The 72,089-nt window shown below is 39.0% G+C and overlaps 1 protein-coding gene and 3 long non-coding RNA genes across 4 annotated transcripts; 2 read left to right on the top strand and 2 right to left on the bottom strand.

Annotated features, from left to right (window-relative positions):
• The first annotated feature begins 12,508 nt into the window (after positions 1-12,508).
• Positions 12,509-13,298, top strand: LOC138892080 (uncharacterized). The gene is made up of 2 exons (XM_070175774.1): positions 12,509-12,955; positions 13,074-13,298. The coding sequence occupies exons 1-2, from the start codon at positions 12,509-12,511 to the stop codon at positions 13,296-13,298; spliced, it is 672 nt and encodes a 223-aa protein (XP_070031875.1).
• A 2,998-nt stretch (positions 13,299-16,296) lies between these two features.
• On the bottom strand, positions 16,297-18,062 carry LOC117273700 (uncharacterized). Its single transcript, XR_004503730.2, has 2 exons — positions 17,483-18,062; positions 16,297-17,249 (listed from the first exon to the last, which is right to left on the bottom strand). It is a non-coding gene; the product is annotated as an uncharacterized lncRNA (long non-coding RNA).
• A 25,597-nt stretch (positions 18,063-43,659) lies between these two features.
• Positions 43,660-50,547, top strand: LOC138891769 (uncharacterized). The gene is made up of 3 exons (XR_011408093.1): positions 43,660-43,837; positions 43,919-44,071; positions 50,226-50,547. It is a non-coding gene; the product is annotated as an uncharacterized lncRNA (long non-coding RNA).
• Positions 50,548-71,191: 20,644 nt separating this feature from the next.
• LOC138891768 (uncharacterized) lies at positions 71,192-71,666 on the bottom strand. Its single transcript, XR_011408092.1, has 3 exons — positions 71,569-71,666; positions 71,401-71,490; positions 71,192-71,319 (listed from the first exon to the last, which is right to left on the bottom strand). It is a non-coding gene; the product is annotated as an uncharacterized lncRNA (long non-coding RNA).
• Between the last annotated feature and the right edge of the window lie 423 nt (positions 71,667-72,089).

Genomic DNA, 72,089 nt, shown 5'->3' with positions numbered 1-72,089 from the left:
TTGTGTGAACCTTTATCGGTAATCTCGATAATTCGATATGGACCTTCCCAATTCGATCTCAGCTTCCCTTTGTTGGGGTTTTGGGTGTTCAATATCACCTTTCTTAACACCAAGTCCCCGATATTGAAGTGTCGGATATGGCTCTCCGATTGTAGTACCTTTCGATCTATTGTTTTTGGGAGGCCAATCAGACGAGGGTGGCCTCGCGCCTCTCGTTCAATAGTTCCAGGCTCATGCTCTTGGCCTCACCGTTTGGCTCTTCGGTCGCATATTAGAACCTAAAACTTGGTTCTCCTACCTTGACCGATATTAGTGCTTCAGCGCCGTAGACCAACGGGAATGGGGTGGCCCCGGTACTAGATTTTGAGGTCGTACACTATACCCATAGGACTTCGGGCAAAATTTCCTTCCATTTTCCTTTGGTGTGGATTAGTCTCTTCTTAAGGTTTTGGAGTATGGTATTGTTTGTAGACTCTTCCTGCCCGTTCCCACTAGGGTGGTAGGGTGTTGATAGGATCCTATTGATCTTATGGTCTTAGAAATATTTTCTCACCTTACTGCCGATGAATTGCTTCCCGTTGTCACATACAATCTCGGCCGACATTCCAAACTGACATATTATGTGGTCCCAAATAAAATCAATAACTTCTTTCTCCTTGACTTTCTCAAATGTCTGAGCTTCAACCCATTTAGAAAAATAGTCAGTCTTAAATAATATAAATTGAGCCTTACCGAGTGCCCATGGCAGGGGACCGACGATGTCCATTTCCTATTTCATGAATGGACAAGGTGACAAGACCGAATGCAGCAGCTCCCCGGGCTGGTGGATCATCGGTGCATGCCTCTGGCAGCCGTCTTATCTCCGTACGAACTCCTTAGCATCTTTCTCCATATCGATCCAGTAATAGCCGAGTAAGTAGTTACAACACATATGGGATGGCATTGAAAATATGACTTTAACTTCCGGGAGGCGTTTAGCAAAGTGAGCGCCAACTTCTCCATGTGAGGATACCTAGTTTCAGACTCATCCAAAATCCTACTAACATAATAGATAGGAAATTACATACCTTCATCTTCCCAGAATAGGACCCCACTTAACGCTATCTCGGATACCGCTAAGTATAGGTACAACTGATCGTCTGCCTTCAGAGTATGAAGCAAAGGTGGGCTTGAAAGGTACCGCTTGAGTTCTTTCAAAGCTTGTTGGCACTCCGGTGTCCACGAGAAGTTATTCTTCATTAACAATGAGAAGAACCGATGGCTCTTATCGGAGGACCTTAAAATGAACCGGCCCAAGGCGGCTATATGCCTGATTATCCTTTGAACGACCTTGACATTGTCCAGGATGGTGATGTATTCTATAGCCTTGATCTTGTCGGGATTTATATCGATTCTCCGGTTGAACACCATAAATTCGAGGAGCTTTCCAGATCCGACCCCGAATGCGCATTTCTCTGGGTTCAGCCTCATATTGTATTTCTTTAGTATGTTGAAGGTTTCCTGCAAATGTTCCAATGGTCCTCTGATCGCAGGGACTTTACTAACATGTCATCAATGTAAACCTCCATCAATTTTCCTATTTGTTCTTCGAACATTCTGTTTACTAGGTATTGGTAAGTGGAACCAGCGTTCTTTAATCCAAACAACATTACATTATAACAATAGGTGTCGTATTTAGTGATAAACTAAGTTTTTTCTTCATCGCCCAGGTCCATACGGATTTGGTTGTACCCGGAATAGGCGTCGAGAAAACTCAGGATCTCATGGCCGACCATCGCATCGATCAAGCGATCGATGCTGGGCAGAGGAAAAGAGTCCTTGGGGCATGCCTTGTTCAGGTCTTTGTAGTCTACACACATTCTTAATTTATTTCCCTTTTTAGGGACCACTACTTCGTTTGCTAACTAATCTGGGTATTTAACTTCCCTAATAGAGCCTATTTTAAGGAGTTTAGATACCTCGTCTTTGATGAATGCATGCATGCTTGACTTCGGACTGAGGCCTCCTGTTCTATTTAACCGAGTGAAATTTCAAATCCAAGTTCAGCTTATGAGCAGTTATTTATGGCGGGATCCCTGTTATGTCAAGATGGGACCAAGCGAAACAATCTATGTTAGCTATAAGGAATTCAATGAGTTTTTTTCTAAGCTCGGGACATAACCTCGTGCCCATGTATGCCTTCCAATCGGGCAGGTGCTCGATCAATATGACTTGCTCCAACTCCTCGACCGTTGACTTGGTGGCATAGGAATCGTCAGGGGCTATGAAAGACCTAGGAACTCCATAGTCATCATCCTCACTCGTCCCCTGCTTTTATGGTTTGGTCGGGGCAGGTGTCAGTGATTTCTATTTGGTTTCTTCCTTGGTGACCGAACTCGGGTTATTTGATGTCGAGGGTGCTGATATCGGGACCACCCCATCGATCACGAACATCTCTTTTGCGGCCGGTTGCTCCCCCGTAAACTGTTTTAACTCCCCCTGGTGTGGAGAATTTCAACTCCTGGTGTAATGTCGAGGGTACTGGCCTCATGTTGTGAATCCATGGCCTCCCGAATAGAGCATTGTATCTCATATCTCCTTCGATCACATAGAACTTTATTTTTTGAACGGTTATTATTGTGTTTACCGGTAGGGTTATCTCCTCTTTAATGGTCCCACACGCCATGTTAAACTCGTTTAAAACTCGGACTGCATGCACAATTTGGTATTGTAGACCCAGCTATTCCCCGACCCTCGATCTGATGATATTGGCCGAGCTACCTGGATCGATTAGCACACGCTTAACTCAACATTTGTTCATGAGTATAGATATTACTAGTGCATCGATGTATGGTTGCACGGTGGATTCAGTATCCTCATCGTTGAAAGATACAGTTCCCTCTGGTACATAATATCGAATCCACTTTTCTCTTGTAATAGACACCTTAGTGCCATTTAACATCGGCCCATGGGGGATGTTGACCCCACCCATGATCATGTTGATGATGTGCTGAGGTTCCTCTTGCTCGATCTGCTTGTTCCAGTCCCTATTCCTGAAGTGATTTTTGGCTCGATCACTCAGAAACTCTCGTAGGTGTCCGTTGTTGAATAGTCGGGATACTTCCTCTCTCAGTTGTTGGCAATCTTCGATTCTGTGGCCATGAGTGCCATGATATTTACACATTAAGTTGGGGTCCCTTTGGGCAGGATTGGATTGCAATGGTCAAGGCCACTTAGTATCTTTGATGCATCTGATGGCTAATATGATGGTTGCAGCGTCGACGTTGAAGTTGTACTCTATTGACCTTGGAACTTCCTTAGACCCGATGGGTCTATCAAAACCGCTTTTGCTCATGAGTCCCCGGTTATTCTGACCTCGGTCGCTCCTTCTTTCACTTCTCACAGTGTTGCGTCCGGACCCATTACCCCTTTAATCTCAAATGTATGGTTAATACCGGTCTCTATTCGATCTTGGATCATGATCAATGTCTCTTTTGGATCTGCTACTAGTTTTGACCGGGTAAACGGACCCGAAAGGGACCCCGAGCTGATCGTCTTCGACCATGATTGTTTATTAGTACCAGTTATAAACGTCGGCCCAAGTTACTACCGGGTATTCTATCAGATTTTGCTTTAATTTCTATGAAGCCAATGAGATTTGGGGATTGAGTCTTTGGGTGAGGGCCTGGACGGCCCAATCATCTGCAACCGGAGGCAGGTCCATCCGTTCCATTTGAAACCTCGATACGAATTCCCTGAGCATCTCGTTATCTCTTTGCTTTACCTTGTAAAGGTCCAATTTCCTGGTTTCGACCTTGATGGCCCCGGTGTGTGCTTTTACAAAGGCATCTGTAAGCGTAGCAAACGAGTCAATAGAATTAGGGGGTAAGTTGTGATACCATATCGTAGCTCCTTTCGACAAGGTCTCTGTGAACATTTTCAACAGAACAGATTCGATTTCATCATCTTCCAAGTCATTTCCTTTGATGGCGCACGTATAAGAGGTGACATGTTCGTTGGGATCGGTAGTCCCATTATACTTTGGAATTTCGGGCATACGGAATTTCTTCTGGATCAGCTTCAGAGATGCGCTCTGAGGGAAAGGCTTTGGACAAATTTTTTAGAATCCAGGCCCTTTAGTAAAGCTGGTGCTCCCGAGATTTGGTTGACCCTGGAATTATAGGTCTCCACTTTTTTGTCGTTAGCTTCGATTTTCTTTTCTCCTGATTCCACCCGGTTTGTCAGTTCCTCAAACATCTTTATTATCTCGGGGTTGGTCCCGAGGTTTGCTTCACCCGGCCTTACTGTGGCCGGTTTATTCCTGCAAATATTTTCCCGGGACGATTCGGGCTCAACTCTACTGGGGCCTCAGCTTTGGTTCTGCAACTGGGCTATCGTTGCCTATTGAGCATGTAATATTTTGAAGATCACGCGCAACTTGATCATGTCACCTTCACCATCGTGTGTGCTCCGGTCTATCGACCGTGCTCTCCTACGAATGTTGTTTTCGGGGTCAGTGGGCAAGTTTGCTTCGATAGCGTCGTGTGAGTTATCATCGATCAGATCAGCGACTGGGACTCCGTTGGGGTCAGCAGAGGTCACCTCGTTGCCAGGTACCATGTTGTTGTTTTGGCCATGGTGGCCGAACTCAGCATCCACGTTCAAATGGGCAGATTGGGAGTTCGACATTTTTAATCTGACCTGAAATTAAAAGCTCAAAGAACAAGTGTAAAATAAAGTGTGTTATGGAAATTTGTATCAAATTGCCACTATTATCTTTAGCCCCACAGTGGCGCCAAACTGTTTACCCTAAAAAATGAATAACAATTAAATTTGTATGTGGTTTTAAGGATACGTGTATTAATTCAATAAAAATGATAAATTGCGTTAGATTAAACAGTTAAAGGAGGTAATATATTGTCAAACCACTTAAAGAGGGTGATTCCGGACTCAATAACAACCTTAATGAGATGTCTGCTCTCGAACCCGAACTCACAATAACAAAGCAGTGATGAACAATAGTAAGAACTTTGAATAACAGAGAAAATAAGAGTATATTTCCTTGATATACGTGTTACAGTGTGTTTAATAAAAAATCAGACCCCCCTTTATATAGTAGGAGAGTTTTACCCTAAGTACAATTCTATAAAAGGTAAAAAATCTTATGTTTAACCAATCACCGGTTCTCTGACGATACGTTCCGAGATCCACGCCGTGATATTTGGCTGGTCACAGACATCACGGCCTTTTGTTGGTTGTTCTCGATTACTTGGTAGTGCTCTCCGAGGCCATTGGGATTCGAACCGAACTCGAGGTCATGGCCCCGATACTCTCGAGGCCGGGTGTTTTGCCCGGACCCTAGCTCGAGGGGCTCCTTGTCTCGATTCTGATTCTTTGCCATCACGTCTCTTGCTCTGTTTGCTTTATCGGAAGCCGAAGCGTCTCATGGGCTCGATTTCACCCTTATACATGTAATGTAGCTAATCTAGTAACCACTAGTTCCACTTTATTATGTTTATCAAGATTGGACCGAGAATATTTGATGTAAGAGAGAATTGAGGGATGCCACGTTCTCCCAAATTTGAGTTGTAGATGCATCGGTCTAGTGCCCTCTATTACTTTGTATCATCTTTATTTTTAATTAGTTTAATAAATTGTCCCTTTTCCAAAGAGTAAATTGCATGCAAATTGTTTTCCTTCTTAATCATGCATTGTTCTATAAATTGAGCCACGGAGGTCTAGTTAGACACCCTTTAATTTGTCTTAACCCATTGTTGGCACTTCTTATGGAAAAACTGTCAAGTTTATTACTTTTCCACTAAACAACAGCAGAGATTGTATTCAAGTAAAGGGTTCGAATGGTGTTGGACCTGCACCTGCACCTGCACCTGCTGGTAATATTGATTCAATAAATGTTTGTGACACTGTATTTATGAACACGTGTGAGATATTGTGTATGTAAGAAAATAGTACGCTCTAGATCTTAGTGCAATCCTGGGACGTCGAATGCGATCAGTATTGCTAGTGGTTGAGCTATTTACGTATGGTGTGAACACTACTCTGTGTGCAACCATCGGCGATATTGGAGCAAACCTTGCAAAAGTTCACTTTATTAAGATATGTGGTTAGGCAGTTTAGACGAATTCCACATTTTAAGATGAGGGAAATGCGTCTCTCAATAAATACCCTTACCCCCTAAGGTGGAGGTGTACGTGTAAATCTCATTAACAAATTAAACGTGAGAGGAAATGTTGTATAGTATATATAAGAAAGCAAGCATTAGATCCTAATGAGTCTTGACAAGCTTTAAAGTTAGACTTAGACCTAAGCTCAATCAATCATAATCAAGTTTATTTTCAAGCCAAGATGTCTAGGCATATCAGAACTAAGATTCAAAACTTTAAAAGTTCCAAAGGGTGCCAAGCATCATAGATGGTGGTCGCACGCGCTTTCAGAAAATTTTCCTGATATATTTGTAGGCATATAAATTTTATTAAAATTAAATTCATAAAATAATTTAGACTATATTTTAAATTCAAGATATATTGGTCCAAATAAATATTATGGGCTAATATAATTGAATTAATTATATAAGTCCAATATATATAGATTAAATAATTAAGTCTGAATCCATTAGGCTAGCCCACTTAATTGGGCTACAAATAATGAGCCCATTTCATTAGGCCCAAGATATCATCTTCAAAGAAGCCCAGTTTGGTGCGACACGTGAAATGACGTGGCACGCCAAGTCAAACAGAAGAGCCAATATGATTGTGCCACGTGTCAAAATGACAAGGCATACCAAGTCAAATTAAAGGGCCAATGAAACTGCGCCACATGTGCAAGTGACATGTTCTGGCCAATCAAATGCGGCCTTGTCACACTTTAATTTGATTGGTTGGAAAGAGTTTGTTCTTATCATAACTCTTCCCTCCCACAACTATAAATAGAGGTTTTCATAATTCAGAAAGACACCAGAAGTTATAACAAGAAGCTGGAGGGAGCTCGTGGATCAAACGCTGCAGATTTTTCTAAAAGCTACAAGCATCCAAGTGTTCGAAGGATTAAAAGATTAAGACAAAGATTCAAGAACAAGCTGCAAGCCCTTGGATTAAAAATACGTCAAGATCAAGATCATGGCTCAAACACTTAGATTAAAATAAAATAAAATTCAAGATTGAGCTCGAAGGCTCTTTTTTTACTGTTGAAAAGTAGAATCAAAGGAACCATAGAGATTGTAACACTCAAATTACTTGAAATCAAATACTAGGATTGTTGCGATATTTTCGGTCTTGATTTTATTTTCTCGACGCAATTTATTGTCTACAAATTCTGACACGCCCAGTGGGACAATCTCTACCTCTCATCTCAACTTTTCAATCACCAAAGTTTAAGAACATCAAAATGGTTTCAAAGAAAATCAATCCCGGATCAACTTACACCAAGGCTGCTAACTCCAGGTTCTATGCTGATGTGGAAAGCATCCTCGATGTTACCTTTGGAAGCTTCAGACAAGTTACAAGGAGCAAAGCAAGCTCTTTAGGAAAACAAGCACTCCAAGTGTCGTCCGCGTCAACCCCTGTTTTCGGATCTTCATCCTCAAAAGGAGCAAGATATTTCACAAATGCACCCGAAGGAGGAAGCGATGTTGCTGAAAAGATCAAGAAAACTCTTGCTCTACTTGACCTCTCCAGATCCAAGAACTCTACTGTGAAGGAAGATGATGATGCTTCAAGTGATAGATCCTCCCCACTTACACCGCATAGCGGTAGCCATTCGAGAATCAATCTGTGTGACAATCCATGCTACTCCCCATCATCTACAACAATCATGCAAGCCGTGGTGACAAACACTTCATCTGTGGAAGAGCAGTTGGAAAACTTGACGTAAGCAATCGCTGGCTTGACCAAGTGTATGCAAAATCAAGATGCTAGAATTAACAAGATAACAGACAGGGTGAGATTTTTGATGGAAGAAGAATCCACCCATGCACCTGGAAAGCTCCCAGAAGTTTCAGAGATTGATTCTCCCCCAAGACAAGTATCATCCGCTAAGGCTATCCCTGTCTCATCTGAAGGGATGATTCCAATCGATCAACTGAAGGAATTCATTGAAGGAACCATTAAGAATAAGTATGAAGTTGCTGCCAAGTCCTACCTTACATATGCAAAGCCATACACTGTCAGAGTCGATATGTTGAACATGCATGTTGGCTAGCTACCTCCAAAGTTTCATCAGTTTGATGGTAAAGGTAATCCAAAGCAACATGTGGCGCACTTCGTTGAGACGTGCAACAATGCTGGAACTTATAGAGATTACCTCGTCAAGCAGTTTGTCCGCTCACTAAAAGAAAATGCTTTTGACTGGTACACAGACTTCGAGAATAGATCTATTGATAGCTGGGATCAACTAGAGCAAGAGTTCCTCAATCGCTTTTATAGCACGAGACGTACTGTGAGTATTATAGAACTTACAAATACTCGTCAACGAAAGAGTGAACCAGTTATCAACTTTATCAATCATTGGAGGAATGCAAGCCTCAACTATAAAGAGAGGCTTAGTGAAGCTTTTGGCATAGAGATGTGCATCCAAGGCATGCATTGGGGACTCCGCTATATCTTGCACGGTATCAAGCCTAGCACATTTGAAGAACTCGCGACTCGTGCCCATGACATAGAGTTAATCATGGCCTCCGCTGGAAACGAAATGCTGCCTATCTATGAGCCTCACAAAGGGAACGACAAGTAAGAAGTCAAGAAATGGAGCAAGTTTGTACCCGAGTCTGAAAACAAAGAAGCTATGAATGTCAACACATCACGTGTAAAGTTCACAACGAAGGTGAGCAAGAAGCAGAGTACGAAATCCACTTCTTTTCAAGATAAACCAAGTGGGAAGTTGACTCTAAAAGAAATGCAAGAGAAGGAGTACCCATTTCTGGATTCTGATGTGCCAGCAATTTTTGAAGAACTCCTCGAGTTAAATCTCATTGAGCTTTTGGAGATGAAGTGGCCAAATGAACCTGGTAAAACGAATGACCCAAAGTACTGCAAATACCATCGACTTGTGAGCCACCCTCTAGAGAAGTGCTTTGTCTTCAAGGACAAAGTTATGGACTTGGCTCGTGAAAAGAAGATCGTGCTTGAAGATGAGAAAGCAAGTGCAAACCAAGTCTCCATCACCTTTGGCTCATTCAATCCAGATGAATTATGTGGTTTTGAAGAAAGTAAAGATGGAGAATTACTGGAGAACAATAAAGTTGAAGTCGATCAACCTGATGATGATGAAGGTTGGACGTTGGTGACTCGTCGTAAGAGCCACAAAAGGAGCCCACGAAAAGAATTAATAGAATAACCAACAAGGAAAATGATGGTAAAAGGACCAAGGAAACGAAATCCAGTTAGACATTTGAAGAAAGCAAAAGTGGAGGTGCACCACCCCCAAAAGCCACGACATCCAGTCACCTTGGAGGATTTCTTGCCATGTTGGTTCTGCATGAAGATTTCCCGTGATGATATTGAGGCCTCTTGTTGCAATGGTGATAAAGGGGAAGAAAAGAGTGATGACCTACCATTGGCATCATCTCCAGAAAAGCTCATCGACTCTATCCCTCAAGAAGTTAACACGTGTGAGGAAAAAGTTACGTTCACAAATGACGACCTTCTACTAGGTGACGCTCTTCATAACCGCCCGTTGTACCTGGTTGTCTATATGCGTGATGAAAGGGTAAATCGAATTTTGGTTGATGGAGGATCCTCAGTGAACATCTTGCCAATTCGCACTGTGAAAGAACTTGGTATTCCATTGAACGAACTTTCGGAAAGTCGTGTGATGATCCAAGGATTCAACCAAGGGGGCAAAGATCCATAGACGCGATCAGGTTGGGAATCACCATTAAAGATATGCAATCAAGTGCATGGTTGCATGTGATCTATGCAAAGACTTCATACAACGTCTTGCTTGGAAGGCCTTGGATACATGAGAATAAAGTGGTTCCATCTACCTACCATCAATGTTTGAAATACTACGAAGATGAAGTCGAGAAGAAGATAATTGCTGATGACGAGCCATTCACTGAGGCTGAGTCACACTTCATCGATGCAAAGTTCTACTTGAAGAACCGCATTGTGAAGGATCTAAAAGTTGATGATGTGATGAATGACAAGGATGACGGGTCCACGGCTAAGAGAGATGAGGTGGTTGTCGACAAAACCAAAGTTGTTACTAAGGAGGTACAACTCGACCCGAATAAATCTCATAGAGGGGATATTGCGTCTTATGGCAAGAAAGTAAGTCCTGCGCTCCAATATATCCCTAAAAGAAAGAAAGATGAAGGTGGATAATCTAATCTCCAAACTAACATGCTAAAGGAGTTAACTCTTCCGGTAAAACGAATTAAGGCAGTGAAGTTGTCCTCGAAGCCACTTACATGGTTTGTAGCCCAAAATCGTTTGCAGAATGTGGCACTCCCTACAACATGAACAGATGAAGGTTTTGATCCTATCGTTTACAGGCTATTTCCAAAAGCTGGATACAATCCCAATAAGCAGTCAAAGTTAGGAAAGCTCCCATCAGAAGCTGCGATGATGCAACCATGTGAAGGTTTGGGATACAAGCAACCGTCACCAGTGCACATCTCCATAAAAAGGGCAAGCAACAATTATATCACTGTAGAGGACGAATCTGCCACTTCTAACAGGCCTTCTGTCTTTGATATACTTGGAAAATCAACTGTGAGAACTTTCGTATTTGAGATATTGGGTCAATTAAAGATGGGGAATAAGTTCCAGAGAAATTATCGAAATACAAGAACACCCACTTCGCCCAAAATTTAGAAGATCTCTAAAGATTTCCAAAGTTTGGTTCCTTCTAGAATGAAGCGACAAACAAAAGTCATGGTTTCGTCTAAAGTAGCAGTCCATCACCTTGTGGTCAAGAATGGCGCTCGTCCTGTTAAGCAAGCTCAAAGGCGCTTTAGGTCGGTCTTGGTTCCCCTGATTGAAATCGAAGTTAACAAACTCATTGAAGATGGATTTATTCGGGAAGTTAAATACCCAACGTGGGTTCAAGTATTGTCCCTCTAAGGAAGAAGAATGGCCAGATTCGAGTGTGCGTCGACTTCAGGGATCTCAACAATGCGTGTCCCAAAGATGAATTCCCGCTTCCTATTCCAGGGCTGATGATCGATGCTACTACTAGTATGAGGCAATGTCGTTTATGGATGGTTCGTCAGGCTATAACCAAATTCTCATGGCACCAAAAGATGAAGAGCTTACTGCATTCTGCACCCCAAGGGTATTTATTGCTACAGGGTAATGCTTTTTGCCTTGAAGAACGTTGGTGCTACTTATCAAAGGGCTATGCAGAATATTTTTGACGACCTCCTCCACAAAAATGTCGAATGCTATGCGGACAACTTGGTGGTAAAATCAAGAAAAAAGGGCGACCACTTGAAAGACTTGAGAATGGTATTTGAGTTGCTCCGGAGGTACCAACTTAGGATGAATCCATTAAAATGCACCTTTGGAGTTACTTCTGGAAAGTTCCTTGGTTTCATAGTCCGACATCGAGGGATTGAAATTGATCAAGCCAAAGTAGATGCAATCTTGAAAATGCCCGAGCCTCGTAATACTCACGAATTGAAAAGTCTGCAAAGAAAGTTAGCATACCTTAGGAGATTCATCTAAAACCTAGCTGGGAGGTGCCAACTATTCAGTCGTCTTATGAAGAAAGGTGTCCCTTTCAAATAGGACCAAGGGTGTAGCAATGCCTTTAAGAGCAATAAATCCTACTTGATGAAGCCTCCGATTTTAGCAGCCCCTATACTTGGAAAGTCGCTGATACGATATGTTTCAGCACAAGAAAGGTTTGTTGGAGCGTTGTTTTCCCAAGAAAATAGTGAGGGAAAAGTAAACTCTCTTTACTACTTGAGCAGGATGATGACACCAAACGAGCTGAATTTATTTGCCAATTGAAAAGTTGTGTTTGGCGCTAGTTTTCTCAATTAAAAAGTTGAAGCACTACTTTCAAGCTCATATTATTCGTCTTGTTTCTAAAGCAAATCCCATCAAGTTCATGATGTCAAAACCTGTTCTTAGTGATCGACTAGCGAGATGGTATCTACAACTTCAATAATTCGAGATTTTGTACATCCCTCAAAAGGCTGTAAAAGGACAAGCATTGGCAGACTTCTTTGCAGATCACCCTATACCTGATGATTGAGAGCTAACTGACGAACTACCTGATAAGGACGCAATGGTCATTGAAGTTCAACCTCCATGGAAGATGTACTTTGATGATGATGCACATCGCGGAGGAGCCGGTGCTGGTGTAGTATTTGTCACTTCTCAAGGTGAAGTTGTGCCCTACTCTTTTATGTTGACACAGATCTGCTCTAACAACGTTGCTGAGTATCAAGCACTAATACTCGGGCTTAAAATGGTTGTTGAAATGAAGCAGTTGTAATTGCAAGTCTTTGGTGACTCTCAGTTGGTGATCAACCAGCGTTTAGGTAGTTGTGAGGTCAAGAAACATGCGCCCATATCTTGATTATGCTAAAGCATTAATGGGATGGGTCGGTGACGTGACTATTCAACATGTTCCAAGGAAAGAAAACAAAACGGCCGATGCTTTAGCTGCCCTAGCTTTATCGTTAACCCTGCCCGATCAAACGCAAGTTATTGTCTGCCAAAAATGGGTAGTACCACCGCCAAATGAGGTTGAAGGTGAAGGAAATGAACTCAAGCATCTTGTCGATGTTTCTAAAGCTGAGAAAGAAGATTGGAGACAACCCATTATCGACTACTTAATCTATGGAATACTTCCAGAAAATCCGAGGAGTAGGACTGAAATCCGTCATCGTACACCTCGCTTCCTTTACTACAAAGATACTCTATACAGAAAGTCATTCGAGGGAGTACTCTTGCGATGCTTAGGGGAAGATGAAGCACTCCAAGCTTTACAAGAAGCACATTCTGGGGTATGTGGGTCACACCAATCTGGACCAAAGCTCCACTTTCATATAACAAGGATGGGATATTATTGGCCACGATAGAAGATGCAAGGCTTGCCAATTCCATGCAAATTTTATTCATCAGCCTCCCGAAGTGTTGCACCCGACTGTTGCATCCTGGCCGTTTGACGCTTGGGGATTGGATGTTGTTGGATCACTGCCAAAGTCCTCTGGTGGGCACCTATATATCTTAGCTGCAACTGACTACTTCTCAAAATGGGCTGAAGTTGTGGTTCTTAAGGAACTAAAGAAGGAAAATATTGCAAGTTTCAGCCGAGTAAACATAATTTATCGCTTTGGCATTCCTTAACGAATAATGGCAAGCCATTTGACAATAGGTTGATGAACAAGATTTGTGATCTCTTTGGCTTCAAGCAACGTAACTCTTCTATGTACAATGTTGCCGCCAATGGTCTAGTTGAGGCATTCAACAAGACTCTATGCAACTTATTAAAGAAAGTTGTCTCCAAATCCAAACGAGATTGGAATGACCGTATGGAAGAAGCTCTGTGGGCATATAGGACAACTCACCGCATGCCAACACAAGCGACCCCTTGTGCACTCATTTATGGAGTTGAAGTCGTCTTACCACTCGAGCGTTAAATACCTTCATTATGATTAGCTAGTCAAAAAGGGATCACTGATGAAGAAAATGCTCGACTTTGATTAGTAGAGTTGGATGCTCTTGATGAGAAAATATTGGAAGCTTAACAGAGTCTTGAATGTTATCAAGTTCGATTGTCTCGCGCCTTCAATAATAGAGTTCGCCCAAGATCCTTTCAAGTAGGAGATCAAGTCCTTACCGTGCGAAGACCCATTATTACTTCCCATAAATTAATAGGGAAGTTCACTTCAAAATGGGATGGGCCATATGTCGTGCAAGAAGCTTATTTAAGTGGAGCCTAAGAGCTGGTTGATGCAGACGGCATGAGAATCGGCCCTATCAATGGCAAGTTTTTGAAGAAGTATTATACTTGAAGTTGCAACGCTCCTTGATGCACGAGCCTAAAATGCATGTTCCTACACTCCTGGCCCGCATGAGTCTAAACTGTGTACGGCCCACCCAAAAAAAAGGTCTACTAGGTTGAAAACCTCTAAAAAGGCAGCTTAGGCTAAAGTTAGGACATAAGAATATTAAAAAAATTAAAAAAATTTAAAAAAATCACCCATTCTGAACTACGGTATGACTTGATCCTCTTCACCGAGGTACATAGGCAGCTTAGAGTTTCATTTTGAGTTTAGTCGCATAAGTTCAAAAGATACATGTTACCCCAATCGTTATTCGAAGGGAGAATGATGGAATATAATCCACTTGATTGGAACTTAAAAATCGGGCTTACATGAACTTTGTGCCTTATCAAAGATTGGTGGTTCAATTGGGGCAAGCCACCATAGCAAATTGGCATCTCCGATGGATGGATGTAGACTTTTAGTAGAAGGCCAAATCTTTAATTTGAAGTCCTCAAGTTCGCAGGTCTTCAAGTTGAATTATATAAGCCCTCCAAATCTTCAAGTATGTCGCTCTTTAAGTTAAATTTTGCACGTCCACTGCCTTTCAAGTTGAAGTCTGCAAGTCAGCCAAACTTTAAGTTAAAGTATTCAATCCCTCCAAGTCTTCATGTCCGTCAGATTTCAATTTGAAGTCCTCAAATTTGTAGGTCTTCAAGTTGAATTATTTAAGCCCTACAAGTCTTAAAGCCGAAGTCTTCAAGTCTACTAATTTTTCAAGTTGAAGTTTAAAAGTCCACCACTCTTCAAGTTGAAGCATAAAAGTCCACCAAATTTTCAAGTCCGTCAAATCTTCGAATTTGTTGGTCTTCAGGTTGAAATCTGCAAAGTCCGCCAAGTCTTCAACTTGAGGTTTTTTAATTTGCCAATCTTAAGGTGGACGTTTAATTCCCTTTGCACCTTAAGTTGGTCTCTTTGCGGGTTTGTCCTTAAAAAGGAACTATAATTTTTCAATCTTAAGGTGGAAGTTTAAATCTCTTTGCACCTTAAGTTGGTCTCTTCACGGGTTTGTCCTTAAAAGGAACTATAATTTTTCAATCTTAAGGTGGACATTTAAGTCCCTTTGCACCTTAAGTTGACCTCTTCGCGGGTTTGTCCTTAAAAAAAACTATAATTTTTCAATCTTAAGGTTGACGTCAAAGTCCTTTTTCACCTTAAGTTGGTTTCTTCGTGGGTTTGTCCTTTATAGGAACTATAATTTTTTAATCTTGAGGTGGACGTTGAAGTCTCTTTGCACCTTATGTTGACCTCTTCACGGGTTTGTCCTTAAATGGAACTATAATTTTCAATTTTAAGGTGGACGTCGAAGTCCCTTTGCACCTTAAGTTGACCTCTTCGTAGGTTTGTCCTTAAATGAATTATAATTTTCCAATCTTAAGGTGGACGTTTAAGTCCCTTTGCACCTTAAGTCAGTCTCTTCATAGATTTGATCCTTCTATATGTTGTCATGAATTTGATCCTTCTATATGTTGTCATGGATTTGATACTTCTATATGGTGTCAGGGATTTGTCCTTTACATGCTGTCATGGATTTGTCCTTCCATATACTGTTATGGATTTGTCCTCCATGTTGAAGATTTGTCCTTCTATTTTTTTTGCCACGAACTTTTCCTTCTATGTGCGTCTAACATTGTTGACGAAGAAATCTCCATTGCCTACAACAACAAAAAGGAAGCAGCAAAAAAAATATAAGTACAAGAAAGATAGTTACCTGCTAAGGCGTGTCAGATTCAAAAATTGAGTTCAAAGTAATGCCTAGAATAATCTGGCATGATTCTTTACATAATTTTTGGTGAGAATGAATCTCTCTGAGTTTATTTTCTATCAATTAAAATGGTTTCAATTTCGACATTCCAACATTGAGATACAGAGGTTTTGGTGAAGCCGCGATAATCTGAAACTGTTGGCGCGTTAGAATGTAGAGCCGATTTTTAAAAGTCATCTAGAATGATCCTAAAAGTGTTTAATACTTAATTCTGGATATGTTGTAGATCTTGGACTCTAGTTTCTGATAAATCAAACAGTTTGCGATTCTGAGGTACCTACATCAAGATATAAAACTTTTGGTGAAGTTGCGATAATCTGAAATTGTTAGCGCGTTAGAATGTAAAGCCGACTTCAAAATATTATCTAGAATGATCCTGGAAGTGTTTACTCCTGAATTTCGGATATGTTGTAGATCTTGAACTTTAATTTCTAATAAATTAAACGGTTAGCAATTCTGACACTCCTAGCTAAAGATATAAATTTCTCAGCGAGAGGGCATAAAGCTGGAAAGCAAGTGTGGCAAACATAAGGAGAGAATTCAAAATAGCGTTTCAAACAATCTAAAAGGATTTTGTCCATGATATCTTCAGGTGTTTCAGAAATCGTAGTTTTCTTTCCAATGGAATAGATGGTTCGCGATTCCGACACCTGTAGCTCGAGATGTGAATTTTTTCACAAGAGTGCATAAAGCTGAACAGCAAGTTCGACAGACAGACCGGTTAATTTTCGGAAATTGCTGCGGCTAATCCATTAGGAATCCTTCCATGATATTTTGCGAATTTCCTTATCTCTGAGTCTTCTTTCCAGTGGCGCAGACGGCTAGTGATTTGGACGTTCCTAGCTTGAGATATGTGCGTTCGAATTACATTATGCAGTGCTGTACAGTCAAAATGACAGACTTGTGCATCACTTTCGAAAGTTTATTCCAACTTGTCCTGATAGTATTTGGCCCTAAATTTTGGATATGTCATTGTGGTGCAAGTTTTGATTCTGTAGAGCTAAGCGGATTGCAGTTTAGAAACTTGTAGGTCGAGATACGATTTTTTCATGCTATGAAGTCAAAGCAGCAGAGACCACCAGGTGCTTGCTCGCCGAAGTTGGAAGGCCTACTCCGGTTATCCTCCTCGCCAACCTGCAAAGATATGATAGGGCACATGTTCGCTCGGCAATGATGAAATACTGTCTCTCCAAGCCTTCAAGAGTAGGGATTTTGTCGAGATTGAAAGGATACTTCATGTGACTCTCTCGCCAAGCCGCAACAAAGAGAGTGTTTCGCTGCAAGTCATATAGGCATCTCGTGCATCTCCTTAGGCATATCGAAGACCACTGGTACTCTCTCATAAGCCTTAAAAAAAAAAACTTTGAAAGTTCTCGATGCTAACAACACGAAGTTTCTGTAGATACGGTACCAGCGATACGAAGCTGTTATTATAAAATCCTGAGAAGCTTTGGTTTGGAATCTTTACAAGAATTTTCCATTGGCCACCTTGAAAAAAAAAGAAGGGGAAGTCAGCATGAATATAAAGTGAGCAAAGAAAGGTTAAGATTAGGAAAATAAAGTCAGCATAGAAGCAGAAGTTGAAATCGAGAATCTGCATCTCCGTCCTCGACCAATAACCCATGTGTTAAGTCCCCAACATCACATTCGTCAAGCTTCAATATCGACCATCATTATTTTGCCCGCGATGTATCCTTTAGTTTCATCGTCAAGAAACTCACGTTTATCTCCAACAGAATCGGCGTCACATTCTTCTTCGGTGGACTACGGACAGCAACAGGGATCTCCAACCAAGATACCAGGAGGATTAAAGGTCGCTACTTATTTTTTGCGCAGCATCCAACTTCAGAAGGAGAAGGACGCTAGAAAAAAATGGACCATCACTCCTGCATCCAACGAGGCACACGGTAGCTGTGGAAGGCTGAAAATTGAGTTATGGTACAAGGATAGGTCTGAATCCCTTTTTATAGGCGCAGAAGTTTACTTGTAATCTAACTCAGAAGTAGCTCCATGGGTTATCAAGAGTATTAATTCGAATCCGAATGAAATATGGTAACAACACACGCATTGACGTGAAGTTTGCGGAACCGATAAAATTGCAATTTTAGTAGCTTATCTTTCTCAAGCGGTGGAGTTGTGTCTAATGCTAAGTCTTTAAACCAATTTATGAGAGCAAAGTCCAAAAAGAAAAAAAAGAAAAGGAAATGAATGGCTTAAAGCCACGTAACCACTGTGTTGTAACTGATTTACTGTGGGGAGCTGTAATGTGCACTAAAGATATTGATTTGTTCTTAAAATCAAGTGGAGCCAAATTCTCCTACTTACAGTTCCAAGAATGATCTAATAAAGTCCCTATAAATAATCCTAAAGTGGAAGTTGGACATTCATATACGTGCAGATATGCGCTAATTAAACATATGAATTGTATTTGGGACTTTGCCAATTTTTCAAGGAGAATTCCGGCTAATTAATTAACTGTGTGCAATTTTAAAGTGCCAGTTAGTGAGAAATATAGTCAAGCAAATATCTAAACTATAAGATTTTTGGCTCTACCGGTACTTCAAATTTCGTTTTTTCGGTTGATCAAGTCTACACTTTAAGGAACTTTGAAGTATGAGCATTTGTAGGCATATAAATTTTATTAAAATTAAATTCATAAAATAATTTGGACTATATTTTAAATTTAAGATATATTGATCCAAATAAATATTATGGGCTGATATAATTGAATTAATTATATAAGTCCAATATATATATAGATTAAATAATTAAGTCTGAATCAATTGGGCTAGCCCACTTAGTTGGGCTACAAATAATGAGCTCATTTCATTAAACCCAAGATATCATCTTCAAAGAGGTCCAGTTTGGTGCAACACGTGAAATGACGTGGCACACCAAGTCAAACAGAAGAGCCAATAAGATTGTGCCACGTGTCAAAATGACAAGGCATGCCAAGTCAAATTAAAGGGCCAATGAAACCGCGCCACATGTGTAAGTGACATGTTCTGGCCAATCAAATGCGGCATTGTCACACTTCAATTTGATTGGTCGAAAAGAGTTTGTTCTTATCATAACTCTTCCCTCCCACAACTATAAAAAGGGATTTTAATAACCGAAAAAGACACCAGAAATTATAACAAGAAGCAAGAGGGAGCTCGTGAATCAAACGCTGCAGATTTCTCCAAAAGCTACAAGCATCAAAGTGTTCTAAGTATTAAAAGATCAAGAGGAAGATTCAAGAACAAGTTGCAAGCCCTTGGATTAAAAATATGTCAAGATCAAGATCAGGGTTCAAGCACTTGGATTAAAATAAAATTCAAGATTGAGCTCGAAGGCTCTTTTATTTACTGTTGAAAAGTAGAATCAGAGGAATCATAAAGATTGTAACACTCAAATTACTTGAAATCAAATACTACGATTGTTGCGATATTTTCGGTCTTGATTTTATTTTCTCAACGCAATTTATTGTCTACAATATTATCATTAAAAGTTATTGGAGAAAATTACGCATATGATTCATATTGGTGAGCAACTTTTAAACAATGGAATGCAATATGTAGACATCTAATCCATTGTAATTCAAAGATTACCATCCGTTAATAGGTATACAAACTCTCTCGTGTAATCTAATTCATTGTAATACAAAGATTGCTTTTGACTAGATGCATTTTATGAATTATACATCACACGAGAGAGTTTGTTTCTCTCCATCGTGTAAAATAAAAAAGAAACAGTGAATTAATATATCTTAAATTTCTTCTGGAAGTTTACTAACGTAAAGGCATGGTTTATAATTCTTAAATCTAATATATTATAAATTTATCTGAGTGTTTAATTTGTATAGCCATTTTTTTCTTTTTTACTACAAGTTAAATTGATAATCATTGTTCAAGAGTTATTTTAAAAATATCCTAGATATTAACTTTTTCTTGGAACAGCTATTTTCGATATGAGTCAGAATTAAGATTAAGATAGAGATATTTCCATAAAGCCAAAAAAAAGAAGAATAAAAAAATACATAAAGCCAAGTCCTATAGAACCGTTAGTTGTTTCGACTCTCAATTGGGCTTGGAAACTATTCTCATGCCCGCGGGCTAGGGCAAGGTCATAGGCCCATCACCTTCTAATAATGGAAAAAATTCAAAAATAGTCAGATTTACAAGTGGTAATTGAAACATAGCCACTGCTTCAAAAGTAATCGAAATTTAGCCACTTCTCATGTAAAGATAAATATGAACGAAAACACTGTTCAAAATCCGAAAAATATTCCGCATAATATACTAAAGTTCCAGTATATTATTATTGGAACTCCAATATAATATACTAAAACTCCAGCATAATATACTGGAGTTCCAGTATAATATACCGGTCTAACATAATATGTTGGAAGTTCATACACAAGTGCTCCAATCTCCATTATATTATCCTGGAACTTTTCGCGCGTTGGAGTTCCAGCATAATATGCTGGAAGTTCATACACGTGTGCACCAATCTCCAGTATATTATGCTAGACCGATCCGTGTTGCAGTAAAATAGTAGTTATATTTCAATGACTTTGCAAATACTTGCTATTTTTGAATTACCAGTCCGAAAACTGGCTAGCTCGTGCTATTTTTACTCTAATAATTAAGGGGGATTTTTACTAAAAATTAGTTGGGTTAGCCTTTTGGGATGGCTACTAGAGAGGAATCCGAAACCAAAATATTGTCTTTTTGGACTCAAAGCACAAAAATAGGTGAAAAATATCTGAGTATCATTTTATATATAATTCGATTTTTCACCGCGCTATACCTTAACGTCAAGGTAGAGCGCATGGGTTACATCCGCTAAATTTGAACTTTAAAATGGCTAGCAAAGTTTACATATAGCACATGTGTAGGAGGCGCTATACGCCTCCTATATGTGCGTTATACCTACATAAAAAATCGGGCTCGTCTCCTTCCCCGACCAGACAGAAGAAGAAACACCAAAAACGCACCCCTCCCCCCTCCCCCATTTTTTAACCAAAAAACTCCATTGGAGCACACCCGTCCCCCAAAAATTATGGCTTCTCCGTATTTTAGCAAGCTAACACCGGATTCAAGGTGTTGTCGTGTAGTGTATCTCGTCTATTGCTCGTTTCGGCTCCCAAATCATCAATTTTTCATATTTCAAAAAATTTTAAATCGAGGTATTCCGACTTACTTTTAGGTAAAACTCATATATATAAAATGCTTATTAGTTATTTTTACTGTGGACTATGTTTTTTTGTGATCGTTTTGTGAATAAATTATTTTTTTGTTTTTTATCCGGATTAGTTTATTTATGTTCTAAAAAATTAGTAAAAAATATATATTGTTATTTTATGAATAATTATTGTTATATGTGATTTTATTGTTGTACGTATATTAATATATGACTTTATTGTTGTTTAGTGCCATTTAGTGTTATGTTGTGCCCTTAATTGTTATGTGGTGCCCTTTAGCGTAGTAAAACTGATAATAAATTTTAGCTTATGGTAATTGACTTTCTTTATGGTCATTTAGAGTAGTGTTACTTTAGTGCTCTTTAAGATTCAGTTGTGTAGAATAAAAACTACGTGCTCTCCTTAACAAACTCGGATAGAGTACTCAATTATGGATTTAATGTATCAGTATATAATTATCAAATATTAGATAGGAATCTTAAAATAATCAGTTGCTGGGAAATTTGGGCAAAATATGACAGTTAACAAACAAATCATTACAAATGAAATAAATTCAATATTATTTACTATTAAGTTTGTATTATTTTTTATATGATTAATTATTGAATATATCTTGATTACTTATGAAATTTTAATATATAGTTCTCTTATAATTCAAAAATAACTTAAAAAGGATGATAGTTCAAACAAAACCATGTAGAATTTTAGTAGAAAAATGTTGGAAACTAACATATGAAATATTAATATAGAAAATTTATCAACCTAAGTATTTGTTATATGAATAATTACTAAAATATCTTTTTAGTTATTGAAATTAATTATTTAATTCTCTGTTAACCCCAAAAATATTTGAAAAATAAATGATAGTTCAAAAACAAACCCTCTCGAATTTTAGTCAACAAATGTAAAAAAATAACATAAAAATAATAATATAGAAAATTTGTCAAAATAAATATTTTATATGAATACTTTAGATTTAACCCTATTGGAAACATAATTTTATTTCAGAAATTTTGCAAACTGAACATTTACAGACATTTAGTACAACAAAAATACTGCAATAAAACACTACGTTTATCCATGATAATTGGGCACGTTGGATGAACTGCCACCTGGAGCTGAATTATCACAGCTTTCCAAACCAGCTGAAGGACATTTACGGCGGTCGTGTCCTGTTTGGGAACATATGCCACATTTACGTGCATAAACGGTATCACCAATATCCATTTGGTTCTGTATACGCGTTCTTTTCTGCACTCGCCATTGACGCACGTAATCCTTGTTACACACCATTTTAAATAATTCCAGCGGCCAATAATGCTCAACACTCATTGGCTGTAACTGTCCACTATAGGTGTTTATGTATGCAGCAATACTAGATTTTTATCAACGTACCTCGTTGCCGCGAAACCAGTATGTTGAAAGCACTTCATGGCATGTGAGCATGGCAAGTGATAGATTGACCATTTTCCACATGAGCATAATCTTATGGATTCATTGACGGGGTGTGTATTATTCCTGCAGTTGTGATCCAGACCAGCGCGAACTTCAAAAATATATCGCTCGTTGCAATACTGCAAAAATGTATGTCACTGTGCTCGCTTCCTATATTTCTCAAGTCGTTTCATTAGATGTGGCATAAATTCAACACCCATTTCCATCAATGACGATGCACCTATAGATCTTTCAACAAACCTCTCTTCCATCTACTTGAATGACATCCGCACCATGGCAGTGACAGGCAATCCACGTGCAGACTTCAACAACCCGTTTAAAGACTCTGACACATTTATAGTCAGAATTCTCCATCTCCTACCACCATCCTTATGCAAAGTCCACTTGTCAAGCTCATGTCGCATCAATCATTGATAGGCTTCTAGGACTTCCTCCCTAATCAATTCCATTCGCTTCCTGAATTTACACTCTTGGTGATCTGTTGCAGCCATCCACATTAAATCATGTAAGTCCTTGTTCGGATGAGCCCTCTGAAAGTTGGCCTTAAAGTGCCTAACACAGTAACGGTGGTAGGCATACGGTTTCTGCCATGCACGCAAATTCCGTACAGAACTTAAAATACCGCCATGCCGATCAGATATTAGACAAATACCTGAACACTGTCTAACAGCGTGCTCCTTTAAGTGGTTCAAAAATAATGTCCACGTCTCTTGACTTTTATTGGCATAAATAGCAAATGCGAGGGAAAATATTCTTCAATTAGAATCTACTGCAACGATGATCAACAACTTAATATCATACTTTCCATAGACATGAGTGTCGTCTATGGATATTACCGGCCGACAATGCACAAAACCATCAATGTCTGGTTTAAATGCCCAGAACACATATCTGAAGATGAATTTTTGTATTATCGAACTCCGCTCAAGCTTCCATTCAACAACAGTCCCGGGGTTAAAGTGTTGCAATGCAACCATGTATCTGGGTAGAGCAGTAAAGGACTTTTCCAGTTACCATAAAAATCTCAAACGCACGTTTACGCCCGAGAAATGCCTTTTTTTTGTAATGGTACATCCATGTACCTGGTAGACAGATGTTATACACTTTTTAATCTTGTACTTTATGGACTATTCAATGTGTGGAATCAAGAAAAGATAAATCAAATTAACATTCAAGTTAAAATGATTCCCACTGAATGTGTCCATTTCACAAGTGTGGGTGCCAACGTGTTTCCCCACAATCCACATATTTGTTTTCAACTTTCTCGCATGTAGCATCCATGTAAAACCTTGAAACCATCTACGAGAAATAACCTTGTATAGTTCCGGAGATGACTCATGAACCACGATCTCACGACACTCTGTTATGCTATACATTCGCACCGCCATGCTTAGGCGCGCTTTATCAGCAAAAAGCATATTATTTGACAGCACTGTTGGTCTAGATTCATCCCACATTGTTATCCGAATGTCGTCAAGACCCCTTGTGAGGGCATCCACATCCGGCATACTGGGCAACTGATCAAGGTAGGGAATCTCCCTTGAATAAAATGGAACATGGGACTCGTACACTCTCGGTCTAACGGGAGGTGGAGCATGCTCCCTCGCCAAATCAGGTTCATCATTCTCGTCCTCCTCATCATCACCCTCATCAGGGAAGGGTGTGTCATCTCCAGACTCATAAGCATTGTTATCATAATCACTATCATCTTCCTGACTCTGCGCATCTGCCAGATCCCGATTAAATATATCATCTTTGGGCAATTGAGTAAAGACAGGACCTTCAAGTTGCTCGTTCTCACTGCACAACTAATAAAATAATGAGTTTCTCAAATTCATCCAAAATTACATATAAACTTTATCACTTAACTTACAAATCATAATCTGTTTATATCCCATGATGCACATTATTCTATTACTGATGACTCCCGGATGGACCACCATGATCCAACACACCAAAACTAGGCATATTCCAACTGTCAGTTGGTTCATAACTTGTAAAATTCAAATTTAGTCGGTACCCCCTGTGGAATATATGAGTATTAATACAAATACAATACATAGAAAATAATATCATAATACAAAGGAAAATTGATGTTTACCACTCTTCTTGTGGATTATGTAAACTTGGGGAGAAATTATGTCCTCGCTCCTCATTTGCCTGCGGAGATAAGTTTAGATCTGTCCAAACTCTTTCAAACGGAACCTTTTGGATAAAACTACTCCCAAAAATACCCGATGATTGAGGGTTATCCTTATTTTGCGGAGCCTCAATATTGCGAATGTCTTTAGCCTTGACGTACATTTCCAATATTTTTATCACAAAAGGTTCCCGGTGTTTATACGGAGTTCTCAAAAAATTTGTCAGAGTTTCATCGTATTCGATGTTAAACTCAGCATAACAAACAACTCCTTGCAGAGTAACATAATACGAATATCTTCCGGTTACTTTAATATTAACCGAACGTTTCCTCACACTCATTTTTTTACATAACAACGATATCAATCTATCGTACTCCATTGTAAGTGATAACTTAACATGACACTGTGGAGAACAACTATAGCGTACTGAGTTATTCTCCACCACAACCTCCCCCCTCCCCCCCAATATAATGCAACTCTAATTTTTCGCTCTTCGGACATTATGACAAAATGCAAAATAAGTTAACGAACAAATATTTTGGAAGACTTGAAGGATCCTCAATGGATTTTTACCAAAATCTGAAACTCCTTAAATAAGCAAAAAACCAGTCTGGGGGTACAATAATTGAGAGTATAGCGCATCCATAATACGCGCTACATATATATATATATATATATATATATATATATATATATATATATATATATATATATATATATATATATATATATAGTAGAGTTCAGATGAATTATTGGTAGGACAGTAAAGTTTATATATAGAGGATGTAACCCATGCGTTATACCTTAACGGACAAACGTGTGGTTAAGGTATAGCGCGGTGAAAAACTACATTATATATAAAATGGTACTTAGTTATTTTTTTCACATATTTTTGCGCTTTGAGTCCAAAAAGATAACATTTTGGTTCTAGACTCACTAGAGAGCTTTTCAAATGTAACTAACAAAGTAGCCACTGGTCCAACAAAATTAACGTTTTTATCCCTAACTAACACATGAAACAACTTCAGACTAACGCACAGAACAACTCTAACAATCGATATTGGATTTCTAAACTTTAACAAGTGGAACTCCAGTAAAATGTGTAGGCATTCAAACTCCAGGAATAATTCCCGGTGGTTAAACATTTACCGGTTCAAACTTCAAGAACAGTTCCTCGAGTTCAACTGTAGTTGAAACTCCAGGAATAATTAGTGGAATTTATACCTTTTTCAATTCAAACTCTATGAACGATTACTGAAGTTTGAGTTTGCTGCTTCGATCTTGAATTTTGAGTTTAATACTTTCTTGTATATTTTTTATAATGATGAGATGAGAGCATATGAATTCAGCAACACCATTGATTGCTTCAATCTTGCATTTGTGTTTACCCGAAAAACGGATAGAGTTGAATTTATACGTAGTTCTAAGGACATGTGATAAAGCTCAATACAAATCGTAAGGATAAAAGAGAATATCAAATATCAACTACAAAGAATCTAAAATGGACAAAGTTGTAAAGAAGATGATTTTTAGGACTAAGCAAGATGGATCAATTTTTTATTAGGCTAAAAAAATAGTAACTCTTGAATATAAGAGGATATGGTGCTTGAATTACAATGTGAGCTTTTATATCAAAAGCTTGCCTCCCCAGAAATGATAAAACCCTTCTTTATAATAGAGGGACCTTACTTTAAATATAATTAAAAAGCACTCAATGGGAGATCCATGATAAATCAGCTTTTTCACAATTCCTGCCAAGATTCCCTCATTTAGTGGGATTGCAACGATTATGTCTGTGAGTCCGATCTAACTCGGGCTTTTGATCTCGGCTTGAGCCCGATTCTAACTCGAGCTCTCGATCTTTGGCTTAAACTCGATTCTGACTCGGACCCTTGACTTGATTCGGGGTCGATGTTGGTTGGTATCCAGCTCATAAGCTTGATAGCTTTACTCTGTATCATAGTTCGATTTGGATTCGAGCTCAATAACGATATCGAACTCGATATTGATCGGCCCCTCGGGTTCGAGGCTTGTTCGCTCCATCATTGGAAACCATCTCGATGTCTCACTTTGATCGACTATCATTCGAACTCGAGCAGACGTGCGAAGGCCGAAATCTATTTCGACCGTATAGAGATAGTCCCCTCGTTTCTCAGAAAGAATGTGGTGAAAAACTATATGATCTTTTAACAGCTCGATCGGATTATAACCTGACGTTTCCATCGGGCTCGACCATGACGCATGTGATAGATGTTCCGTCAGTTTAGTCTTTCAAGGCATTTAATGCATGTTAGATGGTGGTCGGCCACCGCTGATACTGAACCGTCATCGCTTGAACCTATAAATAACCTTTTCTTTTATCATTTACCACTTTTACATCTTCTATCTTCCAAATTTCCCAAGTCCCTTTTCGTATTCTCTAACTTACCCGTAAATCTGTGATTTCTTTTTGCAAAAGCCCCTCTTCAATTCTACCAAATCTTTGTCACTTTCTTCTATTCCTCACCTCTGAATTCAAAAATGGAGAAAACATCACAAACCATTCCTCAGAAAGAGAAGGCTTCATCTTCACAATGTGTCGCCGATGATACACCGGCAGAGCCACGGCCGGAGGAGTGCATTCCCGGGGCGTGTGTTCTTACTTTTGATTTTAAGGTCCATAAAGGCTCATCGGTCCCTGGCCGATGTGAACCAGTATCGAGGTACGTATGTTCGATAACCGAGAAGCACCTCCAACAGCTAAAGAAAGATTGCAATTGGGATAAAAAGGAAATAATGATTCCTTCTTCTGACGAAGATATCACTTCTTACATGAAAGGGTTTTTGAATGTATATACTTACCTTTCACGTTAGGTCCCCTCGATTCCGTTATTATTGACTTCTGTCGTTAATACCAAATAACCTTAGGCCAGGTCCATCCTTCTTTTTGGCGGATCGTTATCCTGATCCGATATTTTGTGAGCAAAATCGAGAGGATGTCATTCACCCTCGACCATCTTATCCAATTGTATCGTCCTCGATTTTTTTGAGGAGGGTTAACAGAACTTCAGCGTCAGGCTACCAAGGCTCTGTTCTCGAGTATTGACGAGGACAGGGATCGGGGCTGGATGGGAAGGTTCGTTTGAGTGAGGACTTCAGATCTGATTCCAACTAAAAAGATGCCCTTTCCCGAGGAGTGGAATATGAAACGTAAGTGTGATCTTGTTGTTGCTTGTATTTTGTTCTTTCATTTCTTTTCTCATCGACACTATTCTTTTTGTGATGTAGCAGTTCCCTGGATGCCCGGAGTAGCTCCTGATCTCAAAAACTGGGTACGAGCTCTTGTTTCGACCTCCACATACACCGAGCGCTCATGGCATGATTTGTCAAAGGGTCGGGTGGGAGGCCAAAAATCATGGTAAGCCCCTTTCTTGTACTCTTTGATAGTTCGAATGAGGTAATTTCCGAATAACTTAATAAAATTTTTCATATGCAGGTCTGGGTAAAGATGCGGTTTTGAGGCCCTTGTCCAACGAGGAAGAAACTTTGGCCTCTATCCCAAAGCTAGTGAAGGGAAATAAAAGAAAAAGAGCCACTGTTCCCGAAGATCCAAAATCGAAGAAGAGGACGGCTCGTAAGCCGAACAAGAATGTCATTCCTTTGACTGAGAAATCAGTTCTGCATCTAAGGGATGAAGATGAAGAAGAAGAAAATGATGGGTCCGCGCTGGCGGCCCGAACGAAGAGAACCATCGATGCCACATCGGCTGCTGGATCGATGATGCTTGATGAGGCTCCGCCTCAAATTGAGGATATTTCAGAGAAAGATTCGGGTGGAATCCCTGAATTATCGGAGATCGAAGACTCATCTCATCGGAACCAACGGATGGGGGATATGTCTGAAAGGGCCCTCGAATCCCTTCGAACCGAAGAGAATGCTCCAAGTGATTCATTTGGGGCAGCAGCAATCGAAGATGCGCCCACCTTTCCCGCTTTTTTCGAAGGGGTGATTCAGGAAGCCCAAGCTCTGGGGGACCGCAATCTATACATGCCTCACGACGGAGAGGATCCCTTTCATGACCTGTTTACCGGTGTCGAGGACGTTGCCAGTACTGGTGATGAACCGAATCTTTTTCACGGGGTGCGGCAGGCTTTGAATCAGGTAAGCCTTAAATTTTTTTGTCGCTACTATCTTTAAGTTTACTTTTCATTAACTTCATTTCCTGTTTCTTTTGTAGGCAGTGACAGTTCATTGAGAAACATGTTCTCGATCTCAAAACGAGCTGTGTCGATATGAGGCCGACCTTCAACGGGTTACTGATGAGAGGAAATCCCTAACACTTCTCTTAGGGTAGAGAGAAGAGGAAATAAAAGACCTCCGAGTTGAGTTGGCCAAGTCTTATCGAGATCAGACCGACTTGTCTGAGCAGGTAATGATACTTTTAAAAGGCTATGGGCTTGATACCGAAAAGATGGCTAAATTTTTGGTCTCACAGTTACAACAAAAAATTGAGATGATCGGGAAGCTTCGTGAGGAGGTTGACGTGATAAAAGCGGAGTCTTGCAGTGAAAAGAAGGTATGGACCTCTTTGCTGCAGAGAAAGAAACTGCTCGAGCCCAGTTAACATCGACCGAAACCCAACTTCAGAGAATAAAGGAAAAAGGCATGGTTCAAGCAAGAAGAATAGAGGAGCTCGAGGCTCGATTGGCCTCTGTACTTGCCAAGGACGAATCTGATGCCGAAAAGGCAAACGTCGATGCAAATGCACTCATGGACGTCTAACTGGCCGATGCTGAAGCTGCCCAGGTCTAAGCAAGAGAGGCAACCAAGACCGCCGATACTCGAGCACATTGGGTCGCCGAACTTGCTAAGTGCCGATCTTGGAGGGAAACCCTCGAGGAGATACATGCTCGTGCTTTCGATCTCGCTGAAGAGATAAAAAAAGGCCAAAGAACTTGAAGCTAATGCTGAAGCCCTGGTTTCCGATGGCGATGATGATGACAATGATGATGATAATGGGAGTGAGAGCGGATACGAGAATGGGGGGGAGCCCGACAGAGAATAGACCGCTCCTGAGGATGACCAGGAAGCTTAATCCTTAATTTTTACGTTGTAATCAATCATGTAGACTAATTTGTATATAGACAATTTTGCCGACTTGTTTCTATTTTTTGAAGACTTTATTCATGCCTTATGAATGTTTTCACAAGGATTTAAACAACTTAATCAAATTTGGACTTCGTAGCCTCTATAATCGAGCGAGAACTTGAAGTGATGTAGTCCTTAGACTTATTAGTTGAGTCAATGATTCGAGCTCGATGTAATATAGCCCGTAGGCATAATGGTCGAGTGAGTGCTTGCTCGAACTCAAAATAAAAGTAGCCCATAGGCTTAGTAGTCGAGTGAATGATTCAAACTCGAAGTAATGTAGCCTGTAGGCATAATGGTCGAGTGAGTGTTTGCTCGAACTCGAAATAAAAGTAGCCCGTAGGCTTAGTAGTCGAGTGAATGATTCGAACTCGATGTAATGTAGCCCGTAGGCATAATGGTTGAGTGAGTGCTTGCTCGAACTCGAACTAAAAGTATCTTGTAGGCTTAGTAGTCGAGTGAATAATTCGAACTTGATGTAATGTAGCTCGTAGGTGCAATGGTCGAGTGAGTGCTTGCTCGAACTCAAACTAAAAGTAGCCCGTAGGCTTAGTAGTCGAGTGAATGATTCGAACTCAAAGTAATGTAGCCCGTAGGCATAATGGTCGAATTTATCTTAATTCTGTTTGCGTAATAAATCTCCAAATAGAGGAATATTTCTAGGATATAAGATGTCGGTAAAGAGGAGAACTTTCTTTGCAAGTTACTATATATGTGTTTATGTTTCCTGCCTGGGTTCAGGCCAACTACATGAGCATGGTTCGTTTTGACCATTTGTATCTTACAACTTTTCCTATTGGAACCCCGTTGTTGTGAAATAACTTTCTTGCATCAGAACTTGATATATTTGAGGGCTAATGCCCCCCAGTATTCGAGGTCGATTGTAAAGAGGCCTCGGATACTGTTGTAAGTGTAGCACGATCATTGGTTGCCTCGTTAAAAACCTTGCCGAAAAACTCATTTGGGATAAAACTGGTCTAAGGGAAAAAGAGTGCAACGCGTGCTTTTAGATTTATGGCTTCGTATCGAAGGATCCATCTTAGCTCCTGCTCAGACTTTTGCATGGGTCAGTTTTGAAATGTAAATGAATATGGAAGGGTCGTACCTTAGCAGTAGTATCATTTTAGATGTGACACATTCCAATTGCTTGATAGCTGTTTGCCATTTATAATGCCGAGCTTGTATGATCCCTTTCCGACGTTCTCGAGAACCTGGTATGGTCTTTCCCAGTATAGTCCTAGATTTTCTTTGTTCGGATTTCGGGTATTCAGGGTGACTTTCCTTAGCACTAAGTCCCCGGGCTTAAAATAGCGGAGCTTGGTTATTCGATTATAGTATCTTTCGATTCGTTGCTTTTGGGCGGCCAATTGGACGAGAGCAGCTTCTCGTTTTTCATCCGATAATTCGAGGCTAGTGTTCATAGCCTTGTTATTTGATTCTTGTGTCATGTATCGAAATATGGCACTAGGTTCGCCGACTTCGACTCGTATCAATGCTTCGGACTCATACACTAAGGAGAACGGGGTTGCCCCTGTACTAGATTTTGACGTTGTTCGATATGCCCAAAGGACTTCGGGTAGGATTTCTCTCCACTTTCCTTTAGCATCGTTCAGCCTCTTCTATAGATTTTGAATGATAGTTTTGTTCGTTGATTCGGCCTGTCCGTTCCCACTGGGGTGGTACGGTGTTGATAATATCCTTCTTATTTTATGATCTTCAAAGAATTTAGTCACTTTGCTGCCAACGAATTATTTCCTATTGTCACATACTATTTCGGCGGGTATCCCGAATCGACATACGATATGATCCCAGATAAAGTCTATAACTTCTCTCTCTCTTATTTTCTCGAACGCCTGCACTTCAACCCATTTAGAGAAATAGTCAGTCATAAATAAAATAAATTTGGCTTTATCTGGGGTCGATGGTAGAAGGTCGACGATATCTATTCCCCATTTCATGAACGTCCATGGGGATAGGACTGAGTGAAGTGCTCTCCGGGTTGATGGATCATTGGCGCAAACCTTTGACATTTGTCATATTTTCGAACAAATTCCTTCGCATATTTCCCCATATCGATCCAATAATACCCTGCTCTGATTATTTTTCGGACTAATGGATCAGCGCCGGAGTGATTACCACAAATGCCCTCGTGCACCTCACGTATGATGTAATCGGTATCTCCCGGACCCAAGCATACTGCCAATAGTCCATCGAATGTCCTTTGGTATAGCGTTCCATCTGAAGCCAACGTGAATCGAGCAGCTTTAGTCCGTAGGGCCCTTGAATCTTTAGGGTCCGATGGGAGCTTTCCGCTATTTAAGTATTCAATATACTTATTTCTCCAATCCCGGGTTAAGATCGTAGAATTTATCTCGGCGTGACCTTCTTTGATCACGGATCTTGAGAGTTGAACGATAGTCCCCGAGCTCAAGTCACCTTCCTCGACCGACAATCCCAAATTCGCAAGTGCATCAGCCTCACTATTTTGCTCTTGTGGAACATGTTGTAAAATTTATTGTTTGAAATGGTGCAAAGTGACATGTAGTTTGTCCAAATACCGTTGCATTCCATCTTCTCGAAATTCAAAGGTTTTGTTTACTTGACTTACCACCAGCAAAGAGTCACAACTGGCTTCAATCACTTATGCTCCCAAGTTTTAAGCTAGCTCGAGACCTGCAATCATGGCCTCATACTCGGCCTCGTTGTTAGTCAACCTGGTAGTTTTAATAGATTGCCTAATAGTGTTACCCGTGGGTGGCTTTAAAACTATGCCTAACCCGAACCCCTTTACGTTCGAAGCCCCATCCGTAAAAAGGGTCCATACCCCCGATGACATACCCGATTTCAACAAGAGTTCTTTTTCAACTTCGAGTACGAGGGTTGACATGAAATCGGCCACAAAGTCTGCTAAAATTTGACACTTGATGGCCGTACGGGGTTGATATTCGATATCGTATCCACTGAGTTCGACGGCCCATTTAGCTAATCGGCCTGATAGTTCGGGCTTGTGCAAAATATTACGAAGCAGGTAAGTGGTTAATACGCATATGGGGTGACATTGAAAGTATGGTCTTAACTTTCTAGAGGTGCTTATCAGTGCAAGTACCAGTTTTTCTAGGTGCGGATATCTAGTTTCAGCTTCTCCTAAGGTCCGACTTATATAATAAATGGGAAATTGCGTACCTTGCTCTTCCCGAACTAGGACACCGCTTACTGCAATTTTCGATACTGCCAAGTACAAGTAGAGTTTTTTGTCTATTTTTGGAGTGTGAAGTAGTGGTGGGCTCGATAGATATTGTTTTAGTTCCTCTAATGCCTGTTGGCATTCAGGGGTCCAAGCGAAATCGTTCTTCTTTTTAAGTAGAGAGAAAAATTTATGACTTCGATCTGATGATCTCGAAATGAATCAGCGTAAGGCTGCAATCCGTCCTATTAGCCTTTGTACAGCTTTCACGCTGTCCACGATGGTGATGTCTTTGATGGCCTTGATTTTATCGGGGTTAATCTCGATTCACCGATTTGACACCATGAAGACGAGAAACTTGCCCGAACAGACCCCGAAAGCACATTTTTCGGGGTTGAGCTTCATGTTGTATTTCCTCAAAATCTTGAACGTTTCCTGCAAATGGGTCAAATGGTCCTCTGCGCGCCGGGACTTAACTAGCATGTCATCAATATAAACTTCCATTGATTTACCTATTTGTTCTTCGAACATTTTATTCACTAGGCGTTGCTAAGTAGCCCTTGCATTTTTCAGCCCTAAGGGCATCACATTATAACAATATGTTCCATATTTGGTGACAAATGAAGTTTTTTCCTGATCTTCCGAGCTCATCTGGATTTGATTATACCTGGAGTAGGCATCGAGAAAAGTGAGGATCTCGTGGCCGGCCGTGGCATCGATCATGCGATCGATGTTGGGCAGCGGAAAAGAATCTTTGGGGCATGCTTTGTTCAAATCCTTATAGTCCACACACATTCTAAGTTTGTTCCCTTTTTTAGGCACTACAAGTACATTGGCTAACCATTCGGGATATTTCACCTCCCGAATGGACCCTATATTGAGGAGTTTGGTTACCTCGTCCTTTATGAATGCGTGCTTTACCTCGGACTAGGGTCTTCTCTTTTGCTTTACCGGTCTGAACCTAGGGTCCAAGCTTAGCCGATGCGTCGTTATGTCCGGTGGGATCCCTGTTATATCTAAATGGGACCAGGCAAAGCAATCGATGTTATCGATAAGAAATCGAATAAGTTTCTTCCTGAGTGCGGGGCTCAACCCCGTTCCCAGGTATACCTTCCGTTTGGGCCAGAGTTCGATTAGTGTGACTCGCTCCAGTTCCTCAATCGTTGATTTGGTGGCGTCGGAGTCATCGGGAATCACGAAGGATCGAGGGATCCTCTGATCATCATCTTCTTCGATCTTCTGGTTATCTGGTTGGGTCAAAGACGATGTCTGTGATTGCTATTTGGTATCTCGTTCCCCTTCTGAGCCAGATCCCTTTACTGGCGAAGACGAGGATATTGGTTTCGCTTCCTCGACGGCAAATATTTCTCTTGCGACTGGTTGTTCTCCGCATACTGTTTTGACTCCTCTCGATGTTGGGAATTTGAGGTCCTGGTGTAGGGTCGAAGGTACAACTCTTATGTTGTGGATTCATGGCCTTCTGAAAAGGGCGTTGTATCTCATGTCGCCTTTGATTACGTGAAACTTCGTTTCCTGGATGGTTCCAGCCATATTTATTGGTAGAATTATCTCGCCTTTGGTGGTTTCACATGCCATATTGAATCCGTTTAGAACCAGGGTTGCGGGTACGATCTGGTCCTGCAGGCCGAGCTATTTTACGACCCTCAATTTGATGATGTTGGCCGAGCTACCTGGATCAATCAACACACGCTTAATCTTAGTTTTATTCATGAGTACGGATATTATCAGTGCGTCATTATGAGGTTGTATGACTCCTTCTGCATCTTTATCACTGAAGGACAACGTTCATGTGGGTGTGTAATCTTGAGTTCGAGATTGCTTTTCTCTCACAATCGACGTCTTAGTGCGTTTAAGCACTGGTCCCTGAGGGGTATCGGCGCCGCCGATGATCATGTGAATGACGTCCTGTGGTTCTTCTTGTTCGATGTGCTTGCCAAAATACCTGTTTTTAAAATGGTTCTTCGCCCTATCGCTCAAACATTCTCGAAGGTTCCCTTTGTTGAATAACCGGGCTACTTCCTCTCTTAGTTGCCTGCAATCTTCCGTTCTGTGGCTATAGGTGCCATGATATTCGCACATTTGATTGGGATTCCTCTAGGCAGGATCGGTCTGCATGGGTCGAGGCCATTTAGTGTCTTTGATGCGTCCGATAGCTGATACGATGGCGGATGCATCAATGCTGAAGTTATACTCCGATAACCGAGGTGCTTCCTTAGATTCGGCAGGCCTATCGAACCTACTTCTGTTCATCAGCCACCGGGACCCTTGACCTCAATAATTTCTTTTGTTATTTTGCCTGAGGTTATGTCTTGATTCACTGACTCTATGGCTTCAGTTGTACGGTTGGTATCGATCCCCGATCGGATCTCGTTCTCGATTAGTATCCCTTCGAACAGCAGGTTCAGACCCCAATTGATCATCTTTGATCCTAATTTTTGATTGGTAACGATTGTGCACGTTGGCCCACGTGATGGCTGGGTATTTGATTAGGTTATGCTTTAATCACCATGAAGCCGTCAAACTTCGTTCGTTCAAACCTTGAGTGAAAGCCTGAACAACCCAATCGTTTGTGACTGGTGGTAAGTCCATTCGTTCCATTTGAAAACGAGATACGAACTCCCTCAGCATCTCGTTATCCTTTTGCCTTACCTTGAAGAGGTCTGATTTCCTTGTTGCGACTTTTATGACGCCGACATGTGCTTTCACAAAAGAATCTACTAACATGGCGAACGAGTCGATGGAATTTGGTGGTAGGTTGTGATACCAAATCATTGCCTCTTTCGAGAGGGTCTCTCCGAATTTTTTCAACAACACAGATTCAATTTTATCATCTTCTAAATCATTGCCCTTGATGGCACATGTGTAAGAAGTGACTTACTCGTTGGGATCGGTCGTTCCGTTATATTTGGGAATTTCGGGCATACAAAATTTTTTGGGGATTAGTTTTGGGGCTACGCTCGAGGGAAAAGGTTTTTGCACGAATGGTTTCGAATCCAACCCTTTTATCATTGGTGGAACTTCTGGGATCTGATCGAACCTAGAGTTATAAGTTTCTACTTTTTTATCGTTGGCTTCAAATTGCTTTGTGAGTTCCTCGAGCAATTTAGCAATTTCGGGAGTAGTCCCCGATTCTTGCTCATTTGACTTCACTATGACTGGCTCCGTTCTGTGGGTAATTTCTCGAGGTGGATTAGGCTCTGACCTGCTTTGTAGCTGGGTTTGACTCTGCAACTAAGCTATTGCTGCCTGTTGGGCTTGCAACATTTCGAAAATCACACGCAAGCTAACGCCGTTTTCCTCGACATTGTGGGTATCTCGAGCCGCAGACCGAGTGCCACTGTGCATGCTATTCTCGGGTTCAGCATGTAGGTTCGCCTCAATGGCTATATGCGAATTGATGTCTATTGGCGCTCCGATTCGAGCTCTAACGGCGTTTACAAGTGGTCTTTCAATACCGGATGTCAAGTTATTGTTTTCGTCTTGAAGACCGGCCCCGTTGTCGATTGGTGAAGCCATTTGATTGATGGTTAGTCGTAGCTAATCCGAAATTCAAAATATTTTTGGAGACAAGTGCAAAACACAATGGCGTATTTTTCAGATTCGTATCAAATAACCACTGTTATACTTAGCCCAACGGTGGGCGCCAAACTGTTTACCCGAAAAACAGATAGAGTTGAATTTATACGTAGTTCTAAGGATATGTGATAAAACTCAATACAAACCGTAAGGATAAAAGGGAATATCAAATATCGACTACAAAGAATGTAAAATGGACAAAGTTGTAAAAAAGAGGATTTTTAGGACTAAGCAAGATGGATCAGTTTTTTATTAGGCTCAAAGAATAGTAACTCTTGAATATAAGAGGATATGGTGCTTGAATTACAATGTGAGCTTTTATATCAAAAACTTGTCTCCCCAGAAATGATAAAACCCCTCTTTATAATAGATGGACCTTACTTTAAATATAATTAAAAAATACTCAATGGGAGATCCATGATAAATCAGCTTTTTCACAATTCCTACCAAGATTCCCTCATCTAGTGGGATTGCAACGGGTTATGTCTTTGAGTCTGATCTGACTCGGGCTTTTGATCTCGACTTGAGCCCGATTCTAACTCGAGCTCTCGATCTTTGGCTTAAGCTCGATTCTGACTCGGACCCTTGACTTGATTCGGGGTCGATGTTGGTTGATCTCCAACTCATAAGCTTGATAGCTTTACTCTACATCATAGTTCAATTTGGATTCGAGCTCAATAATGATATCGAACTCGACATTGATCGGCCCCTCGGGTTCGAGGCTTGTTCGCTCCATCTTTAAAAACCATCTCGAAGTCTCACTTCGATCGACTATCATTCGAACTCGAGCAGACGTGCGAAGGCCGAAATCTATTTCGACCGTATACAATTTGTGTTGTCCATGTCATCGTTGATCTCTTGTGCAACTTCAAACACATTGAAACCTCTAAGTGATATCTAAAAAAGAAGAAAATAAGAGACAAAATAAATTATATAATGGTTGGAGACTTTTGTATAGGAGATGTATCTGCAAACTATATATATATATATATATATATATATATATGTATATAAAAGAGGGCCTTAAAAGTGACGTGGCATCTGTTATTGAACAGGAAATGGGTTTATCTAGGGTTAATTTCACCCATGGTCATCCAATTTATCATTTATTTCACAAAAGTCACTAATCTATTTTTCATCACTTAAAAGTCACTCAACTTTACCTTTGTAACTTAAAAGTCATTCTAGTTCAAAATCTATAAAATATCCAATAAAAAATATAACATGGCATTACATTTAATTAAAAAATCTAACAATAATGCGACATAAGCTTAAATAGACCATATCTAAGTTAGACCCATTTCTTTCTCAACCCGATTTCGGTTGATTTCTTAAAAAATATATTTCGCGGGATTCTAAAATAATTTTTCGCATTTTTGCGCCAAAAAAAAACGATCGATGTCGGTCGGTTTCGTAAAAAAAAAATTAAAAAATAAAAAAAAATGGAAAACCGACCGTCGAAACACCCATAATGAAATTGGTAAGAAACACCCACAATGAAATTGCATTGCAGAAGTTCACTACTAAGAATTCGGCCAAAACCGACCGCCAATCGACCAAAGTCAGACGGTTTTCCAAAATATTTTATTTTTTAATTTTTTTTACGAAACCGACCGACTTCGGTCGTTTTTATTTTGGCGCCAAAATGCGGGAAACTATTTTAGAATCCCGTGAAATATATTTTTTAAGAAACCGACCGAAATCGGGCTGAGGAAGAAATGTGTCTAACTTAGATATGGTCTATTTAAGCTTATGTGACATTATTGTTAGATTTTTTAATTAAATGTAATGCCATGTCATATTTTTTATTGGATATTTTATAGGTTTTTATTGGATGACTTTCGGTAAAAGTAACCGTTTATCTATTATCTCAATTTTTAGGGCTTTTCCATCAAATTTTCACAGATTAAATCGATTATTATTCTGCCAAAAACTAAAGGCTCGGTTACAGAAAAGGCACCAAAATTCTCAGGAAACCGTTTTAAAATAATTCTCACGCCTTAAATTCCAGCGGACATAGAGCCCGTTTGGATTAGCTGATTTAAAGTAGTCGATAAGCATTAAGTGCTGAAACTGATTTAATAAATAAGCAGTTATATGTTTGGGTACAAGTGTTGAAATTGATAATAAGATGGTGCAGTATTTGATTAAAAAGTGCCGATAAACTCTTTTTCTGTTAAAATGACTTAAATAACCTTAGAACTGTTTACACTTATAAGGGCGTAATTTCTTCAAAATTTTAGATTCCAGATCGATTCAAATATAAAATACTATATTTGTCATTTTATTTTAAATACAACTGTGCTTAGATAAGATAATTTTTATGATAAATATAATTTATTTTATGATAAGCATATAATCATAAGTTATAATAATTAATAAATTGATAAAAGTTTCTCAGTAAAAATAAACCTAAATAGGACAAAATATTTGAAGAGAAATAAACATTGTCTTCATCACCACAACACTTAGAAAGCAATACACCCAAAATTTTATATGTCATCATTTATTACATACAATTCAAAGATTAATACACAATCACATAGATGCAAATATGCAAAAGGAATAGAGAATTTGCTTATATTAAATAGTCAATAACAATTGCAGACTTGAAGGAGGGGGGAGGCGGAGGGAGGGGGTTAGGTTGTAAAAATACTTGAGGCAGTGAGTATCGATATCGATGTAATAGTTTTGTTCTAAAAAAAATATTTTAAGGATAAAATAGTAAAAATTTTGGTCAAACTTAAAGTGCTTATAAGCTAAAAAATCATAAGCTGGAGGTGACCAACTCATGGCTTTTGGCTTATTTTTGACTTATAAGCACTTGGCTTATAAATACTTTTAACTTTACCAAATACGTAGATAAGCCGAAAAGTACTTATAAACTAGTTTGACCAACTTATAAGCTTAGCCAAACACCCTCATAAATCAATAATGAACAGAGTCTTTGTCTTCATATAGATTTGTATTAAATTCCTGTTTCTATTTTTCTATCTCAAGCCTTAGATTGGTTGAGAATTCAGGAGAAGATATAAGAGGAGGAAAAATCTGATGTGTAAAGATGATGGTAAGGTAAATTGCAGTTGTTTTTTTCCTTTTTTTGTTTGCTATGAACTTTTGCAAGAGAAATGACACGCTGAATAGGGGTAGAGAAATATTTAAAAAAGAGGCGAAATAGTGTATTTCTTCCCTCGTTTTGCAACATATTTTTATGTTGGTTATGAATCAAATAATTTTTCTTTAACTATGCGGCGGTGGAAATTCAAAAAAAATAGTGTAACAGCGGTAGTTCCTCAACTAAAGAAGAAAACAATAACGGAAGGGTGAAGAAGTTTATAAAGGACAACATAGTGATCGGAAAATCTTTGTCAAGGTATTATCCTTGATTTGAAAACTATCGAATACTATTTTACTGAGTTCATTTGTTAAATAATGTTTTTGCTAATTAAAACAGAGTTTGGTTACCCCAAAATTTGCGACAGTAGTATTTGAATATTTTTGAAGTTTGAATGCAATATCATTATCTTGATTGCTTCACGAATTACTATGTCATTTTTTATGAAGAACTTGGATGTGAATTGAATTTTCTTCTGTTGAAAGAGAATGGCTTAACTTGCAAGTTACAGTATATATGTAAAATAATATAATACTTTGTGAATGACTATGTGGTTGATTATTTTTCTGAAAAATTTGTGAACCGTCGGTGCAGAATCCATCTACTATGGCTCTATTATTTGAGTACCTAACTCTAATATGATAATTGTTTCTTTACCTTCATGTAGACACTTGATCTAATTGTGGGATAAATTTTTTAATGCGTATGAATTCTTATATGTGCAAGTATCTATAGTTTTAAAAGTGATTTTATGTTTATAAGAATTCTCTGTATTGTATGTAACCTGTAGAGGAGTTGCAGATAACAGTGGCTAAAGTGGAACTGCCGAGACCAATGAAGATTGAGGTACATGATTGAAACCATATGAAATGTTTCAAGGTTCCTTTAATACATAAATCATTGTTCATCTCTTAAGCATGAAGTTATTTTATTGTATCAACAACTTTTGATAGTTCTCTGCCTCTCTCATATTGGGTTCCTGAACTCTGCGATATAATATATCTGAGCACTTTTTGGACAAAGCAACAGTCCCTAAAAACTATCATCCTCAAATCTTTTCAAGTATTAATTCAGTCTCCCTTTAATATATTGCTTAGGTATCAGTCATGGCCAGCTTGTTGAACCAAAGAGCCGTGGGATGGAACAAGAATTGTTCATATCATATGATGAGGTTTACAGCAGCTTAGATACATGGGTTTGCAAGAAAATCTTGTGAAAAAAACCTATGCCTAAGGTTTTGAGAATTCATTTGCTATTCAACATATGACTATTCTTCTCTTTTACAAAGGTCTTGATGTTAATCAACATGCACAATCTGGAACTGGAAAGATAATTTTATACTGACTTTATAGCATTAATATTTTGATACAATATATGTTTCATTAGAAAAAGAAAGGAGAAGAAAGAAAATAGTGGTCTTAACCAATTTTGAAACAGGAACATGAAGCCTCTCACCGTATGGTATGTTTGTTTGCTTATAATATAATTTTTCAATGTTACGTAGTGGCTAAATGTGAGGTAAAGTTGCAAAAAGTTCCGAAATGCTTTTTTTTAATTTTAGAAGAGGATTTTCTTTCACCAGTCTATCAAATGTGTTACTTAAAAGTTTGTTGCACTTGGCATTCAATTTTCATATGCTGAAGAAAACAAATTACGCACGAGATTATTGTAAAATTTGTTTAGCAGCATTTATCTTTCCTTAAATCTTTTAGTCTCTTAGACTTCAAAGGAAACATAATAACTAAAAAAAAAGACCAGATTAACAGTTATACGATGCCGCTTAATTTTATAGAATATTTACATTGTAATGGAATTAACATCCCATTTTAGTTTCCGATAAAATTAATAATGAGAACTATATTAACAACCATAACACTTATCCGTGTTGTATGATAAGCTTTTCACTATAAAATGAGCATTTAACTTCACCTCTTAGATTGAAAGAGGTGTTCCTCGAGAACTATGTACTTTTAAAACTAAATAAGAAGTGAATGTTTTATTTATTTCAATTAAATTTTTTGTTTGATTTTTTTCATAGTTTTTTTTATGTTACATCTTGCATTATATAATATGTTTTATTTTTGGCAGTATAAGAAATTTATTTTTTTTGAATAAACTAATATAAAATAAAGATGTTTGACGGCGCGGAGCGCAGCGAATTAACTAGTGATGGAAATAAAATAAAGGAGGAAAAAAGGCAAAGACTAAATTGAGGATTTCATGGAGTTTGGACTTTTTGGGCCGCAGCGGAGATGCCAATTGAGTTAGGAAGAAACTGAAAATCAGTGAACCATTTGCATATTCAAACTCCAATACTCTTTGTTGGAGTTTAACCTTTAAAGGTTCCGAACTGGGTTTCACCTATAAGGAATTTTCAAATTCTAATATAGTATGGTGGAGTTGCACTTATCAAAACTTTACCATTTTCGATCTCCCTCTGTTTTCTTTCTTTAGCCTCCCAATTTTTACCACTATAACACTTCATATCATTCTCATAATTATCTACATATACGTTTATCTTTTCTTCATTTAGTTAATGTTATAGCACATCTAAAAGACTCATTTGGAAAATAATTATTAGAAGGCTACGTACCTATATTACGTAAAGAGATATAGGTAAAAGACTACCTAAAGATACTATGTCGTGTTCTTCACATTCGTCTTCTGGTATTCTTGATGTTACTCTATTGTCCATCATTTGCTTGTCTTTCTTCAAATACTTTAACATGTTGTCCATAAATATTAGAGGTGCTTTTTCTTTGAACTATTTAAGCTGACACAAATAAGAATAATTGCGGAAAAGTAATCAACATAGAAATTTTTACGTGAAAAATCTCCTTGCTTCAAGAGAGTAAAAATCACGACCTACCCAATAGGATTTCCCACAAATCTCCACTAACTTCAAAGAGTAGTTTTAGGTTATAACTCAATAACAAGGGACTAACTCTAATACCCTAACCCCTGCAATCAACTTAATTGTAGCGACCCCTTTCCAGACTAACTCTAGCCCAGAAAGCTAACAAAAATAAAGTCTTAACAATAACCTACTATTACACTTCTATGAAAGGAGATAGGTTACAATTCAAAACAAAAGACTCAACCTAATAATCAAAGAACTCGAGCATGTCCTGCAATTATATATCTTGGAGCATCTTTATTGTTTCCTGCCTAATTTGGTTTCTTTCCCTCTTATTTTCATCAAGGGATGAAACTGGCAAACTACATGTCGGGATTAGGCGTTTATCTTATCAATGCAACTCCGTCGGATCATCAACATTTTTAAGGCAAAGCATGGAAGGGGTTCTTGCAGTTGCTTCCCATGCCTTTGCAACCCGAAGTCTCTTTTCTGTCTACTACAAGCCATGCTACAATAGGTAAAATTTGTGAACTAAAATGATGTTTGCAATGAGAACTTCGCAATCATATTTACGTAGATATGCTTTTGGTTGAATGTTACAAATCAAGTCAATTTATTATGAGCTTGAGCAACTATTTTGAAGGTGGAAACCATGGGCCTGGAATTAGCACGATATCTAGAACGCAACACAGCAGTTTGGATTCTCATGTGAAAAGGTTGTGGAACATTGAGCTCCTAATTGGATTCTGTACATAATGTTCAAAGACATTAAACTACAAAGTAAAGAAACGAAGGAAAGGAAAACTCGTTTGATTCTTCCTCCACAGTGCTTGGCAGCCTTTTTCTTCTCCAAAATCATGTTCAATCCTAGAATAACTCGTTTGGAGAGTATTTATGTCAATCCCTCGGTCCAAATTCGGGTTTGGGTCTTTTAACCCTCGACTTTTAATTACCGTGCTATAGACCTCGCGAAGCCTGGTCTATAGCGCAGTCGACCAGGCTATAGACCTCGCGAAGCCTGATCTGTAGCACGGTTTGGGTACTTGATGCTTTTGGATCTTTTCTTGCATTTTTTTGTCCACGTTTTGTGCAACTTTCATTCGATGATTCATTCCAATGTTCCTATACATAAACAACATATTTTAGCGCAATTGTCGCACAATAACTTACTAAACCAACAAAATATAGGGCGAGTAATGTGCTAAAAGTATAGCATTTTGGCCTAACATCACAATGCACAAAGAAACTAGTTCAAATGTTTTTTCTGTTGTATCACTATAGACATTATTATGAACGATCTTTGCTTAAAAGGAAGATCTGTGGAGCCATTTGTTTACAGTAATTGTTTCTATATGCAGGTCGAACATGACACAGAAGAGGTCTATGCTGAAACTGTATTGTTGCCAAATCAAGAAGTAACAACTTAATTTACTTGCTATTTGAAGTTTTTCTGGCATCACATATAAATTTTCAGCACTAAAATAACTATTTTGCAGCAAAATGAGCCATCAACTCCAGAGTTTTGTCCGCTTGAACCTCCAAGGCTCTAGTATCAGTCATTTTGCAAGGCTTTAACTACCTCTGATATAAAAAGTAACTGGGGATTGTTTGTGCACCGGAAAGATGCTAACAAATGCTTCCCTCCCATGGTAATGCTGTTGGGATTTTAAGCTTGTGTAGCTTAAAGAAGGTGAATGAGAATTGGAGGAAAAATAAAATATTTGAGTTTCCCTTGGGAAAGGGACATTGTCCCATATCGGAGGAAAAAAAAAGGCTTTTGATGGGTATATATATAATTCTTCTTCTTCTAACTCTTAATGAGTTAAGAAAAAAGGCAAGCCTCGCGCAGTCGTCGTTGTCGCTCGCTCGGCTCGGCTTCGGATTCGGATAAATAATTAACGAAAAATTCAACCCGGAATAACCCATGACCCGCGACCCGGTTCGGTCAGGCCCGTTTTCTTTCCCGAATTATTTTAAATATATTTTTTCCGCAATATCTATAAATAGAGTTTGAATCCGAGAATCTTTCCTTACGAAATTTTCTGAGCTTCTTCTTCTTCTTCTTCTGCATTTTTCAGTGTGTTTTACGACTATTGAGTGGTTCGCAGTTCATCAGAGTTTTGGTACCAATACACTGGTGAGTTAAATCGTTCTATCCTGGGAGGATATATTCCAGCCTCGAGTACTTGAGGGGAATAATTTCCTTAAGGACACACTGTGTATTCAGTGGGCTCTATTTATTCCTATACTTTTTTTTTTGTTTTCCAAAATCTATTTCGTTAAACAAGTATTACTAACTTTCTGTTTTATTTTTCCAGAAAGTTTAATTGTTTATTACAACAATACAGAATAATAACAATCTTAAGAAAATTAATTTTTTTTATATTCTGTATTTTGTTTGTGGAGATTAAAACCTGTGTGGTTTTCTACTCCTTCTAAATTTTACTATTCTGATTTGAAGATATAAAAACTTCATCAGAGTATTGAAATTCGTAAAACGATTTGAAAAACATAAAAATTTCATCGTTTTTCTGTAAAACAGTATATAAAAACTTCAATTTTATTTAATATACATACTATTTTTTTTTGTTAATAACAGTATTGTGTACTGTTCTGATTTTGCCATTAATTGAAATCTTCTGTTGTTTACAGCGAGAAATGACAATTGATAACGAAAATTCTTCTGCGACTATTGCGGCAACAACGATAGCCTCGTCCAGCCGGACTGTTGTTCCACCGGCAGAGAAACCGGAGAAATTTTCCGGAGCCAACTTCAAAGGATGGCAGCAAAGGGTGTTCTTCTGGCTTACCACACTTGGTATGCAGAAATTCATTAGTGAAGAACCTCCAGTGCCTGCTGCGGACATGCTGGACAACGAGAAATTCATGATTGTTGAGGCATGGAAGCAGGCAGATTTTCTTTGCAAAGGCTATATCTTAAACGCTTTAGAGGATGACTTGTACAATGTGTACAGTGCGATGAATACTTCGAAAGAATTATGGGACGCACTTGAGAAGAAGTACAAGACTGAAGATGCATGCTTGAAGAAGTTCGTGGTTGCCAAGTTTCTAGACTATAAAATGATAGACAGTAAAACTGTTGGAACCCAAGTTCAGGAGCTTCAACTTATTTTTCATGACCTTATTGCTGAAGGTATGGTCGTGAATGAAGCATTTCAAGTGACTGCAATGATTGAAAAATTGCCTCCTTCATGGAGAGATTTCAAAAATTATCTTAAGCACAAACGCAAAGAAATGAAGTTGGAAACAAAACAGCTGAGAAGAAGTCTCGTGGAAATTCAACGATCATGGGAGCTAATATCATTGAGGAGACTGCTCCAAAAAGTAAGAAGAGAAAGAGGTCTTCTGGACAGACTAAGGAGCAGAACAAAAAGAAATTCAAGGGCAGCTGCTACAATTGTGAAAAAACCGGTCACAAAGTCCCTGATTGTCGTCTCCCGAAAAAGTATAAGAAGAAGGGACAGGCCAACATAGTGGAGAAGAATTATGACATTGATGATCTGTGTGCAATGCTTTCGGAATGCAACCTAGTTGGAAATCTGAAGGAGTGGTGGATTGACTCTGGAGCCACTCGACATGTTTGTGCTGTCAAGGAAGCATTTGCGACTTACTCTACTGATGGTCCCGAAGAAGAGCTTTCCATGAGAAATACTGCAACAGCCAAGATTGAAGGTTATGGGAAGATATTCCTGAAGATAACTTCCGGCAAGGTGTTAACGCTCAACAACGTTCTTCATGTTCCTACTATTAGGAAGAATTTAGTTTCTACTTCTTTGCTTGTTAAGAATGGATTCAAATATGTATTTGTTTCTGATAAAGTTGTTGTAAGCAAGAACGAAATGTATGTTGGAAAGGGCTACCTCACAGAGGGCCTCTTCAAACTAAATGTAATGGTTGTTGACAGTATGAATAAAATTGCAGCTTTTTCTTATTTATTGGAGTCAAATGATTTATGGCATATTCGTTTAGGACATGTCAATTACAAAACCTTGCGAAAGTTAATTAATTTAGAAGTGTTGCCTAAATTCGAGTGTAATAAATCAAAATGTCAAATATGTGTTGAGTCTAAGTTTGTAAAACATCCTTATAAGTCTATTGAAAGGAATTCAAATCCTTTAGACTTAATTCATACTGACATTTGTGATATGAAGTCGACACCATCTCGAGGTGGGAAAAAGTACTTTTATTGACAACTGCACTCGATATTGTTATGTTTATTTGCTTAATAGTAAGGATGAAGCAATCGAAGCATTTAAGCAATACAAGAATGAAGTGGAGAATCCATTGAATAAAAAGATCAAAATGATTAGAAGTGATAGGGGTGGAGAATATGAATTTTCATTTGCAGAAATATGTTCGGAATATGGGATTATCCATCAAACTACTACACCTTACACACCTCAATCCAATGAAATTGCAGAAAGGAAAAATCGGACATTAAAGAAAATGATGAATTCTTTATTAATAAGTTCCGGATTACCGCAGAGTTTGTGAGGCGAAGCTATCCTTACAGCTAATCGAATACTCAACAGAGTACCCCACAGCAAAACGCAATATATTCCATATGAAAAATGGAAAGGAAGAAAACCCAACTTGAAATATTTCAAAGTGTGGGGGTGTCTAGCAAAGGTACAAGTTCCTTTACCTAAAAGGGTTAAAATCGGACCAAAACTGTTGATTGCGTTTTCATTGGATATGCTACAAACAGTAAAGCATGTCGGTTTTTGGTTCATAAATCTGATAATCCCGAAATTCACATTAATACGGTAATGGAATCAGATAATGTTGAATTTTTTAAAAGCATCTATCCGTATAAAACTGAATGTGAGTCGTTAAGTGAAAGACCTAAACGACCTCGGGAAGAACCAAAGGAAAATACTCCAAGTATAAAAGATCCAAGGCGTAGCAAACGTCAAAGAACATCTACTTCCTTTGGACCAGATTTTGTGACATTCTTGCTTGAAAATGAGCCTCAAACTTTTAAAGCAGCTATGTCATCTTCTGATTCAGCGTTTTGGAAAGAGGCAGTCAATAGTGAGATTCAATCAATTTTGGATAACCATACATGGGAATTGGTAGATCTTCCTCCAGGAAATAAGCCTTTAGGTTCGAAATGGATCTTTAAATGGAAAGTGAAAGCCGATGGCACTATTGACAAATATAAGGCAAGACTTGTTGTCAAAGGTTATAGACAAAAGGAAGGCCTTGATTACTTTGACACTTACTCGCCAGTAACGAGGATAACATCTATTAGGGTGTTAGTGGCACTAGCGGCCGTGTATGGTCTTGAAATCCATCTTGTTAAAACAGCTTTCTTAAATGGAGAATTAGAGGAAGAGATTTACATAGAACAACCTGAGGGTTTTGTGGTAACTGGTAAAGAAAAGAAAGTGTGCAAACTTGTTAAGTCACTTTATGGACTTAAACAAGCACCCAAACAATGGCATGCCAAATTTGACCAAACAATGTTGGCAAGTGGGTTTAAAATCAACGAGTGCGACAAATGTGTTTACATTAAAAACACTCCAGGTCATGAAGTCATTGTTTGTTTATATGTTGATGACATGTTGATAATGAGCAAAAACATGGCAGATATAAATGCTACTAAGTGCATGTTGGCTAGCAAATTCGATATGAAAGACTTAGGAGTTGCTGATGTGATCTTAGGAATCATAATTCACAAGACTCCACAAGGTCTAGCATTATCACAGTCTCACTACATTGAAAAGATACTTGACAAGTTCAAGTATTTGGATTTTAAAATTGCCAAGACTCCAATTGACGTGAGTTATGCACTTCAAAAGAATGAAGGTGAAAGTGACTCACAATTGGATTATGCAAGAGTATTGGGAAGTTTGATGTATATCATGAATTGTACACGACCAGATATAGCATGTGCTATTAGTAAACTGAGTCAGTTTACAAGTAATCCAAATCACATACATTGGATGGCAATGAAACGAGTTTTGGGGTATCTCAAACATACCCAAAATTATGCTTTGCATTATAACAAATATCCCTCTGTGATCGAGGGATATAATGATGCAAACTGGATCACTGGATCATCTTAAGTTAAATCCACGAGTGGATATGTTTTCACAATTGGGGGTGGAGCAGTGTCTTGAAAATCATCCAAACAAACGTGCATCGCCCGTTCTACAATGGAATCTGAATTCATAGCTTTAGATAAGGCCGGTGAAGAAGCTGAATGGCTCCGGAATTTCTTGAAAGATATTCCACTTTGGCCCAAACCTTTGGCACCTATTTGTATACATTGTGATAGTCAAGCGGCAATAGGCAGGGCAGGGAGCATTATGTATAACGGAAAATCTCGTCATATACGACGGAGATACAATACCGTTAGACAACTACTCTCTAGTGGTGTTATCACAATTGACTACATAAAGTCAAGAGATAACATGTCGGATCCACTTACAAAAGGCCTATCTGGAGAGGCAGTTAAAAGATCATCAAAGGGAATGGGGTTAAGGTCTAGGACAAGTCATCATGACGGTAACTCTACCTAGCAGACTGGAGATCCCACGAGCTAGGTTCAAAGAGATCAAACAAAGTTATGAATGACAGTTCAACATTGTCAAATAACTCAACCCATTCTCGTGATGAAGACAATGTTCAGAAATCGAGGTAAAGCATTAAGGCTTTTTGATGAGTCAACAAAGCTTAAAGGTTTTTTAATGATTTGCTAAGTCTGGCAGGAAAATACCAGATAGTGTGTCTATAGGATTACACGTTTAGAAATCACATATGTGAGTGTGAAGTGTAAGATACTTCAAGGGGAATGAAAGTAAAGGCCCATTCTCTAAGCACTCATGAAACCAGGCGGTGTTCATGGCTGAAACGAACACAACCGTGAGAACCATAGATGGTTAAGGATTGATTGTGTGACTTATGTTATCTAGGTATACAACAAAGCTCGACGGTTCAAAGATATCAAATCTACCGATTGACCGAGTATATCTGATATAAGTTTACTACGAAAAGTTCAAAGGGAAACATACTTATCCAGATGCAATTAATTCTTGCATGTAAAACACACACGCGTCCGTGTATTCCTTTATTTTATAGCCATTCCCCATTCATATGGGGGATTGTTGGGATTTTAAGCTTGTGTGGCTTAAAGAAAGTGAATGAGAAATGAAGGGAAAATAAAATATTTGAGTTTTCCTTGGGAAAGGGACATTGTCCCATATCGGAGAAAGAAAAGGCTTTTGATGGGTATATATATAATTGCTCTTCTTCTAGCTCTTAAAGAGTTAAGAAAAAAAGGCAAGCATCGCGCCGTCGTCGTCGTCGCTCGCTCGGCTCGGCTTCGGCTTCGGCTTCGGCTTCGGATTCTTCTGCACAATATTTTTCAGTGTGTTTTACGACTATTGTGTGGTTCGCAGTTCATCAAAGTTTTAGTACCAATACACTGGTGAGTTAAATTGTTCTATCCTGGGAGGATATATTCCAGCACCTCGGGTACTTGAGAGGAATAATTTTCTTAAGGACACACTGTGTATTCAGTGGGGTCGATTTATTCCTATACTATTTTTTTTTTATTTTTCAGAATCTATTTCGTTAAACAGGTATTACTAACTTTCTGTTTTGTTTTTTCAGAAAGATTAATTGTTTATTACAGCAATACAGAATAATAACAAATGCACTATACCTATTTCAATAGTTTTTTCTTTGTGTTCTCTTTGTACATTTCTTACATGAATAGTAAGTTATCTGGTTGACTAATTTTTATTTTCAGGGACTGTTTTCGTCCATGATCAGGACATGATGCAAGAAAAACCAACCCAAGAATTGATAGTCAACGATCTTCAAGGCAATGAATGGCGCTTTAAGCATGTATTCCAAGGCAATTCCTCCTCTCTTATGTTAGTCAGATTTGAATATTGTGAGACTGAATTCTTTTTGTGTTATTCTACTATGCAGAAGCATCATGACGAAGAATTGAACCTAGGAATATAGCTGCTATAGTAGGACGTAGCGTTTACTAATGTTCATTATCAAACAATGTGAATGTTAAAATGAAATCATTGTTGTATTTAATTTTCATTGAATCCGCTATGCACCTTTGCCTAAACTAAATCACTTTAAGATGTTTCTACTCTTTGATTCTCTTTTTTTAATTTTTAGCTTATATCTGAAATTAAGTGAATGAGTTATATCTTGCTATTTTGTTCTCATTGTCCTAGTTAATTTCTCCATGAATTACACTGAGTAGGCCAACCTCAGAGGCATTAATTTGCTCACAAATGGCTGGGGTACATTGTTAATAGTAAGAAATTGCTTGCCGGGGATTTAGTTGTGTTCTTAAGGTACGGAATTTCCCTACGGGCCTTAATGTTGTGCTGCATGTCCTGCAATTATATATCTTGGAGCATCTTTACTGTTTCCTACCTAATTTGGTTTCTTTCCCTCTTATTTTCATCAAGGGATGAAAGTGGCAAACTACATGTAGGGAATAATCGTTTATCTTATCAACGTAAATCTGTTGGATCATCAACATTTTCAAGGCAAAGCATAGAAGGGTTTGCTTCCCATGCCTTTGCAACCCGAAGTCTCTTTTCTGTCTAATACAAGCCATGCTACAATAGGTAAAAATTGTGAACTAAAATGAAGTTTGCAATGAGAACTTCGCTATCATATTTACATGGATATGTTTTTGATTGAACATTACAGATCAAGTCAATTTATTATGAGCTTGAGCAACTATTTTGAAGGTGGAAACCATGGGCTTGGAGTTGGCATGATATCTAGAACGCAAGGTTGTGGAACATTGAGTTCTTAATTACTTCAAAATTGATTGGGTATGTCCCCCATTCTTTCCCAAAACTATCAGAACTCTAGTTTACAAATTGGTGAGACCTAATAGTGCACGAGAAATTTTATCCATTAAAATTTCTGGTAGATGTTTGGTTTAGAACTGTAAGTGCACCACTTTATAAAAAATGTGGACTATATATGAGTGCTCCACGAGGAAAAAGTAGGATTGTTACAGACTAAGCCCAAAGATAATGGACTATTTTGGGCTTTTTCTGTCATAAAAATAGTTCTTAAGGAGAAAAGGCCCAACATAGTCCACTATCTTTGGACGTAAGTTCAAAATAGGGGAATCTATACAAAATATCTATAAAACATAAATTAATTATCTACCCTCAAACTAATTACAAAGACTACCCATACGGTTAAAAATAATTATCCGCCCCTTCACTTATCTTCTAGCAAGGTATTACATTCACAAATCATGATGTCATTGTTGCTATGACCATCTAAGGATGGTAAGTGGGCCGGTCCCGGGCCTAAACGGGCCAAGTGGGCCGGTCCAAACGGTCTCGGGCTAAACGGTCTCGGCCAGCGGGCTAAATGGGCTAAGTGGGCCCACCGGATATTTTTTTAAAAAAATATTAAATAGATATTAGAGACAAAAGGATGTTAAAAAAAAATATCTAAGGCAATGCTTTATAAATTTTATTATAGAATTGTGACCTAAATTTTATTTAACATCCTAAATTTTAATATTCAATATTTAATTACGATTATAGCTTTTATATATATATATATATATATATATATATATATATATATATACATCTTATATCGATATAGCTTATATACTATACTATAATATACTTACATCTTATATAGCTTATATACTATACACTTAATATATATATATATATAACTTATATATTATACATTTAGTATATATACTATACTATATTATATATACATCTTATATCGAATATAACTTATATATATACTATACATACATATATATATATATATATATATATATATATATATATATATATATATATATATATATAATATAGCATAGTATAGTATATATACTAAGTGTATAATGTATAAGCTATATATATACACACACAAATTTGGGGTTAAAACGAAGTTGGGGAGGGTTAAATGGCTATTTTATAAATAGCCAACGACTATTTTTGACAACCCAACGGCTATATATATATATATATATATATATATATATATATATATATATATATAGAGCCGTGTAGGCTGTTTGGCCCGTTAAGGAACCGGTCCGATCCCGGACCTGTCACGGTCCCTGACGGGCTAAATGGTCCCGGGCCTGGCGGGCCCAAAGCATAGGACCGACCCACGAGACCGGCCCAGACCCACTAAAACTGGGCCAAACGGTCCTGGCCCGTTTAGCCTGTTTGGCCCGCGGTCCCGGGCTGGTCTCAGGCCTGGACCGGCCCACTTACCACCCTTATGACCATCTTCCCTCATTTCTCACTTATGTGCTTAACTCATTATTTAGTACAATTATTTATAGAGATTATGGAGAAATCACGACTGTCCTAACATATATGATGAAAATATATCATTTTTGTGGATTCTCACAAGAAATGGTCTAAGCTTAAGCATTTTTATGTGTAGCCCGAATGTGATTTTTAAGTAAGATGCAATGCTATAGTAAAAGAAAGGGTATTAATCTTACAAAAATTTGGTTTCATTTGGAGCTGATTTGAGGTGCTTGGGATTGAATTTTTAAAGACCCACCATTGTTGAGTTTGAAGCTTTTGAATTGAAATTTCAACTTTAAGATTTGTTGTTTGATTCAAAGCAGATATTTTTAAAAAGTTATTTATAGTATCTATAGAAAGTTCATACTGGAGATTTTTGAAGATTTATTATTAGAAAAAATTAAATGCTCAATTGAAGGACCTTGAAGCTGAAACTCATGTAGTGGGCTTGTTGAGTTTGTAGTTATTTTGAGTTGATTCTGTTTGGGTTTTGTTTGAAATGTTGATTAGAATTTGTAGCAAAAGCTTGAGCCAATTTGATGGAGATTTTGCAGTAGAGTTATGAAATTTGGGTTGAAATTAAATTGAACTAGCGAAGAAGATGGATTTGTATTGTACAACAAAATGGTATACATGTATACCACTTTAGTATATAATTTTTATACAATTTATTCCAATAGTATAGTCTTATAATATACAATAAAGTGTAATATTATACCATTATAATTTGGTCCTTTTTAAATTTATTGAAAATTTTTATTGGAATCTTTTTAAATGTTTAATGGAGTTTTCATGCCTTTTTCAAATTTTTATTAAAAAAAAATATTTACTTTTAAATGTTGAATGGAGGTTGTGTCTAAAGTTGAGCCAATTTGGTGGATGTTTTCACTAAAGTTCTGAAATTTGGGTTGAAATTGAGTTGAACTAGCGAAAAAGATAAATCTATACTATATACCAAAATAGTATACATGTATACCGGTTTGATATCCTAGAGGACTGAACTCTTTTTTGAAGGAATGAACCATACCTATATCATGTCAGTAATGATATATACCATGTGGATATCATAGAGGACTGACGAGTATTTTTTTCTGTTAAAGGAATGAACTAGTCATCTATGATACCCTGTTAGTATATGATATATACCATGTTGGTATCTTTTTCATCGGGACCTTTTTCAATGTTTCAATAGAAATTTTACGCCTTTTTAAAAAAAATTCTTAAACAAAAATACTTAGTTTGAAATGTTGAATGGAGGCTGTGGCTAAATTTTAAGCTAATTTGGTGGAGATTTTGCACTAGAGCAGTGAAATTTGAGTTGAAATTAAGTTGAGGTAGTGAAGTAGAAGAATTTGTATTGTATACCAAAATGGTATACTTGTATATCAGTTTGGTGCCATAGAGGACTGTGCTGTTTTTTGAAGGATTAACCAGAACTCTATCTTGCCAGCATATAATATATACCATGTGGGTATCATAGAGTACTGGCGAGTATGTTTTTGTTGAAGGAATAAACCAGTCCTCTATGAGACCATGTTAGCATATGCTATATACCAGGTTGGTATCATCGAGACCGAGTGTTATTTTGGAAGGAATACCACATTATATCCTGTCAGTATATGGTATAGACCATATAGATATCTGGAAGGAATGAACTAGACCTTTATGATACTCTGTCAGTATATAATAATATAACATGTGAGTATCATAATATGCTACAACAATATACTTTAACTGCTACTAATATACTATTTTTCATATACTATATGCTAGAGTATGTTATTTTCTAATAATTAGTATAAGAAAAATTAAATTAAATAAAAAGTTTTACTATATTAGTTATTTTTTTATTATTGATATAGTAAAAAAAAAAAAAGAGAAAAAAGAACAAAAATAAAGGAGCCAAAAAGATATGTAGAATAAGATTATGAGGAAAAATAGGAAATACAGAATGCAATGAAAAAAGAGAAGAAAAACCATGTATAATGTATAAGTTGTTTTAATAATTGATTTAGAGAAACAAATAAGATAAAAGACATAAGGTATATTATATCAATTATATTAATTAGCCAATCAAGAGATTTCTTACTTTATTTAGAATTGTATCAAGAGTAGGACCCCCCTATTATATAAAGAGGGTATGATCATTTGTAAAGGGACATCACTTTTACGCAACATAAAGCAATACACTGTCTTTTTCTAGCTTTCATTATCTTGTTACTCTGTTATTATATCAAGTTAAAACTTCTCTTGGTTCAAGGGTGATCGAACTCGAGGGCCAAGGATATTCAATTCGTTTGGTTTGCATTTATTTCTTTTATCGTCAAAGTCAATATTAATATATTCTCTTAATTTGTGCCAAGTCATATCACGTATCCTTAAAACCGCGTATAAATTCAATTGTTATCCGTTTTTAGGGTAAACAGTTTGGCGTCCACCATGGGGCTAAGGATAAAAGTGATATCTGTATACGGCCAAAACTAGGCTCGCCCCTTGCTTGACTAATCGAGACTGGAATATGATAGATTAAGGTCCGACCTCGAGTCATATCAAACCGAGGTATGAAGTTATATCGCCAAGCTCAAGACCAAAGGATCGAACAAAGTCGAGATCAGGCAAGATCGAGGGAAACTTGCTGAGTCGGATAACAGAAAGACAAAATATCCGCGATCGAACGTAGATCACGGCAGAGATCTCGGTATGTATCAAAGATAGGCCCATTAATTAGCCAATCAGGAGATTTATTACTTAATTTAGAATTGTATCAAGAGTAGGACTCCCCTACTATATAAAGGGGGTATGATCATTTGTAAAGGGGCATCACTTTTACGCAACATAAAGCAATACACTGTCTTTTTCTAGCTTTCATTATCTTATTACTCTGTTCTTATATCAAGTTAAAACTTCTCTTGGTTCAAGGGTGATCGAACTCGAGGGCCAAGGCTATTCGATTCTTTTGATTTGCATTTATTTCTTTTATCGTCAAATTCAATATTAATATATTCTCTTAATTTGTGCCAAGTCATATCACGTATCCTTAAACTCGCGTATAAATTCAATTGCTATCCATTTTTAGGGTAAACAGTTTGGCGCCCACTGTGGGGCTAAGGATAATAGTGATTGCCTGGTACTGACTTTCGTAACACACATTATTTTTCACTTGTTCTTGTGAGTATCTTTGATTCCACGATCAAAATGTCGAACTCCCAGGCAACACCCGTACACGTGGAAAGTGATTTCGGTCACCATGACGAAAATGACAAAATAGCACCAGGGAACGACGTACCTCCAGTTGGCCTCGATGGAGTTCCGACTGTAGATCCAATCGACGTCAGCTCGCATATAGCCGTCAATGCAAATTTGGCCATCGATCCCGAGAGTAGAGTCCATAGGGATGTTTGATCGGCCGCTCAAAGCGCACATGGAAGCGAAGAGGGCATAATCCGTCTTCGGATGATCTTCGAGATTTTGCAGGCTCAACAAGCTGCGATAGCCCAGCTTCAAAACCAGAATCATGCACCAAGTAGGATCGAGCCCGAGCCGTCCCAGGAAGTTGTTCATAGGGTCGAATCGGTGTCAAGAAAATCGAACGAGAATGAATCGGGGACCGATCTTGCAATCATAAAGATGCACGACGAACTAACGAAAGGAGTTGAGTCGGGGGAAAAGAAGATCGAAGAAAACGAGAAGAAGATGGAAACGTATAACTCCAGATTTGATCAAATCCCGGGGGCACCACCAATATTGAAGGGTTTGGATTCCAAAAAGTTCGTACAAAAGCCCTTCCCCCCAAGCGCAATTCCCAAAACGATCCCCAAGAAGTTCCGCATCCCCGAGATTCCTAAGTACAATGGAACGGCCGACCCAAACGAGCATGTCACATCTTACTCATGTGCAATTAAAGGAAATGATCTAGAGGACGACGAGATCAAATCCGTGTTACTAAAGAAATTCGGGGAGACCCTGTCAAAGGGAGCTATGATATGGTACCGCAATTTACCACCTAACTATATTGATTCTTTTGCTATGCTTGTAGATTCTTTAGTAAAGGCACATGCCGGAGCCATAAAGATCGAGACTAGGAAGTCAGACCTTTTCAAGGTAAGACAGAAAGATAACGAGATGCTTAGAGAGTTTGTGTCTCAGTTCTAAATGGAACGAATAGACCTACCACCAGTCGCCGGTGATTGGGTTGTTCAAGCTTTCACTCAAGGACTCAATGTATGAAGCTTAGTGGCTTCACAGCAGTTGAAGCAGAACTTGATTGAATACCCGGCTGTTACCTGGGCCGATGTACATAATCAGTATCAATCGAAGATTAGAGTCAAAGACGACCAACTGGGGTTCCTTCCGGGTCCGTTTATCCTATCAAGCCTATTGATAGAATCAAGAGGGAACTGATCGAGAACAAAGGTTGAACATGGATCGATACCAGCCATATAATGGAGATCGTAGGAGCAACGGATCTGGGCGAAACCCTGTACGAAGTGAAAGGAGAAATGATCGAGGTCAGAGCTCTCTACGGCTCATGAGCAAGAATGGCTTCGACAGGCATACCGGACCTAAAGCAGCACCAGGATTGTCAGAATATAACTTCAATGTTGATGCAGCCGCCATCATATCGGCTATCGGATGCATCAAAGATACTAAATGGCCTCGACCTCTGCAGACTGATCCAGCCTAGAGAAATCCCAATCAAATGTGTAAATAGCATGGCACCCATGGCCACACAATGGAAGATTGTAGACAGTTGAGAGAAGAAGAAGCCTGGTTATTCAACGACGGGCACCTTCGGGAATTTCTGAGTGATCGAGCTAAGAATCATTTCAGAGGCGAAATTCCAACAAACAAAATGAACAAGAAGAACCTCAACACGTCATTCATATGATTGTCGGAGGGGTCGATGTTCCCTAAGGGCCAATGTTAAAATGCACCAAGGTGTCGATCACAAGGGAGAAACGAACTCGGGATTACGTACCAGAAGGAACCTTGTCCTTCAAGTACGAGGACGCAAAAGGAATCATGCAACCCTATAACGATGCACTGGTAATATATGTACTCATGAATAAGACTCGAGTTAAACGTGTGTTAATTGATCCAGGTAGTTCGGCCAACATCATTCGATCAAGGATCGTAGAACAGCTCGGCCTACAGGACCAAGTTGTGCCCGCAACCCGAGTGCTAAACAGATTCAACATGGCTTGTGAGACTACTAAGGGCGAAATAACTTTGCCAGTGAACGTGGCCGGGACCATATAGGAGACTAAGTTCCATGTGATCGAGGGCGATATGAGGTATAATGCCCTGTTCGGGAGACCATGGATCCACAACATGAGGTCAGTGCCCTCGACCCTTCACCAGGTCATAAAATTCCCGACACCAGAGGGAATCAAAACAATTTACGGGGAGCAACCCGCCGCAAAGGAAATGTTTGCCGCTGACGAAGTGATTCCAGTATCGACACTCTCATCGATGAAGAGGTCAAATTCAAAGGGAAAACAGGAGGCCAAATAGCAATCACAGACGCCAGCCTCGACCCAACTAGAAAAGCAGGGGATTGACAAAGATGATGATTATGGGGTCCCTAAATCCTTCATAGTCCACGATGACTCCGACACCACCAAATCAATGATCGAAGAGCTGGAGCAAGTCATACTAATCGAACATCTGGCCGAACGAAAGGTATACCTGGGCACGAGGTTAACTCCCTAGCTCAGGAAAAAACTTATTCAATTTCTTATAGCTAACATGGATTGTTTTGCTTGGTCCCATCTCGACATGACAAGGATCCCACCATAAATCACCACCCATAAATTAAGCTTGGACCCGAAGTTCCATCTGGTGAAGCAAAAAAGGAGACCCCAGTCCGAGATCAAGCATGCCTTCATCAAAGGCGAGGTAACCAAGCTTCTTAAAATAGGGTCCATCCGGGAAGTAAAATACCTTGAATGGTTAGCAAACGCAGTTGTAGTCCCTAAGAAAGGGAACAAACTTAGGATGCGTGTAGATTACAAAGATTTAAATAAAGCATGCCCCAAGGATTCTTTTTCCTTGTCTAATATCGATCGCATGATCGATGCCACGGCCAACCACAAGACCCTCAGTTTTCTCGATGCCTATTCCGGGTACAATCAAATACAAATGAACCCGGATGATCAGGAAAAGACCTCATTCATCACTAAATATGGTACCTACTGCAACGTAATGCCATTTGGATTAAAAAATGCTGGTGCCACTTATTAGCGCTTAGTAAACCGGATGTTCGAAGAATAAATAGAAAAATCTATGGAAGTTTACATTGATGATATGTTAGTAAAGTCCCTGCGAGCAAAGGAAAATTTGAAGCATTTGCAGGAAACCTTCAGTATATTGAGGAAATACAACATAAAGTTGAACCCGAAAAAATGCGTGTTCAGGGTCCGGTCAGGCGAATTTCTCGGATTCATGGTGGCAAACCGAGGAGTCGAGATCAACCCCGACAAGATCAAAACTATTGAGGACATCACAGTAGTAGATAATGTAAAAGTCATACAGAGGTTAACCGATCGCATAGCCGCCTTGGGGCGATTCATCTCGAGGTCCTCAGATAAGAGCCATCGATTTTTCTCATTGTTGAAGAAGAAAAATAACTTCACATGCCAACAAGCCTTGGAAGAGCTTAAACGATACTTATCGATCCCTCCGCTGCTTCACATGCTGAGGAAAGACGAACAGCTGTACTTATATTTGGTAGTATCGGAGATAGCAATAAGAAGAGTCCTAGTCCGGGAAGAACAAGGTACGTAATTTTCGATTTATTATGTTAGCTGGACCTTGGGCGAGGCCGAAACTAGATATCCCCACCTAGAAAAATTGGTGCTCGCTTTGATAAGCGCCTCTAGGAAACTAAAACAGTACTTTCAAGGTCACCCCATATGTGTTGTAACAACTTATCCATTGCAAAATATTATGCACAAACCCGAGCTTTCGGAACGGTTGGACAAATGGGCCGTAGAAATCAGCGGGTATGATATTGAATATCGACCTCGAACAACCATTAAGTCTCAAATTTTAGCAGATCATGGCCGACTTCACGCCGACCCTAGTATCCGAGGTCGAAAGAGAGTTTTTAGTGAACTCGGGTACGGCCTTGGGAATCTGGACCCTCTTTACGGACGGTGCATCGAATGTAAAGGGGTCCGGACTCAGCATCGTACTAACACTGCCCACAGGCAATGTGGTTAGACAATCTATTAGAACTGTGAAATTAACTAACAACGAGGCCGAATATGAGGCCATGATTGCAGGTCTCGAACTAGCCAAAGGCTTGGGAGCAGAGGTGATCGAAGCCAAATGCGACTCCCTCCTTGTGGTGAATCATGTTAATGGAACCTTCGAAGTGAGAGAAGAACGAATAAAGATACCTAGATAAGTTACAAGTAACTTTGCATCGATTTAAAGAATGGACTTTGCAACACGTACATCGAGATCAAAATAGTAAGGTTGATGCCCTCGCAAACTTAGGGCCATCGGTTGAGGACAACGAGCTCAATTCGGGGGCCGTCGTGCAACTCATGAGGTCAGTAGTCAAAGAAGGCCACGCCGAGATAAACTCCACATGCTTGACCTGGGATTGGAGAAATAAATACATAGAGTATTTGAAGACCGGAAAACTTCCCTCAGATCAAAAAGAATCGAGGGCCCTGATCACGAAGACAACACAATTCACCTTGTCCGAAGACGGAACCTTGTTCAGAAGAACGTTCGATGGTCCACTAGCGATATGTCTGGGATTGGGAGATACTGAGTATGCTCTGAGGGAAGTTCTCGGGGGCACTTGCTGAAATTATTCCGGTGCCGAATCATTAGTTCAAAAGGAAATCAGAGCAGGCTAATACTGGATCGACATGGAAAAAGATGCGAAAGAGTTTGTTCGAAAATGCGATAAATGCCAAAGACATGCACCAATGATTCACCAACCCGGGGAACTACTCCATTCAGTCTTGTTACCATGGCCATTCATGAAGTGGGGAATGGACATCGTTGGACCTCTTCCATGGGCACCAGGTAAAGCTTAATTTATTTTATTTATGACTGACTATTTTTCTAAGTGGGTTAAAGCACAGGCCTTCGAGAAGGTTAGGGAGAAGGAAGTCATTGACTTCATTTGGGACCACATCATATGTCGGTTCGGGATGTCATCCGAAATTGTGTGTGACAACGGGAAACAGTTCATCGGCAACAAAGTAACCAAATTTCTCGAAGATCATAAGATCAAAAGAATCTTATAAACACCTTATCATCCTAGCGGTAACGGGCAAGACGAATCGACCAACAAAACCATCATCCAAAATATTAAGAAGAGGCTAACCGACGCCAAAGGAAAGTGGAAGAAAATTCTGCCCGAAGTTCTTTGGGCATACCGCACAACTTCGAAATCTAGTACCAGGGCTACCCCATTCTCATTGGTTTAGAAGCTCTAATACCGGTCGAAGTCAGAGAGCCGAGTATTATGTTCCGATATGCAACAAAAGAATCAAATGACGAGGCCATGAATACGAGCCTGGAACTATTGGATGAAAGGCGTGAAGCTGCCCTCGTCAGATTGACCGCCCAAAAACAACGGATCGAAATATACTACAATCAAAGAGCCAATTTTTGATATTTTAATGTAGGTGACTTAGTGCTAAGGAAAGTCACCCTCAACACCCGAAATTCGAACGAAGGGAAATTGGGTCCGAATTGGGAAGGACCGTACCACATTCTCGAGGTCACCGGGAAAGGGTCCTACAAGCCTAGAACAATGAATGGAGAACAACTATCGAGCAATTGGAATATATCTCACCTAAAACGGTATTATTGCTAAGGTACGACCCCACTTTATTTCCTTTTTTTCACACTAACACTTGCAGTTGGTCAACAAAAAACGACAATGGATTTTTCGGCGAACAACACGAAGTCTTTAGGTCTGAAAGCACGCGTTGCACTCTTTTCTCCTTAGACCGGTTTTGTCCCAAATGGATTTTTTGGCGAGGTTTTTAACAAGGCAACAATGAATCGTGCTAACGTAGAATCAAGCTCAATTACGAATCGGCACCGAAGATCAATTCAACAATATCGGAGGTTCCTTTGTAATCAACCTCGAATACTGGGGGACTACCCTCGGATATGCATTATCACCGACTATCAACTCTAGCGAGGAAACTACTTCATAAAGGAAGGGTCTCGTTAGATAGGATTTATTGTAAGGTCCAAACGGTCAAAACAAACTGCGCCCACATAGATTGCTCGAGCCCTGGCATAAAAGATGTACGCATGTATGACTGTTTTGATCGAGCATAAAGAGAAGTACTTTCCTTGCAATCATCTTATGTTTTAAAATTTTTTCTCTTTACATCCCTTAAAGAGCTTCGTACTTTCGAAAATAACGAGCCCAAGGGCAAGACATAACCAGAATGCAAACGACCACTCCCTCACTCGGGGACTGCCGTCCAACTCAAACTACCCAAGTGACTGGGCCTCGGGGGCAAAAGATTTATTAGGCAACTCCTCGGTTTCTAAAGGCCACGACCACCCCACTCGAGGACTGTTATCTCGGGCAAGCCCGGATAACTCGAGAAAAATAAGCCCAATGGGCAGCTCCAGAACGAAAAGGCTACGGCCAAATTAACACGACTCGAAGACGTCCGAAATCCGTAACAAAAACTAGGCCTTCAAAAAAGAAATATTTTCACAACCGGTTCTAAAGGCTACACTCCGCAAACTATAATTTGAGTTACTTACTTCTGGAAACTTTTCCCAGTAATAATGGACCCCCGAGATGCCTCAAAACAAAATAATATAAAGGCAGGGCTTGTCCGAACTTACACAACCTAAGTTATTTTATGCTAAGGCATTCCGACCTTTGTGAATATAAGTAATAAAGCAAAGGAAAAATTTGAGAGCCGAAAGGGGAAGAAAGCCTTATATATATAATAATTCCTTTTTACAGAGGCCAGAATGACCTAGTACAAAAATTTGCAATGGTCAAAACGACCTCAAAAAGATGCAAAGGAAAGCAAAAAATATAAAGGCCTAAGTGGATTGGTCTTCATCGAAGGTAGCATCTCCATCCTCGGGATCTTCTCCTTCTTCGGACTCGCTTAAGCTCTCGGAATCTTCCTCAGGAAAGGCTAGATTCCGGGCTCTGGCTTCCTCTGCTTTAGCATTCTCGATTTCGGCCAGGACATTGAAGCCCTAAGCATGAACTCCCTCGAGGGCTTCCCTTCAAGCCTATCATTTTGCATGATCCACCATACTCTTGGCCTTCGCCTGGATGGCCTCGACATCGACCTTGAACTGGGCCACTTTAGCATTGACTTTGGTGTTGGCCACGGCCACCTCAGATCTGGCCACTTCGAGTTCATTGGCCAAGTTTGCCTTATCAAAAATAGCCAAGTCCAATTGAGAATGAAGCTCCTCAATTTTCTTGACCTATACCGAGGCCTTCTCTTTTGCAGCTTGGAGCTAGGTCTCGACCGACTCCAGTTGTGCTTGGACAGTTTCCTTTTTCGAGGCTAAAATGTCCATATTCTTCTTGAATTCTTCAGCCTCGACTTGTATCACATCTACCTGTGTCTTGAGCTGTCCGATCCGTTAGAGTCTCCATCGGACCTGTAGGATCGGATCATTAGTTTCTATCTCCAATTTATCTTCACTATCGTAAAGCACTCAAAATACCTACACGGCCATCTCAACATGCTCACTCTGAGCTACTTCTAAATCAGCCCGAAGCTTCTCACTCAGAAGCTTGTAAGTATCCCCCTTCTCGGTGAGTTCCCAGACCTCAGCCTCATGCTCTACTCGGATTCTGAAGAAAGTCTCATGATGCAATACTGAAGCCTGCAAGCACGAAGAAAGATGTTAGAATTATTTACAACTTCAAGTTTAAAATAATTAATGAAGTGAACCTCGAACTTACCCGATTCAAAGCATGTTGGGCCTCGTTAAATATTCAAGGTGCCTCCACCACATTCATCACGTCTTGTTCTTCCTCGGTCACCAAGCATCTGAGGTAGCTAGAAACCCCCACGGGGGTAGAGAAGACTCGAGCATCCTCGGGGACAGAAAAAGTTATCGACCGCCTGCGGTCGGGGTTAACACTTGGGGTAGGGAATTGATCCACCAGTTTTGGGCTCGATGAAGACCCAGTAGCGCCCGATGACGGTACCTTATTTGGCACCGGTAAGTCACCCAAAAAGTTATTGAAAGGATCGGCTACTCCTTGCGCCCCTTCGCCAAGTTTATCCTTCAACATCTGAGCCTCGTTAATCATAGAATCGTAAATGAGGACGACCCAGAAATGTCAATCACCCCAGATACCTCTTTGGGTACGTTATCTTCTGACCGGGACATACCGGTCACACTTTCTGTTTCGACCTCACTGGCTCGGGCCAAATCGGTCTTGACCCTCTCGGGGACTTCAGCCATTGTCTCTACTACGGCCTCTATGGCTCGAGGCATCTCGGAGCCGCATATTACTCAGGCCACCAGCTCAGAATCTTCTTCTTCCTCGGACTCGTCCCTCAACCGATTGAGTGAGTCCGATAAGAGTTCTCAGGCCCCAGTTTGTTTGGGCTTATGCGCCTGCCGCTTCCTCGGTCTCTTATTTTTGGAGTCGGAGGGAATCGTGGATTTTCTTTTCACCTTCTCTTTGACCTGTTTCGGATCAAGGGGATTGGCGTGTATATCATCATCAGCTGATGGAGGCCTCATCTCGACGTCCTTTCGTAAGCATGCGAAATAAAAACATAACAAATCAGGGACTGATGATAAAAGGAAATGATATCAGATGTATCGGGGAAAAGCTCTTTCCATGATTGAGGGCCTCCCATCGGCCTTTCTATAATTCCATCCAAGCCCGCTCGGAATACTGCCTCTGTGACACAAGGCCCTCGACCCATTCCTTAAGTTCAGGAACTGCGTCCAGCATCTGGGCCGTAGCTGCAACACCAAAAACATCAATGAACAAATAGATAAGAAGGAAAATAATGGGATTGAATCTTCGAAGCGAAACACTACTTGCGTTTCATGTTCAATTTCTCTGAAAATGGCATGTCTTCAGCAGAGATCAGGTCCGAAGTCTTTACTCGAACAAATTAGCCCATCCAACCTCGGTCTCGAGCTTCGTCTATGCTCGAGAACGAGGCCCTACTAGCCAGGCAAGCAAGCTTGATCAGCCCCCCTCGATAGAGTCGGGGACTGTAGAGGCACATAAGGTGGTCGGGGGTAAAGGGACATCCCTCGATTTTGCTTACCAAAAATTGGAGGAGAATCACTATTCTCCAGAAGGAGGGGTGGATCTGGCCAAGAGACACATCATACCTCTTGCAAAAGACAATGATAATAGGGCCTAAGGGACTCAATGTGAAGGGATACGTGTAAAAGCTTAGAAAATCCTCCACGTGGGTAGTGATCGATTCCTCGGACGAAGGAACCACCACATGCTTATTGACCCAGTTGCAGTCCCCTTTAACCTTGGTGAGGAGATCCTTGGTGATTGAACATATGTATCTCGAGATTGGCTCGTATCGGCCCGGTACCGAGGAGTTATTTTCAACCTTAAAATCGGTAACAGTGGGGCACCCTGCCGGAATGAATTCCTAGGGTGAGGCTCCGCCGCACCCCCACCACCAGCGGGTCGTGATGAATAAGTGGCCTCCTTTTTTGGTACGGTCTTAGAAGTTTTCGCCAATGAAGAATATGAGGAAAGAGAATTAAGATGGTATGCAGTTTGATGAAAGTTTAAGAAATTTGGGTGCAAGAATTGCAAAGCAAAGGGATTTTTCAAGAAAAAACAAGAATAGGAGGAGCTTTGAGCGTAAAGTTTGAATTAAGAAAAATTGGATATTTATAGCTTGCTGGTGACGGCTCATAACCGGTAGTGGCCGACCAGCGACTGACAGTCATGTAATGCCTTGATAACTGGACCGATGGGGCGTTTCGATATCTATTTGTCGCTTATGTCATAGTCGGGTTCGTCGTTTGCGTCATGGCCCATCGAGAAGGATTCGGAAATTTATGTCATTTCTCGTCATTTTCTCTCCGAGAAATGAGGGGACTATCTGTATACGGCCAAAACTGGGCTCGCCCCTTGCTTGACTAATCGAGACTGGAATATGATAGATTAAGGTCCGACCTCGAGTCATATCGAACCAGGTGTGAAGTTATATCGCCAAGCTCGAGACCCAGGGACCAAACAAAGTCGAGATCAGGCAAGATCGAGGGAAACTTGTTGAGTCGGATATCGAACGTAGATCACAGCAGAGATCTCGACATGTATCAAGGATAGGCCGATTAATTAGCCAATCAGGAGATTTCTTACTTCATTTAGAACTGTATCAAGAGTAGGACGCCCCTACTATATAAATGGGGTATGATCATTTGTAAAGGGTCATCACTTTTACGCAACATAAAGCAATACACTGTCTTTTTCTAGCTTTCATTATCTTGTTACTCTGTTTTTATATCAAGTTGAAACTTCTCTTGGTTCAAAGGTGATCAAACTCGAGGGTCAAGGCTATTCGATTCGTTTAGTTTGCATTTATTTGTTTTATCGTTAAATTCATTATTAATATATTCTCTTAATTTGTGCCAAGTCATACCACGTATCCTTAAAACCGCATATAAATTCAATTGTTATCCTTTTTTAGGGTAAACATGTACAAAAATAAATGGGTAGGCAAGGGCAATTAGTTTGATTTTTATAGGTAAAGCTCTAAAATTCCCTGAAATAATCCTATTCCTTTTACGGGAAGTGCTAATAGTATGCATTCTTTGACAAAACTAATGATCATTTGGTATTCGAGATGGTCATGTGCGCCTCGTGTGGATTTTCTTTCGGAGCAACAAGCTAAGTTGTTACCACTATCGAGTGTGGTAGGTTGATTGGTCACGGTAGATTTAAGCTCTAAAAATGGAGAATCTTTTGGTGGGGCCTTTTTACCCCCTATTGAGCATTCCCGGTATCAGTTAAGGTTGTCCAATGGGACGGGACGACATTTAGTCGGGACGGTGGTGAGACGGGTTTAAACAGAACGGGATAAACAGAACGAAACGGTAGACCCATCCCATCCCGCTAACAAATGGGATGGACGGGACGGAACAGTTCGCGGGCCTTAAGTGGGCCTTTTTAAAAAAATAACTTATTAAGCATTAAGTTTTGCAACAACTAGTTTTTTGATAATGACTAAGTTTTAAAAGTTTGCAACGGCTAGTTTTTTGACTTATTTATTAAACTTAAAACTTAATAAATTATAAAAAAAACTAAGTAAGAATTATAAAATATTAAAAAAGAAGAAGACTTGTAATGAAATATTTTAGTAATTGTAATAGAGTTGTAATTTAATTAATATAATTTTAAGTCATTAAGTAACTAAGTAAGAGTGTAAGACAATTCATAAAAAAAAAATCAAGACTTAGAGCCTTTTCTTTTATTAATAGAACTTTCAAATTTCACATACAAATATAATTCTTTTGAAGAACACTTAAACTATGCAGTCACCTTCTAGGAAGGGTTCTGTTTGAACTAGGCCTCTTAGTAGCCAATTACAAATCATCATACTAATATTTGTAAGCTCTTATATAGCTTCGTTGTAACTTATCTATAATTTCTCTCGGACATTGTTCTAGAATTGGCAATGTTGATTGATGTTCCATGAGTTCCATGCCGTCATCGCTCTCAGTATTAAGTATCTCATTATATTCTTCTTCTTCCCTAGTGGTTAATTTTTCAAAACCAATATTTCTTTCTAAATTAATCCAATCTCTGAATAATACGGAAATCTCTAGGCTGTCCTCCGCTAATGAATGTATATGATCTTCGATTTTGGGGTAGGGGTGTTTTTTTTTTTGGGGGGGGGGGGGGCAAATATGGCCCTTTATAGCCGTTTATGGCAGTTGGCCAACAACTCTATTTCAAAAAAAAAAAAATAACACGTGGGACAGACAAGTCAGGCGGGACGGGACCAGACGGAACGGGATAAACGAGACGAAATGGTTATCCGGTCCCATCCCGTGTACCGTTTAATATGAAATAAACGAGACGGGACCGTCCCGTTGGACAGCCTTAGTATTAGTTGTGCTAGTGTGCTTCGAATACCAAATGATCAAACTATGCTTTGGATACCGAATGATCAAACCAGGGGAAAAAAGAAGAAGAAAGCCATTGCATCATTCCTGTAGGCTTCTATATTTATAGGTTCAAATTGAACAAGGTTGATGTCATAATTCATGAGCTTATCAGTGACAAAAAATGAAAGGAAAAACGAGGAGTAGACCAATATTTTGGGCATGTTTGGCATGGCTTAAGTATACCTAAGATAAGTCGTAAAACTTGACGTGATAAGATTTAAATTAAATAGTAACATAAACTGGACTTGTTTAGTATGAAAGAGATAGACAATAGTACTGTAAATTAACGATAGGGCTTGCATTGGAATAGAAGAGATTGGAAACTGACTTGTTTCATAGTGTTTACAAATGGAGGGGCAATGCACAAAGCTAGCATAGTTTCATAGAAATTTATAATCTCACACATAACTTTTAAATATAGGTTACCAAGAAACAACTTCTTGTCACAAATTTTGAAATGAATATAAATGGATTTGAATTGGGAGTCATTGTCTTTGACCTTTTTCAAGGTGGAACGATCACCACAATGCCTGTCCTATGGCAGACAAAAAGTTCCCACCAAGATCATCCAATCCCTTCTTGTTTTCGTTTTTTGTTTTCATTATAAACAATTGAGTGCCTCTTTCACTTCAATCCATGGAAAGTTTCCAAAGGAACCCACTAGCTTTCCCATTCCACTCTTCTTAAAAGTAAAGATTGCTATTTTTATTTAGCAACCTTTTGAATTTGAGGTGATCGAATCTCCAATCTCCATAAGTTGATTGAGGTGCTTAACCAGCGGTGTTATTTTTATTTTATATATCCGCTTTCACATATTAATTATAGGCCAAATACAAATGTAGGCCCTCAAACTTGTCCCTTTTGTCACTTGGCCACTAAACATATGGTTGTTCTTATCAGACACTCCAACTAAATCCATCTGTGCCAATTAAACACCTAAACATATGTTTGTTCCTATCAGGCACTCCAACTAAATCACATATGTACCAATTAAATACTGTCAAGGGAAAGAGCGTGTGAACATGAGAAAAACTTGTTGATTTGTTGTTGTTATTATTATTATTATTATTATTATTATTATTATTATTATTATTATTATACTCCATATTATGATTATTTTATATATCCTAATATATTATTCCTATTAAAGCCAGATCATCATTTTTTTCTTGGCAAAATTGCTTGCAATTTTTTCAGGTGGTATGACGATGAAATTCTTAAGAAATCTAAGAGGGCAAGCAACTTTGCCTTTGATTTTGCCAAGAAAAAAAATGACGATCTGGCTTTAATAGGAATAATATATTAGGATATATAAAACAATCATAATATGGAGTATAATAATAATAATAAAAAAAAAATCAACAAGTTTTTCTCATGTTCACGCGTCCTTTCCCTTGACAGTGTTTAATTGGCACATATGTGATTTAGTTGGAGTGCCTGATAGGAACAATTCTATGTTTAGGTGTTTAATTGGCACATATAAATTTAGTTGGAGTGCCTGATAGGAACAACCCTATGTTTAGGTGTCCAAGTGACAAAAAGGGACAAGTTTGAGGGCCTACATATATATTTGGCCTTAATTATATGTATATCTAGCAAAACATGTCGACGAAGCAATGCAATATCCATGACACTTATGATGCAGCACTACCCCGAACTCACTTCTAAGTCGAATTATAATGGTAGTTGTAACACTAATTATACAATATTTTGCGTACCCCACTAGGTCTAAGTTGTCTCATTGAGATGTCTTTAGGATCCCAAAACTAGTCCGGAACTAAAATTTTCTTTTGGACTCAAAGAATCAAAATGTGTGTGAAAAAAACTGGTGACCATAATATATATATAACGTCCTCTTATAAGGCGCTATACCTTAACGGTCTTTTGCCCAGTTAAGTATAGCGCCCTTATTTAAGGCGTTGTATATATAACACCCTAACTTACCGCGCTATATATATTATGTGGCTCACCAATGATTCTTCTGAACTTAACTGACATAACAATAATTCAACTGGGTATAGCGCCCATATTTAAGGTGCTATACCTCAAATAATTGTACCCCAAGACTGATTTTTGCCTTATTTAAAGAGGTTAAGAATTTTATAAATATTCTCAAGTCTTCTGAAATATTTCTTCGTTAAGTTATTTTGCATTTCGTCATAATGTCTGAAGAGCGAAGAATTAGGGTTTCATTATATTGGGGGTGAGGTTGTGGTGGCGAATAACTCAGTAAGCTATAGTTTATCTCCACAGTGTCATGTTAAGTTGCCACTTACAATGGAGTACGATACATTGGCATCTTAATCTAGGCCCCAATTGACATACATTTCTAACATTTCATCGTAATCTCCACCAAGGGCATCGTAATCTAGGCCCCAGTTGACACACATTTCTCGCATTTCATCGCTATCATCAAGAAGATCACTTGCTTGATTTCTACAACAATATGGGACTCCTACGTCCAACGTCTGTGGTAGAAACTTAGGTAGTCCCTCCCACTCGACAACTGTTGGGAAAACAGGATAATCATTGTCTCTATGCATTTTATCATTTTCTAATAAATTCCAGTACTGAGCCTCCGTTCCTCCCAGGAAGTTAAGATCATTCATTGCATGATGAAGAGCTAGTGCCTTTTCCATCTCTAGAATCTCCTTCATCAAATGTCGAATCACTTCTGGTTCATCTTTGTGTGTGTTTGTTTGAAAGGTTGCAAACAGTGCTTGTGGCACAACAAGCCCATGCCAGTGATATAGTACTTCGTAATCACACTGTTTTGACTAAAGGGGAACCCATCGTAGTTTTTTACCCCAAATTCGCATACCTTCATGCTTTGTAGAATGCGCTTCGCCCTCAATAATGTGCCCTGTAACTTTGAGATTAGTGTGCATATTGATAGGCTTATTTTCCAAGGTTCGCAGAACATCATACCACTTGTCATCAACCAAGTCAGTGTAGCAACCTAGCATATTTTTTTCAAGGTAGGGATCGATAGTATTAAGACGTGTTCCATGGGATCTGTTGAACTACCTTCACTACAACCTAGCATCTTTATACTTTCTGTGTCATGTATTTTCATTAGTATTACCGAATTTAAATTATGTTAAGTTGCTATGCTTGTTTTTTGTATTGTATTATTAAAATAACAAAGAACCTGAGAAATAAAAACATAATGTGCATATAATGTAAACCATAAATAATGTTGCTATTATTTACTGAATGTCATATGTATATAAAATCAAAAAAAGTCAATGTGCCCCACAACCTATATGCTTTAAAGCAGCCGCTGGCCTTAGGCACATCTCATCCCTCCCGGTTACACTATATGGATCATCCTCATCATGTCGCCTCTTTATCGGAGGATGCGATGCAGTATGATCGTCAGTAAGGCTAGTAGGCTCGGTAGAAGGGGTCGTCGGTCCAGCAGTAACCTACAGAATAATAAGATATTTTAGTATATGAAATATATATTAGTAATGTACGTATTAGCTAAAAAAATTAAATTGTCTTACCATGGTCTCGGCGGGCTCCTGAATATAATCATCCGTCTCAGACATGTCAGTATCGCACAAAGTGGCCTCCGTGACGGGCGAGGATGATTCCTTAAAAAAAACGCTTTAGATATTTATGACTAATCAATGAGATTAAAACAAATATAAATAATAGTAATAGAAACTAACCAAATCCTGTGAAAGATCCCTCGATGATGCGCATAACTTAGTCGGCGTCTACTATCCACATTTCGTGTCGGACGATCATCAACAACCGTCGATGGCTCTAGAGGGCCAGAAAAATACTGATCCCACTCTTGTCGCGTAATGGTCGTGCCCAGTAAAACCGTCGATGGCTCTGGAGGGCTAGGAACTTAAGTCACATATTCATATATGTACAACAATAACATCTAAATAAGATTAATTATTCCTAAAATAATAATTTATCTATTTTACTAGTCTTTTAGCAAATAAATAATCTAAACCGGATAAAAATAATAAATTAATTTAATCACAAAATAATAACAAAAAAACATATACCACAGTAAAAAGTACACCCTCCGTTCCAATTTATGTGAACCTATTTGAGTGGGCACGGAGTTTAAGAAAAAATGAAGATTTTTGGAATTTGTGGTCCTAAACAATTCAAAAAGGGGTCCAGAGTATTTGTGTGGTAATAAAAACTTCTCGTTAAGGGTAGAATTGAAAAT

The sequence above is a fragment of the Nicotiana tomentosiformis genome, chromosome 5, assembly GCF_000390325.3.
Source record: "Nicotiana tomentosiformis chromosome 5, ASM39032v3, whole genome shotgun sequence".
In the NCBI taxonomy this organism is placed as follows: Eukaryota; Viridiplantae; Streptophyta; class Magnoliopsida; order Solanales; family Solanaceae; genus Nicotiana; species Nicotiana tomentosiformis.
Note: the sequence above shows the minus strand (reverse complement) of the source record. Positions and strands in the feature narration are given on the sequence as shown.

Bases quoted from the DNA above. Each gene is read 5' to 3' on its own strand.
- LOC138892080 (XM_070175774.1), top strand. From the start codon at position 12,509: ATGCGCCCATATCTTGATTATGCTAAAGCATTAATGGGATGGGTCGGT. The intron at 12,956-13,073 runs GTATGTGGGTCA...TTTATTCATCAG, and splicing joins TACAAGAAGCACATTCTGGG to CCTCCCGAAGTGTTGCACCC.